Source organism: Caretta caretta, chromosome 2, assembly GCF_965140235.1.
Source record: "Caretta caretta isolate rCarCar2 chromosome 2, rCarCar1.hap1, whole genome shotgun sequence".
NCBI lineage: Eukaryota > Metazoa > Chordata > Testudines > Cheloniidae > Caretta > Caretta caretta.
Genome location: NC_134207.1, coordinates 116,928,886 through 117,000,974, shown reverse-complemented (window position 1 = coordinate 117,000,974; position 72,089 = coordinate 116,928,886). Strand labels below are relative to the sequence as shown.

General features: G+C 41.3%; 1 protein-coding gene across 2 annotated transcripts; it reads right to left on the bottom strand.

Annotated features, from left to right (window-relative positions):
• Positions 1 to 28,685: 28,685 nt before the first annotated feature.
• Positions 28,686 to 61,922, bottom strand: BLOC1S5 (biogenesis of lysosomal organelles complex 1 subunit 5). Of its 2 annotated transcripts, XM_048839809.2 has the most exons (5): positions 61,214 to 61,922; positions 59,229 to 59,311; positions 48,565 to 48,694; positions 46,364 to 46,422; positions 28,686 to 30,099 (listed from the first exon to the last, which is right to left on the bottom strand). In XM_048839809.2, exons 1-5 carry the CDS (start codon positions 61,314 to 61,316, stop codon positions 29,920 to 29,922), a joined length of 555 nt encoding a protein of 184 aa, XP_048695766.1. In that variant the 5' UTR covers positions 61,317 to 61,922; the 3' UTR covers positions 28,686 to 29,919. The 2 variants fall into 2 exon arrangements, with proteins under 2 accessions (XP_048695766.1, XP_048695767.1); XM_048839810.2 differs by lacking the exons at positions 59,229 to 59,311; positions 61,214 to 61,922 and adding an exon at positions 49,879 to 51,498.
• Positions 61,923 to 72,089: the final 10,167 nt, after the last annotated feature.

Genomic DNA, 72,089 nt, shown 5'->3' with positions numbered 1-72,089 from the left:
GCATTGAAGGACTAACCTAATGCCTGTTGAAGTCAATGAGATGACTTCTATTGACTTTAATGGGAGTTTCATCAGGCCCATAGAGGAACCAGTGAGCCTCCCTGCTTGGGGGTAGACAGAGTCACAGTAGGGGGGCTCGAGCTAGTGTGCTAAAAATAGCAGCATGGACACTGCTGCACTGTCAGAAGCTCAGACCCACCCAACCCTTTGGGTCCGAGCTTGGGTGGCCAGTCCAAGCCTTCATTGGTGCAGCAATGTCCACACTGCTATTTTTAGTGCACTAGCTCAAGCCCCTCTAGAGTGAGTCTGTCTGCCTGGGCTGGGAGGCTTGCTCCCAGCTGCAGTATAGACATACCCTTAGGGCAAACTGTACTGGGATTACTGTGCCTAATGTAGACAAAGCATAAGCTGTTCCCTTACTGTGATTGTCTGATCTACAGTCCTCTCCCTCTGCCAGGAAATGGAATGCTGATCAGACAGAAGAAACTAACCCTAACTCAGTCATTCATTCAGATCAGCAGTGTGAAAAGCACTGAGGTCCTTCACAGCTCAATGGTTTACAGTGCCATCTGTCAGAAGCCAGTCTCCTGCATTCCTCACAGAGAGGTTTCAAGCCAGAGCATGGTACACAACAAGCCCTTATTGCTCTGATGGATGGCCACTTCTGAGCCATAGACAGAGGAAGCACATCCCTATTCTTCCTGCTGGGTGAACTGTGGATCACTAAATTCTCCTGTGCTTCCACCAAGAGATAACAGGGGTGAATAGAAACACTTGAAAATGGTTTGACTCCTTCTCAGACAAACCTGATGGGTTATTATGGGAAACATCCTCCATCTCTCGAAATTTCACCTGGGGAATCCCATATAGTTCAATCATGTCCTTTAGAAAGATAGAGAGAAAGAAAAGGAAGAGCCAACTCAAGAGAGACAACCTTTAAAAACAAGTTACTTGTAACTGGAGTTCTTAAAGATGACTCTGCATATTCAGTTATGGGTTATGCACTGCCAGATGGTGTCTAATGGTAGAACATTCTTCAAATAGTGACCATTAGGGCAAGTGCACCCCCTCCTATCCTTCCCCTCAAATGTCCTTGAACAGTCTGAGAGGGAGGTTATATAAGGGGGTCATGTGTTCTCTACCACAAGTTCCTACCTCCACTAACCCGGAGAACCAAGGTAGGACTCGGAGAAAGCGGGTAAGGTGAGTGGGAAGAGTCATCCTGAACTCCACTTACAAGTAATCTTTATTTCTTCTTTGAGTGGCTCTGCATGTTCCCACTTATCTGTAGTTTAGCAAACAGTGCTGAAAACTCAGGAGGAGGCAATGGAGCCCCCATCAAATAATGATTGAGGCACCGTTCTACCACCTTTGGCATCCACTTTTGAAGAAAAATCCGAAACATAATGTTTAGTATGGTAAAGGTGTGGACTGACTTCCAAGTAGCAGTCTTACAGATTTCCCCACTAGGAACATATTTAAGGCAAGCAAGAGATGCTGCCACTGCTCTAGTAGAATACTTTACAAGAGCAAGCACATGAACTGCATCTCTCTTAGAACATTCAGTGAAATATTGTTTTGTTGGATCATATTAAAGAAGTTCTGTATTAAAATCACAAATGAGTTCGATTCCCCATAGTTTAAATTCCAGGGCATTACTAATGAAGAGGTCTCTTGGTTTTTGGTACTGTTTCTCTCCCTCTCTGTGTGAAACTTGCAAGCTGCTAATTGTGTTAGTACATTCTAAGACAGAGTCTGTTCTCAAAGCAATTCTTTGTAACAACTACTCACACAGAGAGAGACTCAAAGCAATACTCTGTAACAACAGAAACAGCACCCAGAGACTCCCCGCCCTTTTGTGGTATTCATCTCACTTTGTTAACAATTGTGATTAAAATAGAGATAGAGGATGTATGTGGATGGATGCTTGGTGTGGATAATAACTGAATGATCAGGGAGGTGCCAGCCTAAGAATCCAGTGTCCATTGGCTGAAGAAGGTGTCAAGTGGAAACAACCAGAGGACCCCCAGAGGGCAGACTGGAATCCACCCAACAGCCTCAAGGATGGGAGAACCAAAGAACAAGATAACATCTGGCAGCACGGAGCCATCAGGAATGTGCCATCTGCTGATTGATTCAGCAACAGCATGATGAAGCAATTCCCACAGACTGGTATAGGAAGAAATTCCTATAAACATGGACTCTAGAAAGTGAGAACTTTGGGGTCTGATTCTGCAAACCAACTTCCAGGAGCATCAGATGTGCATCTGAGAAGGCCCTGCTCCCTCCTCATGTCCAGGCCACCTGGCCAGTGGCTTGGCATGAGCAACTCTAAGGCTGGTAACTATGATAACAACCTTGCAGAATGTGTGTGTGTGTGTGTGTGTGTGTGTGTGTGTGTGTGTGTGAATAAATATGAAATTGAATGGAATGTTATAGCTATAACTACCTGCTTACTATGATTCTTTCTGTATTCACAATAAATGCGGCATTTTGCCTTTTCCCGTTTAATAAGATCCTACTGGTTTTTATTTTATTGGTATAACAGTTTAATGCATCTGGAAATAGTGTGAATACATCCAGTATTACCCATGTGATTCTTAGCATAAGAGACAAATAACCTAGATGACTTTCTAAAACTCTTAGTTCCATTTAAATAATGTGCCAGAACCCATTTAGTAGCTAAAGTATGAAATATTGATTCCCCTTTATTAGGGAGCAGCTTGGTAGGGGAGGGCTTGGGAACAGTAAATTAAGTTTGATTGTTGTGAAATTCTGATACTATTTTTGGTAGAAACCTGAGATCAGGTCTAAGAACCACCTTGTCTTTATGAAAAATAGTAAATGGCAGATCCATCTCAACACAGCCTGTAACTTGTTCACCCTTCTGGCTGATGTAGCAATAATAAATACCATCTTAATAGATAAATAAAATAAGGAACACTCCACCAAGGGTTCAAAGGGTGGTTTCATAAAGATGGAGAAAACTAAACTGAGATCTCATGGACGACAAGATCCATCAATGAGGGATACAGATTGGACAACCCCTTCATAAACCTTTTAATTGAATCATGCACTTTTCAACAGTGATCTACCATCAATCAAGACATGGTAAATGGAAACAGTCTCCAAATAAACTCTTAAACATTCAGACTTTTAAAACATTAAATACTCTAAATACAGAGGGAATAAAAGCAGAGATTGGAGAATCAGATCTTCCCTGCATCCAAGACACAAATCTAGCTCGTTTCATATAATAATGCTTTCTTGTGGGCAGCCTCCTTGAATTAAACATCATGGACTGACAAGGAACAGGATTGATCAATATCAGCCAAAGTCTGATAGGATAGCTGGGGGGCCGGGCTATGAAGAAACTGAGGATCCAGATGAAGGATCCTGCCCTGTTGCTGTGACAACAAGTCTGGAGACACAGAGAGATGCTTGTAAATTCTACCAGACAGCTGAAGCAGTTCCATGTACCACTGCTGTCTTCCATAGTTCCTGTTCCATTGGGGAAAGGGCCTTCAGTATGCTTTCCCAAACTTTCTCTTCAGAAAGTGGTCAGGAGAGTATGTGAGGAGGAGGCAAGGATGATGGTTTAATAGACCTTATTGCAATTCTAAAAAATTATTCTACATATCTTTGAAATGCCCATCACTGTAATATAGAGGCACTTTTACCAACTCTTATTTTTGTATAAGAGAAAACTCCACAGTTGGACCAAAGGTGTCCTGCCTCACCAGTTCCTTTATAGCCTCTTATTACAGGGTCAGGCTCCAAATATCAAACAGATGAGCATTGTTAGTGCTTAGATGTTAGAAATACCTCTTAGAAATACCTGGGGTGAGATTCTGTGCTGTGCCTCTTTGGTCTATTTACCAAAATATAGGGGCTTCAGCAGGGGTGAGAATTTCACCCACAGTTTCAGAACTTGTTGATTCACAGTGTCAGGAATGGCTGCATTAATAATAAAAAGATTTTGTCCATTTGATGATTGCCTTGTGATCTACTGGAAGTGCTCTAGAATGTGGCTTTTTTTGTTTTGTTTTAAATCTCTTTCCCTGGGGCTTCACTGGCCATTATTATTTATTTATAGAGCACCCAAGCACATGCTAGGCACCTTAAATAGAGATGGAAAAGAAGCGGTCTCTTCCTGTAAGAGCTGATAATCTAAATTGTAGATGTGATGGGACAAGTGGGAGTAACAAGACAATACGATAGAATGGGCTGAGGAAGGACAAATGCGAAAGATCATGTGGGTTACCCAGTACAGAAGTGCAGATGTCTTAGTGGGTCAAGAGTTAAGATATTGGTGAGTCACAAGAAGTCATCTCTGTCTTGCCACTGTACACTGTGATGTGCACCAGAATACAACAGCTATTTCATCTCCTGTACAACCCTGGTACAATGGTTCTGAGCACCTTTCAACCCACCTTTCCAATTTCTTTTTATTTGTTTCTTTCCTAAAAACAGGAAAACCATCAGATTTTAATACTGCATTAACATATAACTCTAAAAGTTCCTGATGTCTTAAAATCAAATGTTCAAAAAGCAACTTTTAATTCTGTTCTTTTACGCATACAAACACGAGAACCCTGGAGCAGAAGGCCAGGGAATAATGCAATGCTTGACAAGGGAGGATAACTAAAGAGGGAGAGAGTTACGTAATCTTTGAAGATGGTGGCGAGAAGCTTAAACTGGATGTTATAGTGGAAGGGGAATCAGCAGAGGGATTCAAACAGGAGAATGACATGATCAAAAGGATGGGCAAAGAACTTGACTTTAAGGCTGCTTTCAGGGAGTAGCGTGTGCACGCACATTTGAGAAAACAGCAAGGAGAATGCTGTATTAGTCAAGGGGGTATGTATAATGAGGGGCTGATTAAGAGATTTGGGTGTGGTGATGGAAAGGAAATGATGGCTCTTGGAGATGCTGAGGGCCAAAGGAGAGGAAGCAGTAAAAAAATAATCCTCACACTGAGCAACAGGGAGGATGGTAGTGCTGTCAACAATGATAAAGAGAGGAAGTGGAGAAGGTTTTGAGAAAGCAGATGAGGTACATTTTAAGCTAAATCTCCCCTCTCAAAGCAAGCTTTCAATAGGTCATCAGCAATAGGCTTATTTTATGATAATTTGTTTCCACTCCTATGCTCCTGATATTTGGTGTATTTTGAATATTTTGGGGCAAAGTATCTTTTAAAGCAGTGTGAAAAAGAAGGGACAGCAGGCAGCTTTGCCACATGTTGTTAAATTAAAATTATTGGATATTTTCATTAACCGTCAAATTTTGGGAGTGTCACGTGAACTCTATCCTGTTTTTAAATTAGGTTCTAAATCCTATTTAATATGAAGCCTGCTTGCTGCATGAAGCCACACAAATTATAACAGAACAGCTATAATTGCCTAGGACTCTGAGATTCTACCATATTTGTAAAATATGGATTTCTTCATTAGCTGGCAGTAGGATTTGCTTTCAGAAAAAGTGTGTCAATGTCGTCATTTTAGAACACTGGCTATAATACCATAGTTGAGAAGAGCATTTGCCTTGATTTTCTTTTATTTAAAGTGCACAAGAAAGCCAAGAACTTTGAACACAACTAACTGTTGATTTAAATGGGTGCTCGACTTTGCAGAGTGAGACCCTTAGAGAAGCCGTTCCAAAATGGCAAATTCAAGGTATTACAACAGGATTTCTCTATTTTCATAATGCAGAATCCTGTAGATGCCATATGACTGCCACACTTTTAAAACAAAACCATTCCATATATTTATATTTTTTAAATTAACCTTAACCAATACAAAGATGCATTTTTATTCCGAGTTTCTGGGAACAATATACCACAAGACCAAACCATCTTTTTAAAAAAAAAAAAAAAAAAGTAAGAGCCACTTGACCTAAATTTGATTTATTCAGTGAAAATAATCTACTGTATTCGCCTATTAAATCCTGACTTGAATGAACCTGTGAACACGGCACCTTGTGTTTGCAGACTGTTTACTGAGCTCGCACTAAGTCAGGTAAAATTTTTAGCATGAGCTTCGCTCTTTGCTGTATCCTGTGGTTTATCTGTGGCAAGCAAAGAGCAACCCTGTGCTTCCAGAACTTCAGAGCCTTTCAGTGCACTGGTGAGAAGTTATTCCCCAAGTCCTTTCTGCCAATTGTTCTTGGCAAATGGACCGAGGAAGACTATTGTTGTTGCTGGCTGTTATCTCTGCCTCCGACTCTACTTGGCAGAAGTGAAAATCCATCTCACTAGTGTGGAAACAAGCTGTTTGACTCTGGATGAGTCAACTCATTAATAAACAAAGTCTCAAAGGAAATGGGAACCCGTCTTAACAAAATACATGTATAAAAAGTTTATTGGATGCTGTTATGTTTGTCCTCCCCAGCATGACACTGTTTTATCTCATTCCACAGCCTTCCTATCAAAGAAGTGGGGAAGTTAATAGTTTATCAAATTTTAATCAGCTTAAATATTTATGGTATTACTTACATAGCATGGAAAGTATTTTTTGTGTTGTTGCTGGTGGTTTATTTTTAATTAATTGACATATTTTACCATGTTTTTGTACCTGCCTTTGTTGTATAGAAGGTCTCCTTGTTAACTGAAAGACCTACTGTATCGGATTGCTTACCCTATCACTATCAAAGAGTCCAACTCAGCTGCTGTGCTGAAAGCTCAGGAGTAAAATGTCAATTTTTTGTGACATTTTCCTCTGTCCTGAAGTGGAAGTATATATTCAGATCCTGGATTTGGAAACTCAGTACTGGTTATAAAAGGATTTCTTGGCTTTATCCACCAAAGTAGGAGCCTGATCCAAAGCCCACCTCCACCGTCAAAGCCAGTAGAAAGATTCCATTTGGATCAGGACTTAGGCTCAGAAGTACAACTATATTACCAACAATTGTAACAAAGTCTAGCAGTGCACTCCACAGGTTGTCTGACTCTCCCAAAGCTGATGCTGGCTAGCTTTCTCACAGCAGCTTTGATGAGAAGACTCACAATTTCCTTGTTTGTGACCAAGTGCTCAAGGCATTATCACACTACAGCTTCCTTCATAAAGAGGAACCACAACGGTGAATACCTTCACAAAACTGACAGGGCAGTGTCAACTGTTACCTTAAAATAAAAGCAATACTTATTTTGCATGTTAGACAAAGAGAAAAGTCAAACCAGACAAACAGTAAGCAAACACCATTCTGCAAAATGGAGCTAGCTAGGCACAAAGCTAACTTGCAAGGAACACCCTACATAAAGGTACACCCTACTTTGGTACAGCAAGCTGCCACAAGCTTGTCCTTCAGTGTTCCAACAAGGTGTCTGTCTCAAGACCCTGGAGGTCTGTCTGATAGCATGGGTATTTTTGCTATATAGGAAAAACAGGTTCCTTTGTTTATCTCAAAAGGAACCCTCTTTCTCTCCACAGCCACCATGTACAAGTAGTACACCCTTTACACCATCTTCCAAAAGCATTATGGTATCTGCTTCACCTCAGCTTCCAAACAGGTATGACCAATAAGCAATATTATGATGGACTACCCTCCTTCCTATCTTACATTCACAATCATTAGTATTGATGAGCCTTCAATAACATTTGAGATAAGCCAAATTATGTTCAATACACATCTTCTCTCATGCAGTATTTTGTGCAGTCCCATCATGTAGCACATAGCTGGGAAAATGGCAAGCATGAATTAAAGGAGAGGGTGGGAGACTGTCCTTAAAAAATGGATTGACATGCTTTTCATAAAACTTATGAAACATACCACTGGAGCTATACAATTTATCAGACATAGAAAACAAACCTATTACATAAACTGTATGATGAGAAATATTAAGAATGTTAATTATAATTCACAAGTTATCACAAATATGCATGGAGCAGATTGTGTATGATTGTACATTGTGAAATGAATTCGATACAAAAAAATCCATCTACATGGAAAGAAAATTATTACTGCAAAGCAAAGTACTCTAAAGTTCAGAAATGCCAGCATTAAGGTAGCACAGACCATTTTAATTTGGTCTCCATATGCAAAAGCATTAAGATCAGGTCTTTAATTATATAATCATATTCTATTTCCTACAGGACCCCTAGGAAGGAAGATCAGTCTCCTGCAGAGAATTTCACCCTAGAAAGGACTTTTAATAAATATTTTGTGGTAACATGATCAACAAGTCAATTATGTGTTATATAAAAAAGTATTCCTTTCATCAGTTTTAAATGGGTTGTCTTCATTTTACCGGGTGCCCCCTTATTCGCGAATCACAAAAAAAGAAAACTAGAAACACAATTTACCTTCTCTACACCATTTACTGTTTTTCATTATCATCACATCCCCTCTTATCTGCTCTCTAAACTAAATTGTCGTAATCTTTTAAAATTTCTCCTCATATGCATGTCTTTCCATGGCTCCATGAATTTCCACTCCCCATCTTTTCTATTTCTGCTTCTTTTTTTTCGAGCTTGGATAACTAAAGCTGCACAGCATATTCAAGGAAAGAAAGGCACACCATCTATTTATAAAATGACATTTTATTTTTAGTATTCTCCAACCCTTTCTTAATACAACCTAACTTTGTGTGAGTTTGCTTTTGGGCCAACACTGCACATTCAGTTATTTTCATTGAGCTATCCACAGTGACAACAGCCTTTTTTTTTTTTTTTTGGTTGTTCCTATGTGGCTACAGTTAATTTAGAATCCAGTTTGTATGATCTAGACTGTTCTCAGTGGTAGCTGATGACAGAACAAGGAGTAATGGTCTCAAGTTGCAGTGGGGGAGGTTTAGGTTGGATATTAGGAAAAACTTTTTCACTAGGAGGGTGGTGAAACACTGGAATGCGTTACCTAGGGAAGTGGTGGAATCTCCTTCCTTAGATATTTTTAAGGTCAGGCTTGACAAAGCCGTGGCTGGGGTGATTTAGTTGGGGATTGATCCTGCTTTGAGCAGGGGGTTGGACTAGATGACCTCCTGAGGTCCCTTCCAACCCTGATATTCTATGATTCTATGATAATAGTTTAAGGTGGAAAGAACAACTTAATTACAATCTCAGCTCCATTATGTTGTCCAATTGCCTAGTCTTTGTTAGGACCTTCTTAATTTCCTCGTAATCCTCTGAATAATTTTTTGTCAGCTTGAGATTTTACCTCCTGTTTGCACCTTCTGCCACATCATTAGTAAATATATTAAACAGTGCCCCTCTTCTTACAAATCTTGGGGGAACTCTATTTAACCTTACTTAAATTCTATGAAAACTAACTCCACATCCACCTTTTCCATTTACATTTACAATCAAAGTAAAAAAGAAAACAATCTAATTTAAAAAAAAAATACCTCAATTGTGCAACCTCCGATTTGGACTTGTTAAATCAGAACACAGTTAGAGATGAGGTGGGTAGATGAGGAATGTTAGAGCTTAGAGGCCACCATTGTTCTCTATGAAGTATAGCAGGGAGTAAAAATGAAAGAAGGGAAAGGCAAGGAGTAAATGTGTTCCTAAATTTTACAGGTAGTCACATGGATAGCACCCTACCAAATTCATGGTCCAGTTTTGTAAATTTCACGGTCATATTTTAAAACTCTTGAATTTAATTATTTCAGATATTTAAATCTTAAATGTCATGGTGTTATAACAAAGCATGAATACGTATTTAAAAACAGCAAAATATAAACATGTAAAACCTTTAAGTCAAGTATTTCTCAAACTGGGGGTCCTGTCCCAAAATGGGGTTGCTAAGCTTTGTAGTGGAGTTGCGCTACTGCCTCCCTTACTTCTGCGCTGCCTTCAAAGCTAGGTGGCCAGACAGCAGCACCTGCGGGCCAGGCGCCCAGCTCTGAAGGCAGCGCTGCCACCAGCAGTAGTACAGAAGCAAGGGTGGCAATACTATACTATGCCACCCTTACTTGTGCACTGCTGTTGGCAGCGGCACTGCATTCAGAGCTCGGTACCTGGCCAGCAGCTTCTGCTCTCTGGCCACCTAGCTTTGAAGGCAGTGCAGAAGTGGGAGTGACAATACTGTGACCCCTCTACAATAGGCTTTTGGGTCGGGACTCCCAGTTTGAGAAATGTCGTGTACTTTTACCTGAAGGTAAAAATATACGAAAGACCAAAGACCAGATTTCATGGTCTGTGACACGTTTTTAACAGCCGTGAATTTGGTAGGGCCCTACATATAGCACACATGGAAGACCACAGTTTTGATGTCCACTTCCTTGATCTTACCACTGTCACACAGCAATATAAAACAGGAGACTAACTATTGCTGGGAATGTAACTGTTCTAGGAGGATGGCTCTTTCTGTAAGGGCAAAGGCAGCTGCTATACCCATTGTCAACAGCATATGAAATGCTAAAGATAAATCATAAAAAGAAAAAAAATAATTAAGTGTGTGTGTGTGGGGGGGGTGGGATGTGGGAAGAGCTGGGAATTGGTCCTGCTTCGAGCAGGGGGTTGGACTAGATGACCTTCTGGGGTCCCTTCCAACCCTTATATTCTATGATTCTATGAGCTAGCCATCTATCCAGCCATATATAATTAAACTAAATAACAAAAATAGGGTGGTTGTTGACAATTTTTGTGCTCAGAGATTACTGTTTTAAGTCTGTGGTAACGTGTAGGATGTGTAAATAGTGAAGCTAGGCAATCAGACAGGACACATTCTGCTAAGTGAGCAGTCTGCTCTAGTGCTCAGCCACCAGTTGAGACATAAAATCTCTTTGTTGCTTGGGCTGTTATTTATTTAAACTCTCATCTTTACAATGTATATCATCATCACCACCATCCTGGCTAATCCCACCCTTGCAGATTGAGCACCACCCAGCTGAATCTCTAGCTAGGTCCTTAAAGTGGTCTGGCGGAATACTCAGTTTATGTCCATCACTGGCAATCTTTTCAAGTTACAGAAGTTTTGATGACCACATGATCACCAGCCATATAGCACCATTCTTTAGTAAACACACTTTGGAATTTGTTGGTCTTCCATCTGCCGTAACTAAACCCGTGCTGATGGAGGTGACTGCTAGGTTCAGCTTCAAACATCCTTATTTCTGATCTTGACCCTCCACTTAATAAGGAACAGCTGATGAAGACAACGAGACTCAGACATCAACCTGTTGCTCTTTAGCTTCCTCAGTGTGCACGTTTCACTGCCAAGTAATAGAGCTGGTGTAACTCTGGTAGCAAGCTTGATGTCATGATGTCCTCACAGAGGCTGCTGAAGGGCCCCAAACATGGCAGTAGCAGTTGCTATATAACTGTCCATAACTTTCAAGCTTCCTCCAGAACTGTCTGACACTTTTCAAGTATTTGACTGTCACCAGCTGCTCCATGGCTTGTCCAGACAGGTTACAGCTGAGCTAGTTGTAATCTGGAGCTGAAGGCTACATGATGGTAATGACCAGGGTCTTAGGTTTATTAAATTAATAACCAGAACAATGTGTGCTATTTCTTGCCTGACCAGATCGGCCATCAGCTGCAGTGATTTGCCCTCCAGGATGAGTACCTTCAGATTGTGAGGTTGTTAATGCTGAAGCCAACCACCTGCAACAATCTGATTTATTGTCCTTGTAGCTGAAATGGCCAAGAGCTTCTCTGTTGCTAAAATAAATAATGACTAATTAAACCTTGCAAAGGGGACGTTCCAGTATCCTGCATGTTGGTGGCAAATGTAAAATGTTTGTAACAATTAATAGCTAATACTAAATAAATTAATGTAATTGTAAATGTCATGTCTACTCTGTATTCTTTGTACAGCACAGCACCCTTTCTTGCAGGCAATATGTAAGACTACAAAGGAGACTGCCCTAGAGGAAGTAAGAGAGGATACAAAATTTAGACAATCCTAGGTGTGAGATAAGAATGGGCTGTTTGCATGAACACTTCAGCTTCTTAGTGGAGGAGATGCCATTTCTGAAAGTACTCTTTTTCTTTCATATTTTCAGAGGATACTTTAAGTTTTGGAGCATCATGACCAGCCATGCAGTGCAAGAAGCCATGATAACTCTAATTAGGTTACCTTAATGGCCTGGATAAAACAGACTATAATCCCTGCTGTTCTACTGAAAATGTTGGCCTTTATCAGGAATGAAAGTAGATATATAGGGCTTCAGAACTAAATATCCTACGTAATGACATACTCAACTAAGGTGTAGGTTCAACATGCTCATCTGATATTTAGATTACCGTCACCATAAAGGTCCAGTGTTTTCTAATCAAAAGGCTTAATAAAGCTGCAGTAGATATGGATATCCTGGAATGGATGGAGAATCTGAACTATTGGAACAATTGCTATGTTTTGTGTCATTTTAAATTTTCAACTCTATGTAATCCTATGCACTGTCAGAGATTTAGGATCTGATTTTCAGTTAGGGAAGTAGGCTCGCCAATCCCTGATCTGCACGCATGCACACACACGGTATTCCAAGTGCAGTTGATAGGCACATGCAAACACACACATTTGAAACTTTGGTCCCTGAAATGAAGTTCTGCTCTGTAAAGTGACTAAATATGGCACCTCATAACTACACAGATACCATCCCTGTGTGTATTTGATTACTTTAATAGTTTTTACTACTTTTTACTCCTTTAAGATTATAACAGGGGTGGGCAAACTTTTTGGGCCGAGGGCCACATTGGGGTGCAAAACCATATGGAGGGCCAGGTAGGGAAGGCTGTGTCCCCAAACAGCCTGGCCTCCACCCCCACCCACTTCCTGCCCTGACTGCCCCCCCTCAGAACCTCTGACCCATCCAACCCCCCCTCCCCCGCTCCTTGTCCCCTGACTGCCCCCTCCCAGCACCCCCTCACCCCTAACTCCCCCCCCCCAGGACCCCACCCCCATCCAACCCCCCCTGCTCTCTGTCCCGACTGCCCCAACCTGTATCCACACCCCCGCCCCCTGACAGGCTCCCTGGGACTCCCATGCCCTTTCTAACCCCCCCTGCTCCCCAGAACCTCCGCCCCATCCAACTGCTCCCTGCTCCCCATCTCCTGAGTGCCCACATGGACCCCCTACCCAACCCTGCTGCCCCCTTACCATGCAGCTCAGAGCAGCAGGAGCTTGCAGCCCCGCTGCCCTGACAGAGCCAGCTGCGCTTCCCGTGCGGCAGCATAACTATGGGGTTGGGGGCTAGCCTCCCCGGCTAGGAGCTCAAGGGTCAGGCAGGACCGTCCCACGGGCTGTAGTTTGCCCACCTCTGGATTATATAGTCAACATAGATGAAAAGAAGTCAATGAGACAATACAGGTGCTCAGTATCTTTGAAAACCAGGCCATAAACTTCCACTGTAGAGTCAAATCTTGTTGTTCATCACAACTAAGACCCTCTGAAAACAATGATCTTTTACTGAACGCTATTAGGTTGCACAAATGTAACTATGGACAGTATTTGGCATGTAGCATCTTTATCAAAAGTGATGGTACACAAGCCAGAAGGAATGCAAGAATATCTTAACTTTTAGATTCCAGATTGAGTTTGCAGGGCTGGCAGCTGGGGGAAAAATTTTTTACACTAGTAAACAGAACATATTTAACTCAGAAATAATTGATAGAGGACAATGGAAACCTACAATACTATTTTTGCAGGATCACTTTTCAGAACAGAACCAAACTTTAAACTTTTAGACTACTGCTATGTTCTTTGATATTTGCTTCAAACATGGGTATGTTTATTTATGAACTGTAAAATATGTCAAGGGCACTTGTCCTCATTACGGACGGAGTGTGTGGCAACTGTGAAGTCCTGAAACAAGCCAGTTCTGAGTTATGTGATGAAACACTTACAGTTTAGTGTAGCAAATAAAAATGTATTTTTGCACCATTCCATAACTCAGAAATGACAGATTTTTTTTAATTTTAAAAAATAAATCCATTTTTAAATCTCTAAATGATTTTGGGTGTGAAAGTTAGAAATACCAATCCTACATAATGATAAAACTACAAGTCAATCAAAATACATTTTTGACTTCCAAAGTGCCCAATGTTTATAGAATACTGTTTCATCTTTATCCTTTAAGAGGTTTTCTTTCAGCCCTGTTGATTTTATAGACGTGGGTGAAATCCTGGCTCCACTGACGTCAATGGGAATTTTGCCATTGATTTCAATGGGACCAGAATTTCACCCTTGGGGTTTATCATGGCACAAATGGAATGGACTGAGGTTATATGTAGATACAACTCCAGAGTTAGGTTCCTGCTGGCCAAGTGATGCCTTGTAAATGATCAATCTAATTCTTCAAAATGATTCCCAATAAAGAAGTAGATTGTACAGTCCTTACTCTCTTTCGTACATATTTACACTAGGAGTCTCAATGAAGGTAACAGGATCACTCAGGTAAGTGATTACCAACATGACTAACAATTGCAAAGCCTAGCTCTAAGAATGGCTATGATACGTAAGTCTATTAATTAAATCAGTGCAGTCTCTTTTCTGCATGGGTTTTTAAAGTATTATCTATATCTTGTTCTTCAAGTTTTAACCAGAGGCAAGGATGAGTGCTGGTCTCATTAAGGGGTACTGGGAAGCTGGGATATGTTTTTGATATACAGTGATTTGCTGTTGGCCTTATAAGACTGGAGGTTTTAAGATTTGCTTTTCAATTGAGGTAAACTTAGTATTTCTACAGGTGGACTGACTGCCCTGGAAACTGAAATAATCAATTCACAGAACAGATGTAGTATAAAGCATCAGTAGTGAAAGCTTCCCCGTGCTGCCTCACCAGTGTGCCTTAACCCTGACCTGAAGAAATTATCTCTAGGAAAAAAAGATGGTATTTACAATCTTTCTGCCCACTAAATCCCAGGCCTTTCTACCAAGATTGCTAGCATGCAGTGATATATTTTGTGATGTAGTCACCGTGTTCACAAAGCTTTAAGTCAAGATCACTAAAATCAAGTCACAAAAGCCACTAAACAACATTTGTCCACAGCTGATCCAGACAAAATGCAAACCTCCAATTTATAGGTAGTTCAACTATAGAGCTTTATGTCATGCTAGGTTAAGGGGGGGAAGGAGGTTAATTGCTAGAAAACTGAGTAGCTCAGTCCAAGTCAGACTTTCTTCTTTTGCACATTTTTATTTCCTATGTTCCTATTTAATACATCACATCTGATTGAAAGTCATAGTACCATGTCAAACTATTCAAATGAGAAGTATCAGAAGGGTAGCTGTGTTAGTCTGGATCTGTAAAGGCGGCAAAGAGTCCTGTGGCACCTTACAGACTAAGACGTATTGGAGCATAAGCTTTCGTGGTGAATACCCACTTTGTCAGATGCTGACGTGCACAGGCAGAAATTGTGGAAAAACAACATCGCTTGCCTCATAACTTAAGTCGTGCAGAACACAATGCCATCCACAGCCTCAGAAACAACCCTGACATTATAATCAAAGAGGCTAACAAAGGAGGTGCTGTTGTCATCATGAACAGGTCTGACTACCAAAAGGAGGCTGCCAGACAACTCTCCAATACCAAAATTCTACAGGCCACTTTCCTCAGATCCTACTGAGGAATACACTAAGAAACTGCACCATCTACTCAGGACACTCCCTACACTAACACAGGAACAAATGCACAAATGTTACAGCCCCAACAAGGGCTATTCTATCTACTACCCAAAAGCCACAAACCCGGAAATCCTGGACGCCCCATCGTCTTGGGCATTGGCACTCTCACTGAAGAACTGTCCGGATATATGGACTCTCTACTCAGACCCTATGCCACCAGCACTCCCAGCTATCTCTGTGACACCACTGATTTCCTGAGAAAACTACAATGCATTGGTGATCTTCCAGAAACCATCATCCTAGCCACCATGGATGTAGAGGCTCTCCACACAAACATCCCACACACAGATGGAATACAAGCTGTCAGGAACAGTATCCCTGATGATGCCACAGCACAACTGGTTGCTGAGCTCTGTGACTTTATCCTCAAGCACAATTACTTCAAATTTGGTGACAATATATACCTCCAGATTAGTGGCACCGCTGTGGGAACCTGCATGGCCCCACAATATGTCAACATTTTTATGGCTGACCTGGAACAACGCTTCCTCAGCAATCGTCCACTCATGCCCCTTCTCTACCTACACTGCACTGACGACATCATCATCTGGACCCATGGGAAGGAAACCCTGGAAGAATTCCACCATAATTTCAACAGCTTCCACCCCACCATCAACCTCAGCCTGGACCAATCTACACAGGCGGTCCACTTCCTAGACACCATGGTGCAAATAAGTGACGGTCCTGTTAACACCACCCTATACCGAAAACCCACCGACCGCTATGCCTACCTTCATGCCTCCAGCTTCCATCCCAGACACACCACACGATCCATTGTCTACAGCCAAGAGCTGAGGCACAACCGCATTTGCTCCAACCCCTCAGACAGACCAACACCTACAAGATCTTCACCAAGCATTCTCAAAACTACGATACTCACATGAGGAAATAAGGAAACAGATCAACAGAGCCAGACGTGTACCCAGAAACTCTTGCTGTGAGACAAGCCCAAGAAAGAAACCAACAGAACTCCACTGGCCATCAGCTAAAACCTAAAACCATCAGTCCTCAGCTAAAACCTCTCCAATGCATCATCAGTGATCTACAACCCATCCTGGACAATGATCACTCACTTTCACAGGCCTTGGGAGACAGGCCAGTCCTCGCCCACAGACAACCCGCCAACCTGAAGCATATTTTCACCAACAATGACAAACCGCACCATAGTAACTCAGGAACCAATCGATGCAACAAACCTCAATGCCAACTCTGCCCACGTATGTACACAAGCGACACCAGCACAGGACCTAATCAGATCAGCCACACCATCACCAGTTCATTCACCTGCATGTCCACCAATGTAATATACGCCATCATGTGCCAGCAAAGCCCCTCTGCTATGTGCATCGGCCAAACTGGACAGTCCCTATGTAAAAGGATAAATGGACACAAATCAGATATTAGGAATGGCAATATACAAAAACGTGTAGGAGAACACTTCAATCTCCCTGGACACACAATAGCAGATTTAAAGGTAGCCATCCTGCAGCAAAAAAACTTCAGGACCAGACTTCAAAGAGAAACTGCTGAGCTTCAGTTCATTTGCAAATTTGACACCATCAGCTCAGGATTAAACAAAGACTGTGAATGGCTAGCCAACCACAAAAGCAGTTTCTCCTCTCTTGGTGTTCACACCTCAACTGCAGGAAGAGGGCCTCATCCTCCCTGATTGAGCTAACCTCGTTATCCCTAGCCTGCTTCTTGCTTGCATATTTATACCTGCCTCTGGAAATTTCCACTACATACCTCTGACAAAGTGGGTATTCACCCACGAAAGCTTATGCTCCAATACGTCTGTTAGTCTATAAGGTGCCACAGGACTCTTTGCTGCTTTTACAAATGAGAAGTAGTTAACGAACAAGTAAAGATGGTGATTATAATCACAAGTGAATCTGTGGAAATGATATCTGACTCTTTCTCAATATATTCTATTACTCTTTCCTTGTGCTTACCAAAAAGTGCCACAAGTTCACCAAGGCAGTGCATGGTGCTATCCCTGACAGCAGGTTGGAATGAGACCAAGCTATTGATGGGAAAAGCAGTATTCCCTCAAAAGGAAAACAAAAAAAAGGTACTGAACATGCTCTCTCACTTCTGATCTTTCTTTTATTCAATTATTTTTCCCCTAGGAGTGCAGTTCACAACCTATTTTACTGATTTAAGTGTGCAGAGGTAAAACGGCCAGGAGACTGACTGTTCCTATTACAGCTTTCTAACCATGAAACAAGTCAGGTTTAAAATACTTTGCTGTCAGGTTTCTGTTTCTTATGATTGCTGCTGAAAGCCCATTGAGAAAGAAACCATGCCTGTCACCATACAAAAGAGGATATAAAAGCAGTTCATTGTTCCTGCTCCGAAGAAAAACAATTTGTCACAGCCAGACCCCCCTCTCAGCAGTGCCAAGTGCACAGTAATTTATTACCTCTGGATGTTGGATTCCAAGTGGAGGAAACTGAAATGTCATACCTTCATTCATAACACCGTCTCATGGAACTATTTTTTCCGGATTCCTGGGAAGTTGAAATATTTCAGAAGAATATCAGGAACTGTTTTTTTAGCGTGTTTGGTGAGTAGATAATTGCCTTCCAACTCTACCCTTTCAGGAAATTATGTGAGAGTGTTGCATTGTTCCTAGATGGGGGCAGCAGTGTTTTTTAGCAAGAAGCATACATATATATTTTTAAAAGAAACAAAAAAAAAAACCACAACAAAAACATGCAGTCTAGTCACTGCATTGAATCCAGACTTTCTGAATTTGGTCTAGATAAGAGGTTGGCCCCAGACAACTTGTCCACGTTTCACATAACTGAAAGCATTCTTGGGAAGGTATGTAAGCACCATTATGTTTTCAGGAAAAAAGAAACCTACAACAAAACCCTTTATGATGTGGCAGTAAACCCCTCATTATGTTAAGTGATATCAAACATGACCAGAAAAGGCCCCTAGGGAAGTTAAACTTATTTATTTGATCACAGTGGGCAAACTAGCCTGGGAACTTAAGGGCACAGGGAGGGGGCGTGTAAGAAATCAGTCTGTTAAGAATAATTTATTATATTAAACGTATTTGGAAACAGTTTTCTGTTAAGATTTCTCCTTAAGGCAACCATTTCAAAGGGAGTCCAGGATGATAATGACCTAAAGTAGCAACCATTCAACAGCCGTTGGATGGCCTCTATGAAGAAAGTTAGGTGGTCTCAGTATGATTCCCAGGGGACAGGCATCTACAGTGCAAAATTCGCCATTATAACGGGCGCTACCTGGAGCCCATGTTGGCAGCCTTAGGTAATCTATGCAAGGACTGAGGGGTAGTTTGATGAAGCTTGCACTACCTCGCCTGTGACTTTCCTATGAATAAAGATGCCACAGTGACAGCTCTGGCACCTTTCTCAAGCACCTATATTTGCTAAAAAAAAAAAAAAAAAAAAAATTAAGAAAAACTTCATATTTTCTGAGCCTTCTCTTGGTGGTGGCTGCCTTACTGTGCTATGGGGCCCAATGTAAAAGACTGCATCATCAATTTCCTCTTTACTTTAATATCCAGTAAAACACAACTTTATTGTATAAATATGTACCTATTCCATTCACTTTAAATGGTTGTTCCATAGGAAACTACATCTGTAGCAAAAGATTTTATAGTAAAACCTCCTGAGTGGTTCTTGATCACAGAAAGCAATTGCATTGTTTGTTGTATTATTATTTTGCAGTTTATTCCCTAGATCATCTTTTTTGACTCTTCTGGATGTTTTGGAAATCCAATGGGAAACTGGTTCTTAACATTCCAGACGCTAGTTATTAGCTGTTAAGAAATCAAACTGCTGCCAAAAGTATGTATTACTGTAATATTTTTTCACAAGTTTTTATAAAAAGCTAGAGCTTTTTGCAATGCTCTTTTCAATCAATACATTGGAGGAATGTGCAATATTTCTGTTCCTATTTATATAATTCAATGTAGAAGCTTTTCTAGAGGACACAGTAAACGTTGGAACAGGTTTTTGAACCATATGGAAAGGGGATTTTTAGGATATAGAATCAATTTACTGAAAGCCATCATCATCTGAAAAGGACAAACCTAATCCACGCAAAGGTCTTCCTATGACCTTGAGTAATCCAGAACTAATTTTTCAAAACCATCTGGAACAAACACTGTGGTGATGGGCACTTTAGGAATGTGTATAACCACCACCAATGTCTTACCGCCTATCTATCCTTGCTCAATGAACTGTCTAGGCCGTAGAGTACTCTAGCACTACAAAGCAAAGTTGAAAAATTTCTTCATAATCTAATTTAGAGAAACAACAAAAAATGCTCTTCTGGTCCCACAACGAATGTTTCAGCTCACGGAAGAATGAAAATGATTGTTACTTACCTGTAACTGGAGTTCTTTTAAGATGGCTCTGCATATTTACACTTATGGGTACTGCGCCGCCTTGTGACACCTTATGGTAAACTCTTCTAGCAGTGTCAGCTAGAGTGCTTCCACCCAACCTCCCCCAGCATCACAATGCACTGAGACTATAAAGGGGGCAGAATGTCCTCACCACCTAAATTCCTTGCACTCTGAAGCCAGAGACACAGAACAACAAAGATGCTGACAGAGAGGGGAAGACAACTGGGAAGTGTAAATATACAGAGCTGTCTAGAAGAACTCTGGTTACAAGTAAATAACCTTGAATTATTCTTTCAGTGGCTCTACATCTTCCCACTTATGAGACCGATTGATCTGCAGTGCTGAAGCTAACGTGGAGGTGGGAACAGAGTCACAGTTGAATAGAGACTGAAACACCACTCTGCTAAATCCGGCATTTGCCCTAGAAGCAAAGTTCAGAGCACAGTACTTAGAGAAGGTATGCACCAAAGTCCAGGTTGCAGCTTTGTGAACTTCAGCAACTGGCATCTGCCTAAGACAGGCAAAGGAAGTTGCCACAGCTCTAGTGGAATAGAGTCAAATTACAACAGGTACAGGGACTTTTGCCAGCATGTAGCATTCAACAATACATTGTTTAATCCACTGGGAAATAGTCTGGGATGAAACCATATCCCAAGAACCACACTGAGTACAAGACACAAACAACTTAGATTATTTATGAAAACTTAGTCCTGTCAGGGTAATAGCCCTTCTAACACCCAAAAAGTGTGTAGAACGGATTCCCCCTTATTAGAGTGCGACTTACAGATGGTGGGGGGGGAACGACCAATTAATCGTCTGATTTCCACACCAATAAGATACTACCTTAAGTAAAAATCTGGGATCATGCCTGAGAACTACCTTGTCCTTATGAAATGAAGTGAAAGGTGGGTCAGCCATAAGGGCATTCAATTCACTCACTCTCTTGGACAATGTGATGGCAATAATGAAAGTCGTCTTGCTAGATAAATGGTAGAGAGAACAGTCAGTCAAGGGCCACAAAGGGTAATTTTACCAGTGTGGCCAACATCAAGCTGAGGTCTCAAGAAGAGACAGGATCTCTAGCTGAGGGATACACATTTGATAACACTTTCAATCTTTTAACTGAACAAACAGCAATCTTCCATCAACTAGAACGTGATATGCGAAGATGGCTGTCAAATTAACTTTTAACGAGTTAGATAACCCCTAATTCTCTAAGTACATTACACATTCCGGAACACAAGGAATAGAAGCAGATACAGGAGAATCAGATTGTCCTTTCATTTTAATCTGAAATCTGGACCACTTCAGATGGTAACAGTTTCTACTAGATTGTTTCCAAGAGTTAATTAGAATCCTGCACAGACTCAGAACATGACTGCTCAAGAGCACATACAGTCAGAGTCCTATCACCCACACCATCAGGTGAAGAGTTTGAGAGATCCTGCCCTCCTGTTGGGATAGGGGGTCTGGGGACAGAGGAAGACAAAGACTTTACCAGACAGTTGAAGGAGATCAATGCTGACGTGGCCAAACTGGGGCAATGAGTATCATCCTGACCCTGTCCCGATGAGTCTAATGGAAAGTAGGGGAAGTGTACATCAAGCCCTGTCATAAATATAAAGGGAAGGGTAAACACCTTTAAAATCCCTCCTGGCCAGAGGAAAACCCTTTCACCTGTAAAGGGTTAAGAAGCTAGGATAACCTCACTGGCACATGACCAAAATGACCAATGAGGAGACAAGATACTATCAAAGCTGGAATGGGGGGGAAAACAAAGGCTCTCTCTGTCTGTGTGTTGTTTTTGCCAGGAACAAAAAAGGAATGGAGCCTTAGAACTTAGTAAGTAATCTAGCTAGATATGCGTTAGATTCTGTTTTGTTTAAATGGCTGATAAAATAAGCTGTGCTGAATGGAATGTATATTCCTGTTTTTGTGTCTTTTTGTAACGTAAGGTTTTGCCTAGAGGGATTCTTTATGTTTTGAATCTGATTACCCTGTAAGGTATTTACAATCCTGATTTTACAGAGGTGATTCTGTTACTTTTTTCTTCAATTACAATTCTTCTTTTAAGAACCTGATTGCTTTTTCAGTGTTCTTAAGATCCAAGGTTTGTGTTCACCTGTGCAAATTGGTGAGGATTTTTATCAAGCTTTCCCCAGGAAAGGGGGTGTAGGGTTTGGGGAGGATTTTTGGGGGAAAGACATTTCCCAGCAGGCTCTTTCCCTGTTATATATTTGTTAGGCGCTTGGTGGTGGCAGCAATAAAGTCCAAGGGCAAAAGGTAAAATAGTTTGTACCTTGGGGAAGTTTTAACCTAAGCTGGTAAAAATAAGCTTAGGGGGTTTTCATGCAGGTCCCCACATCTGTACCCTAGAGTTCAGAGTGGGGAAGGAACTTGACATGGTGGCAGAGCGGTGGGATTAACTTGAAATCATTTTGAGATCAATTTGAGATTTTTTGAACAAGAAGCACAGATTTTAAAAAGCCCTTTCCCCAGTGCAAAAGGAAGGCATCTGACAGGGAGTGACTGTCCCTGCTCACTCTGGAACAGAAGAGGAGACACTTTGTTGTCACTCATTGCAAATACGTCCACCTCTAGTTGACCCAGCCAGAGAATATAGTCTGAACGAACTGATCCTTTAGGGACCATTGGTGCATCTGAGAGCTGTCTCTGCTGAGACGGGCCGCATCTACATTGTTTTCCCCTCCCAGATACAGAGCCACAGGACAGATGTTATGACAAATACACCAATCCCATAGACTTATCTCCTCACATAGGAGAACAGAGTAATAATTGTCATCTTTCTTAGCAACAGATTGACAAGAAACAGACATGGCTCACATGGATTTAGCTGGCTGTAGCAAACTATCTAAAATGGGTTGGGATACTCTATTCCTCCAAATCTCCCCAAGGATATCAAATACCAGGTGAGAAATCTCTTCCACAGATACTGCAGGAAGATTTAAAGTGGACACTTGGTCCATCAACTCATGGAACTGTGTAGCATCCTCAGGAGGAGACTGAAACCACCACCACCATATGACCATCCAGTGATAAATCTGGTTCATAGTCAGTTTCCACATGTTCCTCAGACATTTCAGGCATCACAGTCAGTAACAACAGTGGATTCAGAGGAGTCAGATCTGAATACCTCTGGATTGCCAGATCCTTAACAGATGAAATGTTCTCTCTCCATCCACTGGGAGAGTAATTAAAAAATTCCTGACATGGCCTCCAATAAGGCTATGGACCCCAGGATTGCTAGTCTCCCCAGCAACTAGAGTTTGGCAACATGCAGGAGGCAGACCATAGGATGTTACAAAGTGAGCCACAGCTCTCTGTGTGCTTTCTGTGTCTTCCTCCTAGCAAGGATCCAGGTCTGGATCAAAGATAGAGTATAATGGTGATAGCAGTGGAACCAAGGGAAGAATGGGGATCTGGTGCTTTGTGGAGACCCCGTATAGGGGTTCTAGGAAGAGGAAGCAAAGAGTGTTACAGGAAAAGACCCACAGTATTTTCTGGCCTCTACTTCTTTAACAGGGGACAAGGAAGATGACCAGGGGAAAATGTCTCCTTTTAGAAACCCCGTTTCCCCACTTAGAAGCAATGAAGCAAGTGGAGCCAGAAGGTGAACCTGAGCTGCTACGGTGACAGAGCTCTCCAGAACCAAGGATGTAGCTAGAACTGATCTGGGAACAATGGATCCAAAGAAGTGACATGAGATCCAGCGTTTAACAGAAACCCATTTCCTTTACTACCAAAGATGGATCTCCATTTCAGAGCTGTAGCAGTCTTGTCAGAACCGAACAGATCTGATAGTACTGATGCACATGAACCAGCACTGCTAACAGCAGCCATTTTGTCTCTATGCCGTGACAGACAGAACCAAAGGCACTGATGGCCCAGATTCTGATACATCAATCAAACCCATCTTCCTGGATTCGGAAGTGGAAGTCAGAACTGGCCCTAGTCCTGCAGCTGCAGGGGTTTCATCAGGGTCAGATAACTGGGAGGAACAAGGTACGGCACTGGTGAGGGTGGCCGAACTCTGTCGACCACTCTTCTGGGACTAGGACAATTGTATCTGACCACCACATTACCTTGGCTTGGACATGCGTAGCCTTGGGGGTTTGACTGAGGAGCCATAGGAACTGAATTAGACCACAACAGAGTTGCAGCTTCTTGGAATCTTAGAGCCAGTTGGTGCTAGTAGCCATAGGGGCAGAGCCTGGTCTCTTAGACCAATGATCTGAAGCCTGATTGGGTCCAGAGGGTTCAGCCTCAAGGCCTTCCTTTGGAAGGAAGAGCTGCAAGTGAGTCTCCCCAGGAGACTTTTTCTCCCAGGCACATGTGGTCACTGAATGCTGGGAGGAAGAGCACTTCTGGAGAAACAAAGGAAGCTGGGATTTAAGTAGCTCCATAACCCAGAACCAGGAAAAAACGTATATACTAACTACTGAACGAGCGTAACACTATTTCTAAGCAGAAAGAAACTATGGCTTCAAAGAAACTGGAGTGATTCACATGCATCCAGGCATGCAGTTGGAAGGAACTGGGTTGGGGAGGGCGCTCTGCCACCTTTATAGCATTGCTCTCAGTGCATTGTAATGGTGAGGGGAGAGGCAGAGGAGCACATGAGTGTTCTACCTGACACTGCTAGAGAGAGGTTTTACCACAAGGCAGTGCAGTACCCATAAGTAGGAATACGTAGATTTGCTCAAACAATAATAATTTATTCTTTAGATGACAGAATGGGAGCTCATATGTCACAACAGACTGGAAAATGGTTTCTAGTCCATACCTTTCACAAAGTATTAGCTCTGTTTGGAAGGTGGGAGTTAGATGCATCTCTTAAAATGCCAGAGGGTAATCTGGTTCTTTCCCACTCTATTTATTTAAATATGTCATTTTAAAAAGATTGATACTCTGTGGGCTCAGGTTGTGAATTCCAGTAGACTACTAAATGCAAGTTTGCAGGTATTCAAAGCATTAATATTATCCACCCACTTTCACTGTTTGCTCCATTAGGTCATACTGGTGGTGCAAGTCTCTCTTATTTGCAGTTCCTCTCCACTGGACACACATTCACACAGTTATTTGTGAGATGGAATGGTTGAGTTGCCAAAACATCCAGTTTGAAATGCGTAGATTCCCAGGACCACAAGTCTGAATCTGACTAGAATTGACTACCCTTTCTCCTGCTCAGATAGCCATACTGGACCTTCCCCTTCTACAGAAAAATTGACAAAATTACCAGGATCTTTCCTAAGGCTCACCTCACTGAATTTTGTAAGAAGCAATCCCTCCCAGGGCCGGGTTTTGGAGGTCCATGGCATTGGGTAATGTCCCAAACCCATAGACTTCCACGCCATACTTAATCATCAGAGCTGGCTCTAGCTCCCTCAGACCTCACACAGCCTCTCTCATGTGGAACAAGGAAGCAGGACAGGACTGTAGAGAGACTGCTGAAAATAAAGGACAGCCCAGATGAATGGGAGCAAAAAATCTAAGCAGTTGCTACTGTACCTGGAAGTGCCTTAATATAGGAAGGACTAATAGCACCAAACACAATATTTTATGCTTTTTCTTCTTTAAATAAATGATACTTTCCTTTTAAAAAGGCATTTATTTAAAATGCTACTATGGTTGAAGTAATTTTTTTTCCAGTGACTATTACAATTTTCTATAGCACATATATGGCAACGGGAGTGATGGGTTTCAAAAAGAACACAAATACCAAGCTTTTTCTCTACCACTCAACTCTAACGTTGAAATGCTTTTAAAAGGTCACTTTTATGTTTTGATTAAATATTGTGGAGCATTGTATAGCAATCTGGTTTGTGCTAGTTCCCGTACGTGCTATCGCTATGGTATAATTAAAAGGGTCAGAGGCGTCCTCTGACCAGAGCCCACTACTTTAATTCAAGCCATTTCAGACAACTTGATCCACTGTTTATACAGTGGTGGCAGCAAAACACGCACCTATGAGGCAGTTAGTGATGCCAGCCTCCACTTCGCAAACACATTTAGGCTAACTTTTATTTAAACAAAATCTACAATGGCAACAACTCTTCTTAGAATTTATCAGATGTATCATCATTGTAGCAAGAAGCACCTGTAGCACTACTGGTCCTCAGAAAAGAAGGCAAAATACTGCAGGTAAGAAGTATAGCTTTTTGGCTAGAATAGCTGTAGTTTGGTCCAACACACGTCTCACTACTTACTGGTACAAAAGCTACCACATAGTTATTTTGGGATCCAATTATATATCATCCTCTAGCTTATCCATGTGAGTGTACTAGTATGATTAAGGAACATTTGCCTCTCTGTTTGAAAGCAGTCATACTCACATTGCCATCTACCGCCGAGTACCTGCAAATTTCAGAGTCCAGGGTGTGTAGAGAGCTACAACACCCTTTTCAACTGGAGAATTAACTCCTCTGAATGAAATTAATCACGGGTGATAACGTTTTCACTTATTTTCTCCATTTTAATGTAAGTTATTTGAGAGAGACAAAATTTGGTCAAGGAAATTTCTTTTTAAAATATATTTCATAAATAAAAGTCAGTGAAAATGTGATATTCCAACCACAAGTCATTGGATGTGGAATTTCTCTTAAGAGGTATCATCTAGGGTTGGTATAGGAGGGAGCAGAATCTATGTGAGTCTCACTTCCTCTTCCCCCTACTAAAAATAAAAGGTCTGCTTAAGCATCAAAGAGATTAGAGGCCCAGAACAGCTGAACAGAGGATTTTTAATTTTTTTTTTTAAACAAGGCGTTGATCAATATTACAAAAATAAAAAGTATCATGACTATTCTACTATTGGTTTAAGTAATACTTTTAAGCAGGATATTAACACTGCAGAAGCAGTTTTTTCACCATCCTTCAAGTATTGCTTTCTTGCTGTGTAGGTGTCAAAACAGAAAGCTCATCTTAAAATTTAAGGACAATTCCAGTGAGTATAGGATATTCTACCCACTACTTCTAGTTACATAGAAGAATAAATCAATATAGTTTAGACTCAGACTACTAAATATAAAAAAGTGTTAACAATCAAGCAGAAAGCTACCACCTTAGTCTGATACAAAGCAGGATTGCAAACATCAGCTTCATCATTCAAATGTAGCAAAAGTCAAAGGCCTGATCCAACTCCCAGTAGAGTCCAGTGGAATTTTTTTTAAAACCAACTTTAATGGGAGTTGTATCGGTACTCAAAGTGATTTTGGAAAGTTTAATTGTTAAGAATTTAAACATTTTAAGCCAGGCTAAACATTTAATTTCTTTTATGTAGTTTACTACCCAACTTTGAAACTCCCTTCATATGCATTTTTTCTTCAAATGAGTGAAACAGATACTTCAAATTCTATACTATCATTTTCCAATAGAGCCCCTGCTGAGAAATATCATTAGCCTCGTGATAAACCACAGCCTCATTCACTAAACAAATACTGAAAGAGTGACAGGTAAATAAAATCATACATACATACATGATGCATTTATTTAGCCATCTAAGCTATAACTAAGCACTACAGTTTTCCTTTAAGTTTTAGAACAAAGTATTTTTTCATCCACCTTGCTAAACCACTGTAAAGTCAAGTTGTATGTACTGTTAATTTATTTCAAGAGCTACAGCACAATATATAGTTTAAAAAAATAAGACTATTGAATAACTTAATAGTGAAATATTTTTCTTGTAGTCTCCCAGTGAAGTGGGCCAACAAACAGATTGATGTTTGTCATATGTTAAAGATCAACTATAAGCACTTTTCTTCAAAATATTTCCTAAATGCATAAATTCACAAAATGAATATTGAGGGGGAATTTTCAAAACACAAAGTACCACTGGCTTTTGAAAATAGTTAACCTTAGGTATTATCATTCATTTAATCTATTTTAGGCTTTCTTGGCCAATGAAGTGCAGTCCCCTAGGCTTAAAATTCTTACTCTCGTGCAGATGTTCAGCATACACCAGTCTTGCAACATCTACATCATTTTTATCAGCCCTCAAGTGGGACATATCAGAGACACAATAGGTTTATTTTTGTTCAAAACAGAGTGGATATGATATTACGTATTATTTTATAGGAATAAGATACAAATCAAACTCACTCAGTACCAAATGAGACTTAAAGTACATTTGTCAAAAAGTTATTTTGGTTTTGAGGACATTCATTATTAAAACATTTTGTGGAAGACAGAGTGTTTTCAGTTTAATCCTTACAATGAACAAATGCTATTGAGACTCTGGACCCTAAAGACAGGCAACAGTATCTTCTATTTTTCTGATGAAGCACGTAAATCGGGCTCTTAGTTACAGCATCCATTCATGAATGGGTACTTAAGCTTAGAGATATTCCAGAAATCACCTTCCATTCAATAGAGGTTTTCGTTAGTAGGTTCTCCTCACTTTTTATACGTGGAATACTTTGGAGCCATCTATGTTTTTTCCAACAACAGAATTAACAACATTCCACCATGCTTCAGTGTCAGCAAGTGCTCTTTTCAGTCCAGGTACCTGATGATGATTGATGAAGCTGTCAGGCCTACAGTAGCGGATAGAGCAGTTTGGCAGGAATTCAGTGTTATTGAAAGAAATCTCAAATACTTATTCCATCTCCTTTGCTAACTTTAATCACATTATCAACATGCTGCCAAGAATGGAGCCTTGACACCAAGCCATAAATTTCCACAGGCAACCATTGTCTGCATAGTGCAATTCCAACACAGATAATGAGCAAGTTCTGTTTATTTTTACCTGTTTTTATTTTATATTACATAGTACTTAAAATAATATTTGAAAGCTCTTCCTGTCCCTCAGATTAGCTTGCATCAAGTTTCATTCTGTTATTGCATTTAAGTTCACTTGGTTTATAAAAGGATAATTAAGCTAAGTTATTCAGTTATATTGCTATTACATGAAGATTTTAAATCAAAAGAAATGATCATGGTGATGACAGGAGCTTGCAAATACTCCTGTTAATCAGAACACAAACTAATACTGCAGATGCTTCACTTTTAATGCCACTTACCTGCTTGCCATTCTGACAAAAACAAAGATCTTTCCTCAACTGTATTAAGTTTATCACAACAGATTTAGGTAATAAGTCCCAATAAGGTGGGCATTGCTCATCCTACTGAGTGCACCAATGGCAGGACAAATACTTAACGTAAATACTGTACCTGATAAAATGCTAATGGAAGGATGGATATACTTTTAAAAGTTACTTTTAGGTGGTTTGGGCAGGGGTGGGGTGGAAGAGATTCTTAGGAGTATACAGCTACAAGAAAGCCATGAGCCAGTTACACAGAGAGAAAAAACATTGTTTCCTGTGCCCTCACAGCCACTCTTGTGGTGCCTATTTTAGAGGGCAATTAATATCTCAACTCGACTTCATAACAATGCAGCTGTAACTGTATCTGAGTAACACATTCTAGCCTTTCAGAATCCACTGTTTTGCAAGACATGCTGGTTTTCTCAAAATAACCGTTAATGAGTGTGTGTACATCCTGATTTCAGCCAAGCATGGCTTGCATTTATAATACCTGCTCTCTGTGGCAGGGCTGTGGCCTTATACAGAGATAATAAAAACTAAATTAAGCTTTCTTCCCCGCAGACGAGGCTGTCTTCACAAGCCAAGAAATTCTAGTTTGCAACTCCCTAAATTGATGTAGCCATGGTATAAAGGCAGAACTCCATTTCTAGACCTGCTGCCTGTCCTACAAACTAAGATAGTAATAACACCAATCACCTTGAACAAAACAAGCTTGTAGAGGCACTTGAAGTTGGAGGTATGCAAAACTCTTCTTCCTAAATCAAACTTTTGTTATAGTTACAACAGGATGTGGGTTTTTTTTCCCCCCCTATTTTGATTAGGCTTTCTGAAAGAACCTCAGTGTTGTTCTGATAAGTCTGAAGCAAAAGAGTACTGGCACAAAAAACCCCAACAACAATGAAAAAGGTCTTAAAAAGAAGAATATTTAGCCAGGTCCTTCTCCATCTCAGCATATTGTTCTTTAAGGCGCTCCATAGCTTTTCTGTGCTCTTCATCCACTTCTGCTCGTTTGTTGTGTTGGTCTTTCATGAACACTTCCCAATGGGCTAGACGCTGCTTTTCACCAGCCATTAGCATGTCAGTCTGAAGCTGAGAGGAGAAAGGGAAGTTATAGAAACTGTTTCTAGATGAAGACAGTGGGTTAATGCAGATTTGATGACCTTACAAAAGCAAAACATATTAAAGAGATCAGCTTTCATTCCAGCATCAGAAAGTAAAAGTTATATTCATCTAGTCACACTGCACAAATCAAAAGAAAAGTTGTAACCATGCAGCCTCATCACATAATTAATGGCAACTTGCCTCTATTCTAGACTAGCCACAAAAAAAATAAATAAATAAAAAAAATAATCAAACTCTAAAGATAACACTTCCATTCGGCTACAATCCACGTAATTTCTGTTATCTGATACTGGAAGTACTATTCCTAACACTACTCCTGATCTTAGTATGGCCTATCCCACTTGCCCACATTTTGTTTTAAAAAAGCACTTTTGATCACAGGAATATGCTATTTATTGTTTGTAGTCTCCATCTTGGTTATGTACACTACAGATACCTAGAGTGGAAATGGACACAGTGTTACCTTGTTCATTTTGAAAGAAACTGGCTAGACCCTCAGACAGGGAAATTCATCATTTAAGCAAGAATTTCTGGCTATTTCAGGATGGCTTAGAGATTAGAAGGGGAATTGTTTAAATAAACTCTAGCTCATTTTTTAAAAAATATCTTAGCCCAGTTCTTTCTGACCAGCCAGGGAGCTATGCCTGGCACAGCAAAGACAAACAGGTGATTCTATGGTTTAACAATGCTTTCAAAATACATCTAGTCTGTGTTACAAAAGGCTGATATTGGAAAATATTGTGCCCACTATATTTCACATCTGTGAGAGAGAAATAAAGTACAATTTTAGGGAGTCAAATGTGTTCATTTAGTGTGTGTATTTGCACTGAAGATTCCTGACTTCCTGCACGGGAGCCTAAAGAGAGGTGATTCTTCAAACATCACAAGGACAAGTGCAAAATGGTTGCCTCTTGTAATGGCTGAAATCCCATCACAACTATAAATATAGAGAGCCTCAAAATTTAGTGAAACGGACAAAGATGGGTAACAAATAGTGTGTACTACTGTACATGTAGTATATTTCAGTCCACCTTTCATTGTGTTAGTTCTATTTTTCTGTTGGTTATACCTTACACATCAACCTCAGTATAAAAATTAGTGTTTTGTTAATTGAAACAAGAACATGTTTAAATATCTCAATGGATATTTTTAAACTCGTAACAAAACAAATTTCCAAAACACTATAATGGTAAGGTTCAATATTACCACCAGAAACAAGTCTTGATGAAGAAGCCTCTAAGGCCAAAGGAAAAAAGACAGACCATCTTTGTAGTTATTTTCATATTTTGACTTTTGGGAATTGGTAGATTGTGTTTCTCATTCAGCAAAGAAGTTTTCACTGTGCCTAATGGTTTTTATACATATTTATCATTGGTAATTTTTCCTCAAGCTTCCACATTACTCATTGTTTCTGGTAAATAGGATTCTGTTCACCCCCTTGTCTTGAAAGAAAGACAGTTCTAAAGAAAGGTGAACAGACATTAAAAGACGAGCTTTTACCCAACATTTGTAAGTAATAGTCTGACCTTCTAGTGTTTTATTCCAAGAACAGAGAAATCGCAATAACTCTGTACAGCTGTTTTTACATCGGTTCTGTTGATCTTTCATGGGTGACGGTACATCAGCGTTTTCTATCCATTTTCTATATAGAGTAGTTCAGCAAAGGAGTAGTACAATTGTGCAAACTCATATATTCATCCAATATTTTAGCAAATTAAGATGGATTTACACTACATGATGTCTAGCTTGTTTTTATTCCTCCACATTATGTATTTAGCTTTTTCATGCAAAAATAAATCATGGTGTCAACATGCTAATTTTACCACATAGCACTCAAAGTGCCGTTGCACTATCACTCATTGAAAAGTTCTGCATATCTTCTTTACAAAACAGAGCAGCTGTTAAAAAAATACGTAACTATAGTCCCATCAGAGAGCTGGTATTTCTATACCTTTTCAATTTTTGAAGTGTTAATGAATTGTTTATGCAGTTTATTAATAATGTATCTGAATGATTATAGAGTGCCTACCTGTAAGTAACCACAGTTCAGATTGGACTGGACTGCACCCCTGACAACATGGTTTGCAGGAAAACAGCAAGTATTACCATGTTCTGGAGTACCATTTCCACTCACGTATAAAGTAATTGAGATGATAAAACCACTGGACACTTGGGGAGCCTTAGATGTCTATTATATCTAAGGCTCCCCAAATGATTTAGGATACTAAAGATCACTGGTCAAAAGATTGCTTCCTTCTCCACCCTTTTTCCTTCTTCTCCAAAACAGTCTTTCTAGTTTGTCTTGGCCCAAAAGAAAGACATTGACAAAGTGATATTAACAGCCAGGCTCTTTGGGTTCCTCAAAAATATGATCAAATAGGATTAAACAATTTAATGCTGAAAAACAACTACTATAATTTTTACCCTTTAAATAAATACAGGCAGTGTACTAATGAAAAAGTAAACGTATCTTAACAGAATTGTCCTAAGTTTCATAAAGTAATGATTTTATGCACAAAATAAAAATGAGTCTGAAGGGTTGTAAACTGAACTGCAATATAAATGGAGACTTGAAAATATGAATATGAAGATATGAATAGTATACATTTTTAAAATCAGAAAGCAAAAGATGACATTAAAACTAGCCTATGCCAGAGCAAACAAGCAGGAATGATCGGATGACAGACACTACACAGTAGTGTGTTCATTCTCTCCACCCATATAGTGATGTGGAAATTTCAACCCAAAAAAAGACTCAGTGGTTTGGGATACTGAGCCTTTCACTTCTAGAACACAGGTTCAAAGACTAACTCAGTAAAACCCCTAAATCACTGCTATTTGATGGCTGTTGAGTGACCTGTATAAAATGAGTTTATGGCCTAACTCAGTAAAACCCCTAAATCACTGCTATTTGATGGCTGTTGAGTGACCTGTATAAAATGAGTTTATGGTCTCAAGAGGACAGGTACCCATATCACAAAGAACACTGCCTTGGCATACCTTTGGCAGTCTCAGCAGGTAAAAATGGAAGGCCTGGACACGAAGAGTGAACTATCCTCTTTACGCTCTATTTGAAGGCCCAGGCACACAAGGTGGGGATGTATGCAGAAGCTTGCATTGCTACCTCCTGTGAATGGAGGATTTGGGTCTCCAGGGCTGTCAGTCCTGTACATTTGACACATGCTACAATTTAAAAAAAGTATATAGCCCATATTCTCTCTTACTGTCTCAGGGAGTTCCCTCCCCCGCAAATGTCTGCATTACCAAGACTCCCTCAGCCTTAATTCTAACATTTTATTCACTAAAAGAAAAGGAGGACTTGTGGCACCTTAGAGACTAACAAATTTATTTGAGCATAAGCTTTCGTGAGCTACAGCTCACTTCATCGGATGCATTCAGTGGAAGAATCCAATGAAGTGAGCTGTAGCTCACGAAAGCTTATGTTCAAATAAATGTGTTAGTCTCTAAGGTGCCACAAGTCCTCCTTTTCTTTTTGCAAATACAGACTAATATGGCTGCTACTCTGAAACCTGTCATTTTATTCACTGACACCCAAAATATCCCCATCAATGCACTTACAAAATGATATTCTAATTTACCCAACTGCTAGCTCTGTCATTAATACTCTCACTTCTGGCCAGGAAATTCAACATTAATCTCAACATAAGAACACAACAGGACTATGTACATTACTAAGCCTTTACAGGAAGCTTCTTGTCTATGCAACAGGTCTTTAAGAATGACAGCATGAGCAATAAGCAGAAGGTTCTCTAGTACTTGACTTAATTTTGTTTGGTAAATTGATATTCACCTACGGTGAAAAATCCAAAGAACTGTACAACCTTAAGGTATACTATAAGTCACGTACAGAAACTTGAAACTACTCTGATCATATATCAACTAAAGCAAAAAAATATGATCATACAACAAGATGGCTTTTATCTCGCATATCGCACAGAGATGCTGGGAGTTTATTCTCCCCTTAATGGTTTTATGGAAATTTTCCAGTCTTGGTAACTAACAAACACAATTTAGTCACTGCACAGATAACAAACACTAGGAGGCTCCCTCAGTAAAATTCAGAAACACAATGATACATTCTATACTAACAACCTAGAGGGATTAGACACGAGCTCCCTTTAGTACTGTACTACATGCAAAAAATATTAACTTGCAGATAAGGGTTATATTATTCCCTATATCATCTTTAACAAAATACTTAAGTACATTACCATTAAAAACACCTAATCCCCAAAGGAGGGAAACAGCAAGTAAAGTAGTTTATTAAAATGTGAAAATCCACTTCACACTTTCCAACAACATCCTTAAGTGACCAGAGAGATTTAAAAGCTTTTCAACACAGACATTATCAATCATACACTATACTAGAGATATACACATGAATTTTCTTCAAAAATGCACTGCCCCACACCCAAACCACCTCCAATTATCTGATCTACAAGGCATACTTGACAGGTTTCAGAGTAGCAGCCGCATTAGTCTGTATCCGTAAAAAGAAAATGAGGACTTGTGGCACCTTAGAGACTAACAAATTTATTTGCATCCAATGAAGTGAGCTGTAGCTCATGAAAGCTTATGCTCAAATAAATTTGTTAGTCTCTAAGGTGCCACAAGTACTCCTTTTCGTCTTAAGATATACTTGAGTGGCTCTTAGAATAAATAGGTGAATTTTCACAAGTCACTGTTATTAGGTGATATCATGAATTCTAGGTACAACAAAACATTATACAATTCATCATTACCATATTTTAAGATTTAAGCCAAGTTATATTTTTGTGGCCATCAAAAATTTTTATTTTTGTGTTAACAGCCCAGCACAAGTCAGTTTTGTGCCTGGCCTGGCAAATTTTCTTGACAATTTTGCAAGATTGTGGAAAAGTACGAAGTTATTTTCATCTTAAAGGAATGTTATTTCCAACTGAGACATTCTCTTCCTTGGGAACCTTCCATACTCCACACCTTCACTTTATATTTCTCACACCTCAAAGTCAAACCACTTGCAAGCCTAGGGCATAACCTTAATCATATGTATTAATTTATAAGCTAGACAAAGTACTAGCCTCTTAGTGCTGGCAATTAAGACTCCCTGTTGTGAAGCACTAGTTGATTTTCACATCATGCTGAGTAAAAGTGACACAGCACAAAGATTTTACAGTGCATATCATTAAAAAGTGACTGATCACTCAAGATATGCAATAATCTCGCGGACAAATACAGCCTCTCCTATTGCTAATGTAAGCTAAAAATTAAAAAAAAAAAAAAAAGTTAGAGTGTTTGTATACTAGAGTTTATTGACACAGGTATGACATCAGGCAGCCAAACTTTATGTCCAGAGGTTTAAATCACCTCAGGTTTCAGAGTAACAGCCATGTTAGTCTGTATTCGCAAAAAGAAAAAGAGTACTTGTGGCACCTTAGAGACTAACCAATTTATTTGAGCAGTTGTATGCATCCGATGAAGTGATCTGTAGCTCACAAAAGCTTATGCTCAAATAAATTTGTTAGTCTCTAAGGTGCCACAAGTACTCTTTTTCTTTTTGTAAATCACCTCAGTTTGTTTATATGAACACTTACTCGAGTTCTCTTATGAGTTAAAACAAGAACTGTGATGAACAAAAATGTTAGAAGTTTTAATGTTTCATTCTGCAATTGTTATAGATTCTCAGAAATACCAGGAAGTCTGGCATTCAGGAAACGTTTACTAGCTCACTGTGCAACCTGAATACATCACCACTTCCCTGTTCTTCAGTCATGTCAGCTGGAAAACTAGTTAAGAAAAGATCTCACTGTAGAAAGGATAAAGACAGCTCAAATGAACTATCCTTTGTCAAAACAATGAGGAGTCCTTGTGGCACCTTAGAGGTTAACCAATTTATTTGGGCATATGCTTTCGTGGGTTAGAACTCACTTCATCAGATGCATGGAGTGGAAAAATATAGGAGCAGGTATAACTACATGAAAAGATGTGAGTTGCCTTACCAAGTGTGAGGTCAGCCTAATGAGACAAATCAATTAACAGCAGGATACCAAGGGAGGAAAAATAACTTTTGAAGTGGTAATGAGAGTGGCCCATTTCAGACAGTTGACAAGAAGGTGTGAGTAACAGTAGGGGGAAATTAGGTTTATGTTCTGTAATGACTCCCAGTCTTTATTCAGGCCTAATCTGATGGTGTCCAGTTTGCAAATTAATTCCAGTTCTGCAGGTTCACGTTGGAGTCTGTTTTTAAAGTTTTTTTGTTGAAGAATTGCCACTTTTAGGTCTGTTATTGAGTGACCAGGGAGATTGAAGTGTTTTCCTACTGGTTTTTGAATGTTATGATTCCTGATGTCAGATTTGTGTCCATTTATTCTTTTGCGTAGAGACTGTCTGGTTTGGCCAATGCACATGGGAGAGGGGCATTGCTAGCACATGATGGCATTGGTACATGTGCAGGCGAACAAGCCCCTGATGGTGTGGCTAATGAGATTAGGTCCTATGATGGTGTCCCTTGAATAGATGGTGTCCCTTGTCAATGAATATTGTTACTTGTACGTAGATCCATGTGTTGAAGAAATACCCCACCGTTTGTGACCAGAAATAAATGGCCAACAAAGGAAAACTAGCCTAGTTTGTTTAAAATAAAGAAAACTACAATTAAAACAAGAATATACTACAGAGGATACAAGATGGTTACTTACCAGCATGACTGTAGTTCCTACCTGCACAGTTCCATGGTGTAGGAATATGTACACCCAAACATGCAATTTGGAGTTGGGTATCCATGTGTTTATGTCTTTATGCTTCCCCATTTGAGAATATACCAGCATAGCACCAAATGCCACTCAGTTTCTTCCATTCACTAAAGAATCTATTGTAAAACTCTGAAATAGTGGGGAAGGAGGATGGGAATTGTGGACCCAGGCAGTCAATTTTCTTAAAGAAGCAGTTAGTATGGTAAGTATCTATTTTTTCCTTCTTTGAAAATGAGTGCAACTAGGTGAGTGACTAGCAGCTTCCTAGACCACAATGGGGGGGGGGGGGAAGAGGAGGGGGGATCCGAGGACTGCTTCAAAGAGATTATAGGTCTAACTCTCCCAAGTTGAGTCTACAAATCTAAATGCTAACTCCAGTGAGTAATGCTGTAAAATATGGATAGAATTCCAGGTAGCAGCTTTGCATGTACCCTATATGTTGGAGACGCTGAGACATGCAGTACAGACCACCTTAGACATGGAGGAATATATCCTCAGACCATTTGGCATTAGCATCCCTGCTTACTCAAGTGTGGATACAGAGTCTGATCCAATTTGACAGTCTTGGAGTGGAAGTTCACTGGCCCCTGGCGTAGTCTCCATGTGCTATACAGACTCTGGGTGACTTACTCAGATAAGAATTCAGAGTCTTCTTGACATTTAGACAACGCAACCTAGCCTTCCCACATGTAGCTGAGAAACAGGTGAAAGCAGAGGTTCACCACAAGCATGTTAACAGACTGATTTAAGTGGAAATCAAGAGTCACTTAAAGGGAACTTTAGGTGAGAGAGAACATGGTATGTGGTAGGTCAACCATTAGCGTCTGCATCTCATAAGCTCTTTGGACCAATGTGATTATCATTAAGAACAGTCTTTAGTAAGATATGGTACAGAGAGCAATCAAGCCACATGTCAAGGGGTGGGTTCTATTAGTTTGGCAAGCACATTTAAGTCCCAAGATAGCATTAGCTCCCAGACGGAAGACAACACATGAAGCAGGCATTTTAGGAATCCTGGCACTGTAACACATGAGAAAATACATTAATTCCTGAATTGAAGGATAAAAGGCTGAGATTGCAGCCAAGAAAACTCTTTACAGAGCTGAGGGAGAGAAATGATTGTCTGAGATGAAGGCAGTATGGAATAAAGAACACGAAAGACTGGTGAGGACCAGAATCTTTATCTTGCCCAGATGCAGAAATACTTCATAGAGTAGAAATATCTTGTGGAAGATTTCTTGATGTCCAGCAGCTGACCAATACATCCAAACTACACCAAAGATTATCCAAATTACTAATTAACAAAAGCTCTCTCGCTCTCTTATAGTTGGTGCTGGATTCCACTTCCCTGCCAGTACCTACAGGAGGCAGAACAAAATTGAGGGAGTCTTTGGAAAGCAGGGGCTAGTCCCTCATCAACTGTCCAATCAGTTTTGATTCTAACCCCTACATCTACAGACAGGCTACACTGAGGATCTGTGGAACTAGCCCTGAAACAGAATACAAGATGCTCACTCAGTTAAGGACACATTTATGTGCTGAGTACTCCTGCTAATCAGCCTGTACTGTTAACATGGTGGTATAAACTGGATTTTATGGAAGGAAAGCTCATGTGCATCACAGTTCCAATGCTAATGTTGACTGAAAAGTCTCTGCATTTTTTCATTTTTTTTTTTTTTAAAAGGAGTAACATTAGCCTAGCAGTCTAGTGGCCAGGCATTTCGGGTCAGCAGAAGCTAGAACCGCTGTAAAGATAGCAATCTTAGATTCTTCATGTGCTGGAGTGCTTCACAGCACTCTTTCAACTAATCTGGTTTATATCTATGGAAATCTACTCTTTGAAGTTTGTGGATGCCATAGGGCGGTGGTGCTCAAACTTTTCCAGTTGCACTCCTCCTACCCCCCTACAAGTAACAGAATCTGTCTGCGCCCCCCTCCATTACTGCACAGCCAAGACTTCCTCAGCAGTGGAGCTTGGGCTGAGGGTGGAGCTGGGGGTAGAACGGGGGATGGGGGAGGAGCTGGGTTTAGAGGTAGAGCTAGGCTGGGGGCAGAGAGAGAACGAGGGCAGAGCTGGACCGGAGTCGGAGCGTTGCGCTCCCTCCCCAGCCCCTTGGGGGCTGGCCCAGGCTTGGAGGCAGAGCAGGACTGGGGTCTGAAGAGGGTTGAGGGAGGAGCAAGGCTGGGGGTGGAGCCGGTCTGGAAGTGTAGCGCTCCCTCCCTGACCCAATGGGGGCTGGCCTGGGCACCACGATGCGCTCCCCAAATGTTCCTCTGTGCCCCCCGGGAGGGCGCACCCCACAGTTTTGGGACCTCTGGCTTAGGACAACGGGGGTACTGGAGTGGGAGCCTTACAATGTTAATTTGTAATTTCAGCAATGCCAGCAAGAAATATCCTGAATACTTTATTTCCAGAATTTTCAAATTTTATTTTTTGACTCCCCTACAAAGCCAAAGTTAAATTTAGAACAGATTATAAATCTATCTAATGAGCCACAGAAGCAAAAAAAATATTTAACCCAAGCGTTTGATATTTTTCTGTCGATATTTAAATTCAAGTGACAACCAAACCAAAAGATCTTTATGGAATTCTGCACATGTGTAAATACAGACTGCCCAAATGAGAACCAATGTTTTCCAAAGCTTATTCTTCCTGTATTAAGGGATAATAAATATTTGAAGACTGGGAGATCTGGATGGAAATTCAGCTACCTCTGGACACAGCATAATAAAACAGAGCAGGCTTAACATGTAAATACTACAACCTTTGTGGGAAGCTGTGCTTCCACTGCCTATATATTCTGAAAGGGAAATAAATTAAAAATGAAAGTCTACTAGTGTTCTAAAATGTTAATATGAACATATACTATAAAAATACTGGCTTTATATAGGTAAAGTACCTGAAGATCTTAATATACAGCAGACTGATTTACTAAGCAGTAAAGTTATTAGATTTAGTAGTTAATCACTATGGGTACTGGAGGGGAGGGGAAATAAATGAGAAAGCAAAACACATCATATTCTGTTGACACTTATGTACATATTAGTTTTTCATTATTTCCCCAACTGAGGTGTGTAATGTAACTGTGTCATGTAGTTTCTGCAATATCTATATTCACCAGGTCAAGGAATTATGTGTAGCATGGGAGGTTTGCATTTTGGAAGTCACCCCCTTCTATAATAATGCAGGGAACTTCCACAGATAATTAGAATACTAGATATTAGATAATTAGTGGCATATTCCTAAGCATATAAAAACTTAAGATATTGTTAACTTGAAGTTTCTTTACAATATCGGTACTCCAGCTGTGAAGCATCTATTATAAATAACAAAACCAAAACTAAAAATGCATCAAGCACTTTGAATAAATTCATATTCACGTACTAGGAGCTAGAAGGATTAGACTTTCTGTAATCTTCAAAAAAATGTCAGCACATCTAGAAAACTCCTTCTGACTTCCTAAATTCAAAGCCTTTACTACTGCAAAGTTATAAATGATGCATACATTTTAAAGTGCAGTTATAGTAATAAAAGTGACTATGAAAACAGCACCTTTTCTCCTCAGATTTGTTCCTTATAACTATTTACTTTTCTATAAGCTTTTACTACTTTTTATTTCTGTTAGCATTGCGGAACCAATGCAGCTATTGGAACGCGAGCGTGATTATATTCTTGCCCAGACACAACCAGCAGAATAAACCCACCCCCCACCCCCCCAGGAGAGTGGGGGTATTTTTAGAGAAAAGTTTTAAAACTTTAATTGCAGATTCTGGATTGCAGATAATGATGAATAAACCAGAAATAAACAACTTGATTTTCAAATCTCACCATAAGTTTATAGGGCTTCCAGTCAGAAAAGACATTTTAACTTGTAAACTGACAACGTTTGACATGGGATAAGAGACACAAAGAATAAACTCACTGTAATGTGTTTTTACAGAGTAGCTTTTCAAAGTATAATCTAATTTTAACTCTTCACTTCTGTATTGTCATTTGTGCAATCCTAATTCAACAACATGAGACTGCCTATACAGAAAGTCTTTCACTGTATAGAAAAAATTTTGAAAGTTCTATAATTTAAATCCTTAGTTCCCAAAATGCAAGTTAAAATAGAGCACTTGCCAATTTTTAATGCACATTCTAGTTTTCCAAAAAAGCAAATAAGTCAGACCTAAGTAAATATAAGACGGCACTACCTACTAATCGCAATCCAACGATCAAAGAATCCACACACAAGAAGCCCCATGATTTTCTTTACAGATATTATTTGGCCACAGTATAACACATCATCATATATGTAATAAGTTGCATCCTGACCTAAATTGTTGTGTGTTGACATCTTAGACACAAGGATACAATACTACATGACATGCCAATGCCTCCTGTGGCAAATTGCTGGTACGATTATGATGGGTCCCGTGCTTCCTCTTATTGGAGGGGGAGGGGGGGTTCAGGGCACAGTTTCCTGCCCCTGAACTAGGGTATCTACTGTCCCACTAGTAACCCAGAGAAGGGTAGTGGAGAGGGAGGGACCCGGGCCTGCCCTCTACTTCAGGTCCCAGCCCAGGGGCCCTAGGGATAGTGGTAAACCACTTGAACTAGTGCTTCCTTCCTTTGGGCTACTTCCCTCTCCTGCTCTTCAGCTTGTGGGGCTTCCTGCCCTCTCTCTCTGCACAAGTCGGGTGTCTCTTTACCTAGGGTCTTGGTCTTCTAGCCAGCCACGGCACTTCTCCAAACTCTCCTCTACTTCAACTCCTTCAAACTGCTCTCTGAAGCAGGGGGGTTTTATCCGGTGACTAGCTTCAGGTGCTCTAATTGGCTTCAGGTGCTTTTAATTAATCTATAAAAACCTTTCTTCCCTATACAGGGAATAAGACTTCTCCTCAACCTGGGACTTACATATCTCTCCTATATCACTCTCCTGCTGCCTTCTGGCCATGCTGTATCACACTCCCTATCTGTGGAAGAACTGAAGTGCAAGTTCACATATACACATAAACTACACCTGATCAAAACAGAAGTCTTACATAATTCATAGTATTGTACAATTCTACCAGGATATGTAGCCAGGAATCATTAGGCAAAGTCATATTTTAACTCCTTGGTTAGCTATAAGTAAGAATCTGTGTCTTAAGTATTAGACAAGCCAAAAATTTCCTGCTGTTCAAACACGTCCACAGCATTTCATGGCAATGTGGTACTCGGCAAAAATATAAAAAAATTGAAAAAAGCCGTTTAAAAAGAAAACTTTAAAAGACACTTTTATTTACATTCTGTGACATCACACTGCAGAAAAATTAATGGCACTCATGGGAAGAATAAAATATAGATGTATTTAGTTTACACACAGATTGAAGAAGAAAGAATTTTCAAGTCCAATTTTTTTAAAATAAAATCATCCTCAACTGTCTTTTAAATGTCCCAAAACAGTTGGATTAGCACCATTTGCAGTTTCTAAGAGACAGTGGCAGGAAAGAGACGACATTTAAAAATAGAAAGCCATGTTATTACCTTTGTTAAATTCTGAAGCTGAAGTGAATTAAGCCACACCAATGCAATTATATTGGCACATGAAAAAGATATTCCATAAGCAAAGCTACATTAAGAGCGTGGGAAAGTTGCACTGTTAGAAACTCAGAAGTCCAGATAGATCAGAGCTAAGGTTATATATGCAACTCCACTATGCCTCCTTGTACATACATGATATTACAGGGTTTTAAGATGACCGGGTACCACAGTGACAGGTATGGCATAATAATCCAATAAAAAATTTTTAAAAATAATAATAAAGAGGAATATATAAATCATATTCTAAAAGTTTGCAATGAATGAGATAAGGGAGATTGTGTCTACATCTCTTTTCCATATAAAATAAATACTTTAAAAACATTAAGTTTGTAAAGCCAAGCACTCAGAAGACAAGAAATTCTAGAATTAAGATTGCCTGTTCCTGATGCAGGATTGCATAGTCAATGAGGCTGTTTGCAGGACCCTTGCCTGATTCTTAGTTTTATTTTATTAAAATAACTTGAAAAACCTTAGAATTTCTGTTGTGTGCAATCATAATAGCCCTCACATATTCATCATCAGGGTTCAAAGGACTTCAAGACAAACACCACAGACCTCTATCCACTTAAACTAAAGGAGTAACTTCTTTGACAGCAGTAATAGGTTGTTATCTTCAATGTGGACCACCCATTAGAGAAGAAAGAGATACTTTAATAGATTTTAAGGCCAGAAGGGACCATCATCTAGTCTGACCTCTTGCATAATACAGGCCATAAAATTTCACCCAGGTTGAACATGTTTTACTATGCTGTGCAAATGGCAATTTCTCCTGGCTGTTAATTAATTTGGCAGAATCTGGACTGATTTTCACAGGGACAGCAAAAGGCACCTTACTATCCCCCTATGAAATTTCAGGTTTTTGCTCTACATTGCAAAAAACACTTAATTATTAAAAATTCTGAATCCTTCCAGCACTATCAAATGTTGCTTAGTGGACAAACAGGGCTCTGCCATTTCTGTCTATCTTGACTCGCTCTTTGCATGTCCTCTGTCATTCAGGCCCATAAGTTTCCCTATAAGTGGTGTTTGGAGGCATGCCTTTGGTCAACCCCTTCTGCATACTCTTCCAGCTGTCCAATAGCACACATGACATGGTAAAAACAAGGAGGAGTCCTTGTGGCACCTTAGAGACTAACATTTATTTAGGCATAAGCTTTTGTGGGCTAGAATCCACTTCATCGGATGCATGGAGTGAAAATACAGGAACAAGTATAAATACATGAAAGGATGGGGGGTTGCTTTACCAAGTGTGAGGTCAATCTAACAAGATAAATCAATTAATAGCAAGATACCAAGGGAGGAAAAATAACTTCTGAAGTGGTAAGAGAGTGGCCCATGCTGTTACTCACACCTTCTTGTCAACTGTCTGTAATGGGCCACTCTCTTACACTTCAAAAGTTATTTTTGAAGATTTGAAGATTCAGTTTGTTCTTTAAGTTGTAGATTTTTGATGACCAAATCTTGTTTAAACTGTTGAACACAGCTTCCACCATGCCAATTTGTGATGTTATTTCCTTGTGGGCATTGTCACTGACTTGCATTTTACTATCAAGGTATGCAAATTGACTTACTTCTTGTATTCCTTTGCCTCCTAAATCAAATACTTGAGTTGGATGTTGCTGGGTTTCTCAGATTTACTTTTCATAAGGAAGTATTAAACCTGTTTTTTTTGCGATGCTGGACAATCTTCCAGTCTTTACTTGCATATTGACTGAACTGTCATTGACAGCTAGGTCAGTAGCAAAATTGAGATCCTCTAGCGTACTATTGAGACATGTGATACCTGTTCTGAATGCGTTATGTTTTCTCATAATGAAGTCAATGGCTATGCCAAACAAAACAAAACCCAAAAACCTCTACCACATGAAAAACTCAAAACCAGAAACAAACCAAAAACCCCACACTTTGGCAAAGATACCCATTATCCCCTAACCTCGCTCTTCGAAACAGTTGAGCTATTTCTGAATCTTTTTAATAGTTTCAACAAACTTAGGCAGAGACCAAACATGGAAAATTTCACCCCAATGTTTAAAATTAAAAGCAATTGAAAATGGGGATTTATACTTGGAAATGTTAGGTAACTTTATCTACAGACACTGCTTCACCTCATACAGAAAATTGTTTTAGAAAGAAAAAAGAACATATGCAATACACAGGCATGTTCTCAAAACTTTTTAATGGATATTTTTATGGTTTCCTACCTATCCTCAAAGATAGAAAGAAAAAAAAAATATTCCACAACCTGGAACTATATGACTAGACCACCCAGTGGTGGATGAGGATGAGAGCCCATAGAGTGCTACCTCATTCAATGGACACCTTTGGAGACGCACAAAAAATCGCTCTACACCTAAATTAACCAGATGTGTGCACAGTACAAGCACTCCTTCATTTAGAAGTTTCATAATAGTAGCTAAGTGGAATTGTACAAGTGGAGAGAGTGTTTTCAAACTCTAATAGCACAAACACAAGATCAGTTTTCACTGGAACACTCAAAGTGCACTTCCCTCCTCAATGAGAAGTATTTCCCCAACTACTTTCAAGTTGCTAACACCAGCCATTTTGACATTAGCGTGATAGAAAAAAGCCAAAACAGTTTGTTTGTTTGTTTTTAAAAACAAGCAAACTAACTAACAAAAAAACATGCAATAAGGGAAAGCATTTTGTCTCATTCTCCTCTCTCTCTTTCTCTAAAGTGGCTGAATCATTTCATTCAAATCAAATGAAATAAATAAAAATCACCCTCCCTGATAGTGACCAGACTTGGGAAGTTTCAACCCAGGAAGTTAAAGTTTTACCACACCTGAAAAGAAACATGCACACAACCTTAACTGTAGCTGTGATTAGTGCTCCACCTATAAACTTGATACTCGAGTGGGAAGATATAGTAATATGAACATTCTGAAACAGAGCAAGCCACCTTTTTCAATTTCACTTCAGAAAGAATAGCAGAACTACAAGAGGCAGTAGGTTCATCCAGTTTCCTATCTACATTTCAGTGTTAGGTACAATGAATCTAAATGTTGACAGGGCCCATGACATGATACTATTCACACAGTGCCAGTACTCTACTGCAGTAGATTAGCCATCTCTGCTGATCATGAAAAGCATGACATATTGCAAGGAAAAATCTGAACACCTGCCGATACACATAACTGCACGTCTTAGTTCATGTGACTAGGTCAGAATGGCAGCTCTGGCATTTTCTGCATCTCCACATAATTATGAAGTACCATTTTGAAATACAGTCATGAAAGGTGAAATGGGAAAATGCAGAAGTACCATAGGAAACTAATTTGTTGTACAATTTTCCAAATTTGAGGTTTAGAGTAGACGTAATTCAAACAAGCAACGTGCGGCCCATTGAGGGATTCCAATGATTCACATATTCCTATAATATGGCCTTTCATTAAATAACCAGTGCACAAGCATGAAATGCTTCCTTTTCAACAAGCAATAACATACTCAGTGTTTTCAGCTAACCAGGAAAGCTTTACATTTCCATTCTGGTAGATTCGTGAGTGTTTTTTGTTCCACAGAAAATAACGTTTTTTGGTTTTTTTAAAATTTCTCCCATATGTGACAAATACCACACTCCGAGCAAAGAGGGGGAAAATATTGAAAAGGAAATTTTTAAGACATTTCCATACATTTGGAGAGTGAGGGAGGAGCTGGTGACTCTATTAGTCTTTTGCTCCTATAACACAGACTGCTGGCTGCTTTACTCAGCTCCTTCTTACATCTGCAGAAGTCATTCCAAAGGAAGTTGCATTTTTAGCAAATGACAGTTAAAATGTATTCCTAAATCATGTTTTACTGAAGAATTTTTAGGTAGCAAGCAGATTTGCTGTGGATGAGTTTGAGAGTCTTATATTTAGGTTACATTATAAATCCACCCATCTGTCTTTACCTTTCTTTCTTCCTGCTCCCTTTGCTGGAGTCTGAAGATCCTCTGGTTGGCTGCTTGCACTGAAACAAACAAATTGCAGTCTATTAATCAGCTACCCTAGCTCAAAGAGAAGCCTGACAGAGAGGCTTAAAATCCATGAGGCTACTGGGAGACTATCACTGTACACAGAAAGACTGTGGGTTTTGCCCACTGGGATCACTTACCTTTACATTGAAAAGTTTTGCCAGTATTTGTAGGAAGCACTCTACAATGCTAACTATGTGGACATAGAGCACTAAGTTGCACCCTTGTGCTTTCCAGAAACCAAACAGGAAAGGCAGCCAAGTCCTCCTGTACCCATACTCCATAATATTGCTGACAAGTTACTGTGCACTACTCAGCACCGCAGAAAAGATCTAAAAGTCTTGTAAAGCAATAACTAGAACTTGATGGGGTGAACAATAAGTTTTGGCTGTTTCTTTGTTACTTATTTTTTTCCAAATATAATTGATGTAGTAAAAGACTATACAAGGAGAACATTTTTAAATTGGAGCTTGTCTCCTCTACATTGTGATTCTAGCTCTATGAAAATGTGTTAGCAACAGTGGTAACTGTATTTTTAGCCAGTTTCAGACTTGTTTAACATCATATTCTATACACGCTGTGCACAATGGAACAGACTCATTTTTTCCCTCAACGGGTGTCTTGCATTCAAGAACACAAAACTCAGTTTCCTGTAATATTTATATCAGTCACTCATTTATTCTTATAATCATTAAAGCAACAGTACTGCCATATAGCGGAATAGATTGTACAGCTAAACACTCAAAAGTCAGGTAATTGCCATTTCAAGGTTGCTATGCCCCCTAGCGTGTATATATTTGGATACAGGCTTTACTTACATGACTGCATTCTTTGAGCAGGAGTATGCAAAGTCTAAATATTTTTCTACAATCTTTACTACACATGTGTAGTATCTCCTTCTGTGTACTACTCAATGCATGCCAGAGACCGTGCTTATACATATTACAAGTTGATTATAACAAAGTGAAATATTATTGACATACATAAATTACTTAATTTTACAGCTAGATTGAATTTTGTAGTTAGTTAATTACCTAATCCCAATTTGTGTCTAAGAAAGGCTGTGCTGCTGGCTAAGATGAAAGTATAAAATACAATGGCACTGACAAAGCTAGAAAAATACAGACCTTAGAAGAGAGCATATTTCATAAAGTGTACACCATAAAAGATATAATTGGATGGTTATAACAATCAAACTAGCACTGTATCCACATACAGGAATGATCTTCTGTCATAAATAGATGAAGAGAGAGAGAGAGAGAGAGAGAGAGCGCGAGCGCGCATGCACATCTGTATGCAACTTAAACAAGTTGCAAACAAAGTGCATTTTTGCTCCATTTTGGCCCTATCCAATTCCTGTTAATGTTACTTTAAAGCCCTTCCATTGACTTCAGTGGGAGTTCTCAGACCTTAAAAATGCAGCCAAACTTACTGTACAAATGGGAGACACTGTAGCTTTGGTAGATAGAATACTGGAGGACTGTCCTGGGTTCAACTCCAGCCTCTAACATTAGCCTGTGGGGTTACCATGGGAAAGTCACTTCACCTCTCTGAACCTCTATTTCTCAATCTTTAAAATGGAGATAATGATCTCCTTTGTAAAAGCACACCTTGAGATCTATGGATGAAAAGTGCTCTAAGTTTCTTTTTTGTTTGTTTGTTTTTTTAAATAACCATACATACACAGTGCTGTTTTACAAAGGAGATCATTTTTTTGTGGCTCATTTTTTCAATCTTTAAAATTGAGATAATGAAGTGACTTCCTATGATCATCCCACAGGATGTCAGAGCCTGGAATTGAACTCACAGCACTGAAGTTCCAGTCCAGTGTTCTAGCTACCAGGCAACACTGCCTTCCATTTACATAGTAAGTTGGGCTGCACCTTTAGGATCTGAAAACTCCCACTTAAGTCAATAGAAAGGCTATAAAGTAACATTAACAGGAATTTGATAAGGTCAAAGTAGAGCAGAAATACACATTCTGTCAGCCTTTTTTAAAGTTGCACAGAGCTGAGAATTAAACATTTGGATGTATAAGACTTATTAGACGATAGCAGTTTTAGCAAGGAGTCCAAATTATTTGAAATTATTCCTTTAAAAATACTGCATCACAAAAACAACAATAGCTTCTTGCTTACATCTCTTCAACGCTTCATTCAGATCGTCATGCATCACCTGCTCACATTTAGGGAGAGTTTGGTCATTTGTCTCATTGATCATGGTGTTTAGGTTTTCAAGAACTCTCACTTCTCGGAGGCCACGTTTTTCCTGTTAGTAAAGTGAAAAAAGAAAGTTCTTCATGTGTTACATATGTTTTCATTAGTGGATACTGTACTTGTATCTATCTGTAATTATTTAGCTCTAATGGGACTTTTTAAGGTTTGTAACAACATATCACACTGTTCTTAAATAGCTATAATATGTCTCAAACATTTTATCTACTGGGAGTAAACAACAGCTGGAGACCACACTAGCTTTAACATGATACATACAAAACAAACAGGAATCAAATGGATAATTAAGGGGCAATCATGGGTTAATATGAAAATCCATATTGCAGGTATAATGTGTTTCCCAGGTTAATAAACTATTAAGTTGAGCACAGCTCATCCCAGTGAATGGAAGAGATCACTGCCGCTTAAAACATCTCATCTGCTTATTTACCACTGTTATATTACAGATGAAACAAGCTTTATTAACAAACATGAAAGTCCCCTTCTTTCTTGTGCAATGTAGCAACACTGCTGTTCTCTGTGAAAAACGTTGAAGTTATTTATAACATAACATATGATGGCCTGAGAAAACAGAGTAATTTAGATATCTGAGATTTATAATAAGGGTTGGGAATGACAAGTTAAGGGCACGAGAACTGAAATCATCATACTCTTATGGATTTGATTAATAAAAGATTACAGACTAATTAAATGATAATAGTTCTACCTTTTGATAGCTTTCACTTTTAGTTTAGCAATATGATAATACTTGCAGCATACATAAACTGACAAAGATACAGGGCCAAAATCAAGGCAAATAAGATTTTTACACGGAAGTATAGCGATGAAATCAAAACTAAAGGACAATGTAATGCTAATAACTAAACAGGTAGCATCCCTTCTGAACTCACTGCTGATCAGCAAACCCAGTGCTAGTGGCATTTTACTAGGGGAGCTGCCTAGGCTCTACTGCTTAGGCTTTTTAAAATAAAGCTTCCAGAAACAAAGCATCCTATCACCTTGTGTTTCCAATGGCATTTTGCTCATTTTAATTACGCTCGATCTGCAACACAGGACTATCCCAAGAAATCAAAAATACATAAAGTTATCCTGGATTTTGTTCTGGGTTGGTCTTTACATTTTGGCAGGTAGAGCTGCAAGTAACCATTCCTGTATTGTAATTTGCCAATCACCAGCCTATACAATAACATATAATACAGTAACTAATAATACTCTTACATAATACTTCATAACTGTGGTCAAGCATCATTACTCCCATTTTAAAGATGGGGAAGCAGAAATGCAGACAAGTTACATGACTTGCTTTAAGAGTCACAAATAGAAACCAGCAAAGAGTCCTGTGGCACCTTATAGACTAACGTATTGGACGCATAAGCTTTTGTATTGGAGCATAAGCTTTCGTGGGTGAATACCCACTTTGTCAGGTGCATGTAGTGGAAATTTCCAGAGGCAGGTATAAATATGCAAGCAAGAAGCAGGCTAGGGATAACAAGGTTAGCTCAATCAGGGAGGATGAGGCCCTCTTCCTGCAGTTGAGGTGTGAACACCAAGAGAGGAGAAACTGCTTTTGTGGTTGGCTAGCCATTCACAGTCTTTGTTTAATCCTGAGCTGATGGTGTCAAATTTGCAAATGAACTGAAGCTCAGCAGTTTCTCTTTGAAGTCTGGTCCTGAAGGTTTTTTGCTGCAGGATGGCTACCTTTAAATCTGCTATTGTGCGTCCAGGGAGATTGAAGTGTTCTCCTACACGTTTTTGTATATTGCCATTCCTAATATCTGATTTGTGTCCATTTATCCTTTTACATAGGGACTGTCCAGTTTGGCCGATGCACATAGCAGAGGGGCATTGCTGGCACATGATGGCGTATATTACATTGGTGGACATGCAGGTGAATGAACCGGTGATGGTGTGGCTGATCTGATTAGGTCCTGTGCTGGTGTCGCTTGTGTACATACGTGGGCAGAGTTGGCATTGAGGTTTGTTGCATCGATTGGTTCCTGAGTTACTATGGTGCGGTTTGTCGTTGTTGGTGAAAATATGCTTCAGGTTGGCGGGTTGTCTGTGGGCAAGGACTGGCCTGCCTCCCAAGGCCTGTGAAAGTGAGTGATCATTGTCCAGGATGGGTTGTAGATCACTGATGATGCGTTGGAGAGGTTTTAGCTGAGGACTGTATGTGATGGCCAGTGGAGTTCTGTTGCTTTCTTTCTTGGGCTTGTCTCACAGCAGGAGGTTTCTAGGTACACGTCTGGCTCTGTTGATCTGTTTCCTTATTTCCTCACATGGGTATCAGTTTTGAGAATGCTTGGTGAAGACCTTGTAGGTGTTGGTCTGTCTGAGGGATTGGAGCAAATGCGGGTGTACCTCAGCGCTTGGCTGTAGACAATGGATCATGTGGTGTGTCTGGGATGGAAGCTGGAGGCATGAAGGTAGGCATAGCGGTCGGTGGGTTTTCAGTATAGGATGGTGTTAACGTGACCATCACTTATTTGCACTGTGGTGTCTAGGAAGTGGACCTCCCATGTAGACTGATCCAGGCTGAGGTTGATGGTGGGGTGGAAGCTGTTGAAATCTTGGTGGAATTCTTCCAGGGTTTCCTTCCCATAGGTCCAGATGATGATGTAGATGTCATCAGTGCAGCGTAGGTAGAGAAGGGGCGTGAGTAGACGATTGCTGTTCCAGGTCAGCCATAAAATGTTGGCATATTGTGGGGCCATGCAGGTGCCCATAACAGTGCCACTGGTCTGGAATTGTCACCAAATTTGAAGTAATTGTGCTTGAGGATAAAGTCACAGAGCTCAGCAACCAGTTGTGCTGTGGCATCATCAGGGATACTGTTCCTGACAGCTTGTATTCCATCTGTGTGTAGAACAGAATAGAAACCAGATTTCCTAATCCTTAGTCCAATATTCAATAGATTACAATCCCTCCAAATATGAAGCTCTTATCAGTGAGGGATGTTAGTGTTCTCACCAAAGGTCACTATTTAATGTATAGTGGTTTATCACTTAAAGAAAACACCCCTCACACCTGAAGCACTAGACCACTCCACAAAACTAGAGATAAGAGTCAGCTTTTGAGGAGAAACTCTAAACTAAGGCCATGTTTACACTAGTGAATTTACAGCGGCACAGCTGTAGCAATGCAGCTGCGCAGTTGTAAACTCACTCACGTAGCCGCTCTATTCTGATGAGAGAGAGCGCTCTCCCGTTGACATACTTAAACTACCTCAACGAGCAGCAGTAGCTGTGTCAGCGGAAAAGCATCTCCTACTGATACAACACGGTCCACACCGGTGCTTATGCTGGCAAAACTTAAGTCACGCAGGGGTGTGGATTTTTTACACCTGAGCGACATAACTTATACCAACAAAAGAGCTAGTGTAGACATAGCCTACGTCCAAGCCTTTCTGCTTTAAGTAAAAGTGAAAATGTAAACTATCCTTTGCTTTGATAAAAGAAAGGGTGGTTCTTACTAGAAGGATAAGAGTGATGGAAAAATCAGCCTTCCAGCAAGAATTTAAGGATACTTGAAATTAGCATAATTAAACCTTAGATGTAATCTGACAGCTATGTTAATTTACTCTGCTTCTGACCAAACCCTAAGGCTGGAAAGTCCACCCTATCCTTGTAATCCCTAACTTAAATTGAAGTGATAAATCCTCTGACGAGCTACACAGGACATTTATGTATTAGATACAACAGTTATTAGTTAACTTTGGTGAAAAGCAATTTTAAAATGTGTGTATGGAGCAAAGTTGGCTTCTCCTGGCAGGAAAAATGGATATAAATTTCTAGATTTATCTGGTCAAACTAGCATGGAGACAAATTAAATCCACTTAAAATGTAACTAAAAAATGGCACCTTGTTTTTCCCATCAGATCTGCATCCTGCGTGTTTAGATTTATAGCTACTTTTTCTATTAGAATTTAAGAGTATAAAAGTTAAAGGGCATACCACCTCTGTGATGCTGGCAGACCAGGTGCCAGCTCATGCCAAGGTCCCTCAGCTTCACTGAACATTGACAAAGGCGTAGCTGGAAACCAATCTGCCTCGCATTTGTTTTAGTATTCTAAAATAGATATTAGAGTTATAAGAACATGTTTAGACTTTATGAAATGCTTGTAGGAAGCTGCATATATTAATCTTACTTATAATATCTGTATCCTATGTTATAAGGTAATATTTCCATGTTTGCTTTGTAACTATAAAAGTTTGCAAAAACTGTAAAACCACAGTCAGGGGAGAAGCATTACCAAGTGTGAAATACTTGTTTATCACAAGAGGTATCATCTCCTCCCCAACAAAAGAAGGCCAATAGACATCAGAAAAGGTATTGTGGAACATCAGTGGACAAAAAAAAGACTGATTTGCCGCCCCCCATGCCCCAGGAAGTCGAGATGTGCATAAACCCTAGTCACATCAGTTTGAGGTCTATGGGAAGGAGATAATTTTTCATCCCTGTACTGCTAAGAATTTGGAGAGGGTAATATTTTTAAATATAAGAAAGAGATCCCCAAGCTGCTTGGCTTGGCTTAGCCCTAAATGACATACAGAGCTTGCATATTATAGCAGCTACTGTTGCCCTTTAGAACCTAAGACTGTATCTCATTTGTGTGTATGTTTACCTGCTTCGACTGTTTAAATAATACTCCTGCAGGAATTCTGCACCACTGCACAATTTTGCAGAAAATGTTGTGCGCACAGAATTTCCTTTCCCCCACGGAAATGGGCTGCGGTGCTGCTGGCCACCACTAACAGCGGCTGGACCTGGCAGAGCCCAGCTCAAACATAGAAGACACTGCCAGGGGAGAGAGCTAGAGGGTTCCTGGCAGCTGCAGTTCCGTACACCCTGAGGGAAGGAGATGGTGGTGCGCAGGAAACTCCACACAAGCCTGGGACCAAGTTTCAGGCTGTTTCTGCATCTGGATCCCTGGGCTCTGCGGGGGGGGGGTTGGGGGGGAGTGATGCAGGTATCTGGGCAAGGGGAAGCCCTGCAGCTGGGCTCTAGGTGTGTGCGCGCAGGTATCTGGGTTGGGGGGGGCCCCCAAGGCTGGGCTCTGGGGAGAAGGGGGTGTGGGTGTCTGGTCCCCTGACTGGGCTCGGAGGGGCGGGGGGTAGAGAAACAGGAACTGAGTTGTCACAGGGGTTTGTTTTAATTCTCCACTCCTGGTAGAATTTGTGTGTGTCTCTGTATTATTACAAACATACTTGCTGACAGATATTCTGAAATAAATTACCAAAATAATTGAAACTGGCATTATTACGTAGTGTTATTTTGACCAATAAAATTTGCAGAATTTTAAAATACTGTGCACAGAATTTTTAATTTTTTTGGCACAGAGTTACCCCAGGAATAAAATAACTTGTATTTCTTTTTCAATACATCTTTAATTAATATTATAGGGTTGACTACAAAATTTGTCTTTGATTTGAGATCTGAAGTTCAGTTGATGTGGGGCAAGTGACTGGTCCTTTGGGACTGGAAGTAACCTTAATATTGTTGGGATCTTTGACCATCTATCACAAAGGTGGGCTTGCGTGGATGGCAAGATAGACTGGACTGCCAAAGGGGACTGTCTGTGACTCCATGTTAAGGCTGTTATAGTGCATGAGTTCACACTTGTTAGAGAACTTGTCACACTTCTCCACAATGGTTGGAGAAATCTAATAGAACATACACAACAAGTTTGGGGTTTGTGCCCTAATCCTTGACAGTCTCCCCTGAGGGTGGCACTTACGCTTGTGAGCTACTCTAGACAGCTTGACAACCTCATTATTATATTAAACAATGTTTGTAAAAAGAAAAATTGAGCAAAATTATTAAAGAAAGTCTGCATATTATATCAGCCTAATCAGATGTTGATCTTAAGCTTTCAATGCCACACTCTTTTCCCTCAAAATGTAAATGTATGTGAAAACAATTCTTAGAATTAATCTTTTAGAAATACAGAATACTATTTACTTTTCTTAAATTTTGCTGCCATCTTGTGGCAATTATTTTTCACTCATTCAAAATTGAGCTTGTCTAAAATTTTCTCTTTCACCAATATATCAACCTTGTTTTTAGTCATCTGGATACAATTCATCATTCTTTAACTGTTCTCTTACCTTTTGTAAAATATAAAAGATCAACAACTGAATATTCTGCAAGAAGTTAATCATATTGTGGACATCCATAAAGCAAATAAATAAATATACATACAATACATTGAGTCTGGATTTGTTTTTAAATATAACAATCCATAGAAAGTAAATTTCCATCATAGAACACCTACAACTAAACTACTTCAACAAATTTTCTTTTCTTAAATGCAGATAAATTTGATGGCCAGTCAAATTATGACTAAAAGCCGTGGTTAGAATGTCATAATTCAGGCAGGCTCTGTTCCAGTTTCCACACACAATACATCTGTAAAGCATGTCAGGAATCCTTCATGATGAAAGATTCATAAATATATTCATGCACTGAACCTGCAAACTGCTCCATACAGAGAGACCCCTGCACGCATGGAGAGCTCCATTGATGCCAACAGGGCTCCACACAGGCACATGGCTCCAACAGATGCAGAGGTCCTCCCACAAAGATCCATTTGCAAAATAAGTCTTAGTATAACCAAGATAATGTCACCCACCAATGAAACTAGTAGCTGTTTAAAAACAACCATCAGCACCTATACAACAGAATATGATTGGAAGTAAAGAATACTGTACTCTTTGAAAACTGCAGGGTAAGTTTAGTATGTGTACAGAAGCAGTTAACCAGGTTGGACTTCCGCCAGGATACTTGGGCTAACACCTTCATCAATATTGAAAGATCCTGTAGCACTTATATCCACAAATGCTCATGTTATTTTTAAGGCTCAACACCTCATTTCTCATAATGATCCCTATAAAATTATGCTATGAATTAAGGTTGTTGTATACTGCATCTTATCTAGCAATACATTCACTGATGTCTCTCCCATTGAACTAATGACCCAGTCAGACCCTGCTTAGCTTTAGATCCAGTAAGACAACAGCATGACGGGTTATGCATAGGTTAACTATAGCACACTCCAGTGCAAAGATATTTTTAAATAGTCATTACACCAAATGAATAACTAGGTGGATGTAATCAGCACATAAGCAGATACACACTGTCAAATATTAAGGGAAGGGTAAACACCTTTAAAATCCCTCCTGGCCAGAGGAAAAATCCTTTCACCTGTAAAGGGTTAAGAAGCTAGGATAACCTCGCTGGCACCTGACCAAAATGACCAATGAGGAGACAAGATACTTTCAAAAGCTGGGAGGAGGGAGAAAAACAGAGGGTCTGTATCTGTCTGTGTGATGCTTTTGCCGGGGACAGAACAGGAATGGAGTCTTAGAACTTAGTAAGTAATCTAGCGAGATATGCGTTAGATTACGATTTCTTTAAATGGCTGAGAAATTAAGTTGTGCTGAATAGAATGAATATTCCTGTCTGCGTGTCTTTTTGTAACTTAAGGTTTTGCCTAGAGAGATTCTCTATGTTTTGAATCTAATTACCCTGTAAGGTATTTACCATCCTGATTTTACAGAGGTGATTCTTTTTACTGTTTCTTCTATTAAAATGTTTCTTTTCAAGAACTGAATGCTTTTTTCATTGTTCTAAGATCCAAGGGTTTGGGTCTGTGGTCACCTATGCAAATTGGTGAGAATTTTTACCAAACCTTCCCCAGGAAGTGGGGTGCAAGGGTTGGGAGGATTTTGGGGGGGGGGGGGAGATGTTTCCAAACAACGTTTTCCCAATAAATCCAGATAAACATTTGGTAGTGGCAGTGGAAGTCCAAGGGCAAAGGGTAAAATAGTTTGTACCTTGGGGAAGTTTTAACCTAAGCTGGTAAAAGTAAGCTTAGGAGGTTTTCATGCAGGTCCCCACATCTTTACCCTAGAGTTCAGAGTGGGGAAGGAACCTTGACACACACATTAAGAGAACAGCCCTTTATCTGCCAAATAATATTTGATTGCTTTAAGTTTGAGAGTTGTGAGCACAAACTATCAAGGAAAACTCACTGATTCACTCACCAACTCTCTCAAAACTTTTTTTTGGGGGGGGAATGACGGAAGAGAAAGAAGAACTAATCACATTTTTTAAACAGCTACACTACACTCCCAGTTACCTGAATTCCCTTTATCCGAAAAGCCTAGTTATCCGAATCCACGTGTCCTCCATGTATCACTATCAATCAAAAGCAATACATTCTTAAGGACAGATATACATATCCTTCTGTTTAAAGAAAACATGATGTGTAATTCATGCTACACCAGTATAACAATGTATCCACTCACAAAGTGGTTCCATGACAAAAAATTGTGTGCAGTTCAAAGCACAGCCCCTGTAACCAGCTGTATCCACAGCTGCATCTTCAGTCAGTGTTCCTCTTCCATCACAGAGCCTTGCAGCCTGGGTCATGGCCCTTCCGAGTAAAAAGTGCAGTGGGGATGTCACTGATGTTGCAGTCATCAGAGGGTAAAGCAAAGCCCAAGTGATTTTTCAGGCTGCCGCTCCCAGCAGTTTACTGCCTCCCAGCCTACAGCTAGAACCCAGCTCAAAATACACTGGACCCTCACTAGAACGCGGGATTTGGGATCTATGTGCAGTACTACTTTAACGCAGGGACCGCATTAAAATGAATTCCAATTAAAGTAATTAAATTTGGGATCCATGGCCACGACCACGTTATATGCGAATTCGTGCTATATAGATGCGCGTTCTAGTGAGGGTCCAGTGTAGTACTTCTATTTATCTGAATACCCAGTTATCCAAAAGTTTCAGATGTCTCCCAGGACATTCAGATTAGCAAATATATACAGTACTATCATGTTTCACACTTTCTGGATCTTAAAAAAAGTTCTTCATTTACAGCATTCAGAGTCAGTATGGATCCACTGCTCTCCTGAAATCTCAGATATTTGCTGCAATACAGAGCCTTTCCATCTACAGCCAACCAGGAGACTGCAACCATTCCTCTGATGATTCATCCACATCAGTGACTTTGTAACATTAAACTAGATTACTGCTCTTTACTCCAGCCAAAGCTTTTGAGAAACCTTTGTAATAACAGTGAAAGTGTGTGTTTGTAAACAAGCAGTTATTATATTTTGTTCATTTTAAATTGATTGCTTGTATTGATATAAGTGACCAAGATGCATTGGTGATAAGTGCCAGTGTACATTTCCAAATAAATAAAATATTTGTACTTCACCTATAATACCCTCTAATACACTTTTACATTTGCAGGTGTCTGGAAAATTAAATGATTTTGTTCTTTATATAGCAACAAATACAGTAGATGGAACAAGAGACTTGGTTAGCACCAATGTGGCCGGTGCTGAGGAATTGGCCGGCGTCAAAAAGGACGCCAGTGCCGGCAGTTTTGGCAGTGCCACAGCTCCTGAAGTCGGCCAGAGCTGAGAAACAGGGCTGAAACTGTAGGTCTGCCCAGTAATGGTCTTTGGACAATTTCTTCGTATCACTACCGGTGGTACTTGGACGGGTCTTGGAGCTATGTCTCCTGTCCTCCTGATGCTGAGGCTACTGACCTTGCAGGGAATTATGTTCTGACGGGCTGTGCCTCAAAGTTTGAGGAGGGAGTCCGTTTCTTTTAGTCCTAGTGAGAAAGAAAGGACTTTCTGTTCAAGGGATGCAAGGAATGAGGATTGGCAGATAACCTGGCAGAGCATGAGGGCCTCACAGGAGGAGAGTCCAGGCTCAGGACCGATGCAGGTCATAATGATTTCCTCATGAGGAGAAATTTTAACCCAATGTCCCGGTCTTTTCTGGCTCTGGCGGTCAGGCTGTGGCAGTGGGAACACTTTTGTGGGACGTGTCCTTCTCCCAGACAGTGAATACACTCCGAGTAGCCATCCATTACCAGCAAGGTGGCCCACAAGGTATGCACCTCTTAAACCCAGGGGATCTGAGCATAAGGGTGAGGGGAAAATAGCTTCTCGGTCTAGAAGGACACGAAGCAGGGGAAAGAAAAAACTAAGCTATGAAATAATTGTAAAGGTAAAGTTAAAAAACAAACAAAACAAACATATAAAAACATTTTCTTTTTAAGAGAGAAGAAAGGAAAACGAGAAGAAAATACTACCTATGCTACAACTAACAGCTAAGGCACTATTTACTGAGGGAACAGGAAAATTGGGCTCAGCTGTGGATTCTACCCCAGGCCAAAGGCGGTAGAGAAGCAACTGGGGGCAGCTGGACCACACAGCTCTCTATGTACGTCCTGCTCACAGTGCGAAAGCAGGAAGATGTGCATGTGCAGTTCGACAGGCACTGCTGATGAAGATCGCTGATCCCAGGTGCAAGGGGTGCTGCCGTACCTAAAAGTGATGCACCCATAGGGACATCACTCGAAGTAGTAGTATACATCTATTCTGGGCAGGAAATGCATGTTAAACAAGATTCTCTAAGAAGGCGCTAAAACGGTTTCAAATCTCAGTGTGTATAAAAATAAAACAGACCACAAGTAATATAAAAGCATGTTAAATGAAGTTTCATTATTATACTAGATCTTCTCTTTTAAAACAAATACTTACTTCAAATTCCTTAATAAAATAACGTATTTCTCCTTGAATAACTGGCCTGTGATCCAGCAGTCGGGAATGAATTTCTCCAATGTCTAGAAGAGTAATGAAATCCAAAGTTTTAATTTTCTAAAGACACAATCCATCCTAGGAAAAAACAACACAATGAAGCATAGAGTATTTCAAAAGGAGGAAAAGTAAAAAGACCCCATTATCCAAAGGACAAGCAAGATAATACAAGATTTCAACTAATGCTACCATAGTATCAGATGGCCTTCCTGGCTAATTCAGCAAACCCACCATCTTAAAACAAATGCCACAAAAAAAGAATATTCTGCCATCCCAGAGCTTCCTTGGCTCCTATGAGGGTGCATGCAGGGGTTCCATTCCCCCACCTATCACTCACTATTGGAGGCCTCATCCTCAAAGGACAGCTGCAGCATTTGCCTTTGCTGCTCCTTATAAGGGACAAGAAGCAGAGCAGAGTGAAACTAACTTGATTCTTGTCAGTTTCCACTGGGCCACAATTTGGGAAAGCTGTAAACATCAGTGAAAGCACCTCCCCAGCTCTAGAAGACAGTACTAGATCAGTTTAGAACTAGTCTGGAAAGTTTTCTTCACAACTATAATACCTAAAAATATATATATATTTTTAAATGTAAGCTTACATTCAGCAGTTGATGGAACTCACCTACAAAAACTTCCTACCTGCCACAGATAAGTAGATTATTTCAAGTTTGAGAAAATGGAAAAGATGGACAAAGTTTGCAACAAATAGAGTGTATAGTAAAATGCTGAATAGTATCACTGGACAACTCATGTAAGTTCAGATATTTTTAAATAGAAATTGAAGCAGAACAAAAATCAGAATAGTGGACAGCATGGTAGAGGAAGACAAAATAAGTGGCTTCCAAGGAGAAATTTAAACAAGAGGAGCAAGGATCCCTAAGTCAAACATTTTGAAGATATGGGTGCTTAAAGTTAGGGGTCTAAATAAGTGGCTCAATTTTCCAATTTGTAGAGCTCCCAAGATTCCCATTGACTTACTCAAAGCAAATGTGAGTGTCCAGCTTCTCTGAAGATCAGGACAACTATTAAGGGCTTTAAAGTTAGACTCCTAAATCTGAAAACGTTGGCTTTACTACACAGAAACAGGATGTCATTTCAGGTGGTGAAAGCAATACAAGGAAAGGCATGAAGGTGAGAGCAGACACAGATCAGACCATCCATCACAGCGGTTTTGCTACTATGCAAGAAGCAGGTCTATGAATTGGTAGCATTTGAGCTGCAGAAGATACAAAGGAAATGAAAAGCACTGCCAGCCAGTGATTAACAATGCTATCCTTGCTAGGACAACCTCAGAAATGGAGAGTGACACCAGGAGGAAGAGGTAGAAAACAAAGGTTATAAAAAAATAAAATAAAAACTGTCGTCCCAGATTACACTGCTGTCAGAGGCAGGCTACAGGACTAGATGGCCACCAATCAAGTATGAGGTAATCCAGAGGAAGGTACAAGACACGCTGTACTGAGAAGTCAGGCAATGACTTGTCCATAAGGGAAGCTCTGCCTAACACCAGGCGATTAGCACTGGCTTTCTGGCTTGACACTTGAGTATATACAGCGCTGTTAAATTCGTGCCCCTCGCCCCTCCTGTACTGCTCTTTAGCCGCACACCTCCAACCCTCCCCTCGATCTTGCTGAGCGCTCAGCCTCTCGCCACCTCGTGCCGCGAGCTCCAGCGGCGAACTGGGCGACAGGGGAGGGAGCGACTCTCCCGCCGCCAGCGTCCGAGGCGCTACTCGGGGGGTGGCCGGGGGCACTCGGGCACCGCCCCTCGCGCTCACCCAGCGGCCGTTGCGCGGCGCTCAGCGGGCCCGGGCGGGGCAGAAAGCAGGGGCTGAGCGCGGCGGCTCCGCCCTGGGCCGGGCCGGGGGCGGGGCTCGGACCGTTGGAGCGGCAGGTCTCAGTGCGGGCGGGGCCGGGCCCCCTCCTTACCCTTGATAATGGGGTGGGCCGGCGCCCTGCCCGAGTCCCGTTTCCGGCCGGCGGGGAGCGGGGATCCCGCAGCTTTCCCCGGGGCGCCGGGGCCGCTGCTCATGTTGCCGCACTTCCAGCTCCGGCCGCACCCGGGCGGCGGCCACCGAGCTACCACATGCGCGCGCCGCGGACAGAGGGCTCAGCGGGAGCGCGGCGCTCGCGCTGAGGCGTCCCGGCGGTTTTACGTAGCTCTCTGCAGCCCCCTCTGGTTCTTAGCTTCCGCCTCCTTCCCAACGCCTCGGTATAACGTCACTGGGCTGCGCCGACCTTTGGCCTCAGAACTTAAACCCGGGCCACCGCTCTCGGGCTTGAAGTTCGTTAGGGCGCGAGTGACTCGCGCTGCGACCGTGGCGACCCTGTTCGATGCGGCGGAGCCGTGGAGAGTACACGCCCCCACGACTGTGACGGTGGCAGCGCCCCAGTGGCTAAGCTGGGCACGATTGCGTAGGCCGCGGCCTCGCTGCATCCCACCGCGGCGGCCCTTGGTTCTGCGCTGCGGCTTCTGGCCCCAGCACCTGGTCCTCCCCGTGCCACAGCAGCGGCCCGCCGCCGGGCCAAGCCCGTCCCGCGCTGGCCGGGAGGTGACGCCTCTCCCAAGGCCCTGTAGCCCGGCCGCCGGCAGGAACCCGGCCTGCTGACAACAGCTGCTCTTCCTGGCGAGGCTTTCCCACCCCAGACTAGTTCACTCCCTGCAGGCGGCGGGGATCGTCCCTCACCCGCTCCGTGGAGCGGACACAGACCAATCGAGGGCAAGGGGGTTTTTCTGTACAACAGCTGGGTGCAGCTTGAAATTTAAACAGGGCCATCGAAAACTGTACCAAAATGAGGAAATTCAGCGTATAGTTCCCCCACCAACGTTAACTCTGCCTTCTTGCGCCTATGCATTACAAATGGACCTTTATCAGGCACTGCCAGAGTTTTGGTTTTTTTTAAAGTACATATAGGGTTTTTTCTATTGTGCTGTTTACTAAATAGCCTCTGTTGCAGTAGTCTGGAGTCTTGTAAGGAAATACATATGATTTTACATTAAGGTAAGAGTAGTTTTTTTAAAGGAAAAAATGGGACAGTTTTCATCAGATATGAAATGGGATAGAAGGCTGCTCATCACATTTTTGATAGGGTGATTCAGGGAAACAAGTGTAAAGCTTCCGAGCCTCGCACTTTGATACATCTTTCTGAAGGTCAGGAAACTAAAATAATTAATACTGTGTAACATGCTGACTGGGTTTGTGCTATAGTGCCATGGATGTGCCACTCACAAACAGCCCTCAACTGGGTGAATTTTCTCTTATTTAGGAAGGAGTGCTGGTTCAGGAAATATGTCTGCTTTTCCTGCCTCCGTAAGAGGAAGTGTAGATAAATCAGCTGATAGGTTCTTTATGTATTGTCTTTCAACAATAAACGTAAGAATACCTACCTCTTATAAAGCACTTGTCATCAGTAGGTCTCAAAGAGCTTTACAATGGAGGTCAGTATCATTATCCCTATTTTACACAGAGGGAAACTGAGGTACAGAGAGGCAAAGTGAATCACCCAGCAGGCCAATGGCAAAGCCAGGAATAGAATCTAGGTCTCCTGCGTTGTATGGTCCATGGTCTGTACATTCGGCGAGCAGCTCTCAATGGTGCGATGGTAATTAGTGTCACCATGTAGGATTTAGCAGAGCAATGGAGAGTAAACACCCCCACTTTTGTGACTCTATGACACTGAGCTCCCCTATCCTTTTACTCCTCTCTTTTCTTTAATGAATTTGTTTGCTTCCATTTTTCTGCTGATTGTCCCTTTCTTTGTTCGCTTACTAGAAAGACAGCCTAGAAGGTTGAATACCAGCTATTTTCAAAATCCATACTTCGATATTTTTTCAAACAAATTTTCTGTTCATTCACCATGCAGACAAAAAGTGAATGAAAATGGATATAAGATATATGGTTACTTGTCTATATGAGGTTCACAGGGTTTTTACGTACATCCCTTTATAATAAGTCCTAATTTCCCCTTTTTACAATACCATATCATTGCCTGAGTTGCTAAAGGAATGAAGAACACCCTCTTAGGTGAGCTACGAGTTTCTTGGGAGAGCTACAGTCTGCATATCACCCCCTTTTCGCTCTGTGATCCTCACAGACAACAATGGTCAAAATGCACAGAAAATAGCCAATAATCCCAACTCTACCATACGATAACACCTTATGCAGAAAGAATAACAGTCAATTGTAAACTAAGTAAATTTGATGAGGAGTACTGAACAGGGAATTTCACAGTGTGAGAGAATTAAGTATGGAATCTCAAAATGTCGTGTTAACATTATCTCTTTTTTGACTATAATCAGTGCTTTCATACAATGTGAAGTATTTTTCCAGAAACACTCATAGTGACAAACAAGTAGATGCATGGTCTAGCAAAACAGAAAGCATATCTCAGGGGTGGGCAAACTTTTTGGCTTGTGGGCCACTTCTGGGTATGGAAACTGATGGTGGGCCATGAAGGCTAACGAAATTGGGGGATGGGGTGTGGGAGAGGGTGAGGGCTCCGGCTGGAAGTGCAGGCTCTGGGGTGGGGCCAGGGATGAGGAGTTCAGGGTGCAGGAGGGGGCTCCAGGCTAAGGCAGAGGGTTGGGGTGTGGGAGGGGTATGGGCTCTGGGCTGAGGGTGTGAGTTCCAGGGTAGGGCCAGAAATGAGGGGTTCAAGGTGTGGGAGGGGGCTCTGGGCAGGGGAAGGGGGTTGGGGCATGGGAGGAGGATGGGGTGCAGGCTCCGGGCAGTGCTTACCTCAAGCAGCTCCTGGAAGCAGCGGCATATCCCCTTTCCGGCTCTAACATGGAGGCGTGGCCAGGCAGCTCTGCGTGCTGCCCTGACTGCAGGTGCTGCTCCTGCAGCTCCCATTGGCCGTGGTTCCCAGCCAATGGGAGCTGAAGAGCCAGCGCTTGTGGCGGGGGCAGCACTCGGAGCCCCCTGGCTGCCCCTACGCATAGGAGCAGAGGGGGGACATGCCGCTGCTTCTGGGAGCCGTGCAGAGCGGGGCAAGCCCCCAACCCTACTGCCTGGCAGGAGCTCAAGGGCCAGATTAAAAGGTCTGAGGGGCTGGATGTGGCCTGCGGGCTGTATTTTGCCCACCCCTGGCATATCCGGTAGCTATATATATAAAAATGTGGGTGACATTTAATAAACAACAAAAGGAAAAGGTCTCCAACTGTGGTAGTTTAAAGCAATTTGAGACTATCAGTGTGATACTATTTTCAATAAACTTTTTCACGTTTAATTCTACTTGTATCTTGTTAACTTTTTCAGAGACTGTCTTTTTTGCATGTGTGTACAGTGGCTAGTAGAATGGGCCGAAATCCCTGCTTTTACATACTACTGCAGTACAAATAAATAATAATACATTTTTGTTATTTGCACCAGATAAAACACCATACAGTATGCCAAATTAATAACTAAATACAGTATTCTATAGAGCTAGCCCATAACACTACCAGAGCAGCACCAGTAGCAGCACTAATTGTGCTAGGAACACCAGAGACCTGTCAAAGTAGCTGAAGCAGCTACTGTTACAATAGCAGAGGGATGAAGCGTAATGGTTTTGTGTTCCCTCATTAGAAAATTAATTTGTGGCTTCACAAATAACACCCTCTCTGCCTGGCAAAAAGGTAATAAATATAATAGTATTATTTTAGGCCCATTTTTACCTCTTCCATTACAATCCCTTTAAACTATTTTTAACAGTGAAGAAAGATGAAATAAGAGTTCAAATTTTCAAAAACTACTCTGAGATATTACACACTGCAAGGTACATTAAAAGAAAGCAAGATTACTTCATGCACATTCCATTCACAGTGCATGTGTGCCCCATGACTCTAAGTTCAAGAGTCTTTTGGCCAGCTGTGTATGAGCACTGAGTGTCCTCATGCCCCACACCAAAAGCATAAAAAGGTAGAATGGGCCAACCGCCACTCAGTTTCCTCTCCACTGTAGAATCTTGGTTGGTGGTGTAAGACTGAGATAAAGAGGATAGAGGGCAAGTTGTGGAATGTGCATATGCACAACATCTCAAAGAACTCAGGTTACTACTGTACAAGTAACTTCCCTTTCTCCCTCAAGTGACTGTCCATGCACATTCCATTTATGGTGATTCCCAGCCAGTGGACCAATGTAATCAAGATGGGAGCTTGGAGTCTTAAGAAATTATAGATTGTAACCACCTTTCCAAACACACCATCTGATTTCCAGGTTCCACTGATACTGTAATGCTTCATAAATGTGTGAATAGATCCCCAAGTAGCTGCTTTACATATGTCTGCAACAGACACATTTCTCAACAATGTTGACAAGGCTTCCTAAGCTCTGACGGAGTGAACCCTGAGAGAAGCATGAAGGTCCATTTTAGCCACTTCATAACAGGTCCTCACACAGTCAGATATCCATCTGGACAGTCTCTGAGATGAGAGCGGTTCACTTTTTATCCTCTCTCCAATGGAGATGAAACATCTGGGTGAAGATCGTAAAGATTTTGTTATTTGCAAATAAAATGCCAAAGCACATCTGACATCTAATGTATGAAGCAAAGCCTTTGCTTTAGAAGTATGTGGGTTATGGAAAAATATAGGCAAGTGAAGCTGCTGATTCAGATGGAAGTCTGTGAGAACTTTCGGTAGGAATTTAGGATTTCCAAAGAAACACTGTGTCCAGAAAGGTGACTAAAAATGATGTTTTCATACACAAATGTAATAACGAACATGTTGCTATCCATCCAAAGGTTGGACCCAGTAGAGCAGAAAACACTAAATTGAGGTCCCATGGAGAGATCAGTTCTCTATCTGGGGTAACACTTCAATAAGACCCTTCAAATATCTTACTACAGTTGGATGAGAAAAAAATGTCCAACCTCTGGAGGATGGTGTGCAGAAATAGCAGTCAGATGAACCCGGACTGAGCTAAGCGACAGGTTTTAATGTTTCAAATCAAGTAGCTATTCCAAAATATCAAGCACAGAAGTTTCTTGTGGATTCAAAGACCTCTGGAGACACCAGGAAGAAAACCTTGTCCATTTCACCAGGCAAGTCCGTCTTGAGGAATCTTTCCTACTGGTTAATACAATATTTCACATAGGAGATGAGCAGGACTTCTCTATGTTTAACATCCATCCAGTTGCCAAGCCATGATATGAAAAAACTTCAGATCTGGATGAAAGACCTTTCTTTCTAACTGTGAAAGCAGTTCTGGAAGTTGGAAGCAAAGTCTTTGACTGGCACACTGAAAAGTTCAGAATATTGAGGAACCAGAACTGCCCTGGCCTCTTTGGAGCTATCAATATCAGTTATCTTGTGCAGCACTCTTGGAATCATTAAGACTGGTGGGCAAGCATAGATGAGGGCTCCCCGATCAAGAGATTAAAAAGGCATGCTAGCCTCTCAGATAGACAACCTGACACTTGTGAGTTGTGAATAGGCACAAGAGGATGGCCCCAATCTGAAAACAAATCCTGAAGGGTCCAATCTTTGATCTCCAACTCATGATTCAAGAACAGCCTTCTCAGTTTGTCTAGTAGGCTTTTCTGCAGGTCAAGTAAGGGAGATCTGATGCCTGATGCACCAATTCCATAACGTGACTGTTCCTTGCCATAATGGGGAAGATCTCACCTCCCCCCTTTGTTGACATAAATCAGGGTGGTGTGATGTCCATCGTTATTTGGAAAGATAGCTCTGGATGTGATGGAGAAAGGACTTGCAAGCTCTGAGCACTGCCCTGATGTCTAGCAGAGCAATGTGCATCTGTACTTCCCATGTGGACCAAAAATCCTGAGCCTGTAGACCATCCATGTGAGCTCTCTGCCCCAAGAATTAGGCATCCATCCTTGAAGGCTGAGATAGGCAAACCAGCCCCTGGGATCCAGATAGGGAATTATGGGTGCTAGCAGGGCCATCCTGAACTTCAACCTGTGCATGATGGTGTTGAGCCTTCTTAAGTCCAAGATGGGCTCCCATCCTCCTTTCTTTTTGGGATCAGGAAGTATTTGTTGTAAAATTCTTTTCCTTGGTACTGAGGGGGAACCCTTTTTGGGGCTCTGTCATAAATATAAAGGGAAGGGTAAACCCCTTTGAAATCCCTCCTGGCCAGGGGAAAGCTCCTCTCACCTGTAAAGGGTTAAGAAGCTAAAGGTAACCTCACTGGCACCTGACCAAAATGACCAATGAGGAGACAAGATACTTTCAAAAGCTGGGAGGAGGGAGAGAAACAAAGGGTCTGTGTGTCTGTCTATATGCTGGGGTTTCTGCAGGGATAGACCAGGAATGGAGTCTTAGAACTTTTAGGAAGTAATCTAGCTAGGTATGTGTTAGATTATGATTTCTTTAAATGACTGAGAAAAGAACTGTGCTGAATAGAATAACTATTTCTGTCTGTGTATCTTTTTTGTAACTTAAGGTTTTGCCTAGAGGGGTTCTCTATGTTTTTGAATCTAATTACCCTGTAAGATATCTACCATCCTGATTTTACAGGGGGGATTTCTTTATTTCTATTTACTTCTATTTTTATTAAAAGTCTTCTTGTAAGAAACTGAATGCTTTTTCATTGTTCTCAGATCCAAGGGTTTGGGTCTGTGGTCACCTATGCAAATTGGTGGGGCTTTTTATCCAACATTTCCCAGGAAAGGGGGGGTGCAAGTGTTGGGAGGATTGTTCATTGTTCTTAAGATCCAAGGGTCTGGGTCTGTAGTCACGTAGGCAAATTGGTGAGGCTTTTTACCAAACCTTGTCCAGGAAGTGGGGTGCAAGGTTTTGGGAAGTATTTTGGGGGGAAAGACGCGTCCAAACAGCTCTTCCCCAGTAACCAGTATTAGTTTGGTGGTGGTAGCGGCCAATCCAAGGACAACGGGTGGAATATTTTGTACCTTGGGGAAGTTTTGACCTAAGCTGGTAAAGATAAGCTTAGGAGGTTTTTCATGCAGGTCCCCACATCTGTACCCTAGAGTTCAGAGTGGGGGAGGAACCTTGACATGGTGGCATAGTGGTGGGATTAACCTGAAATCATTTTGAGATCCAGTTGAGATTTTTTGAACTAGAAATACAGATTTTAAAAAGGAAATTTTTTTTTCCTTTGGAAAGGAAGTCCAGAAAGCAGCTGAAACTGAAAGCAGCTTGTTTTTTCTCTGCTTTGTGGCCAAGCAGAGACAAAAGGGGATTATCTTTGTGAATTGCAGGTTTTCTTTGCCTGGAGGCTGGGTACTTAACTCCTGCAGGGAAATTCACAGTCTTCCAACCCAGAGGTTTTTTTTCTTTTCTTCCTAAAAGTAAATAGGGGGTGTGTGTTCTACCCATTTGCTTTTTCTTTGGGCTGGGTAAGCAGGTTTCCAAGTAGTTGGAGGTTTTTTGCTTTAATTTGGGCCCAGAGCAGAGACAAGGGAATTGTCTTTTTCTGTAGGCTGACAATCACTATCAGAGAATAGGTATTCTATTCCAGCACAGCAAAATTTTACAGCCAAGTTTTGTTTGTTTATTTCTAAACCTCGGGTGTAAAGTTAGTTAAAAACAGAGAGGTTAGAATGACAAAATCCGCAGCTCGACTACAGCTGGAATTAGCCAAATTTCAGGCTGAGGAAAAACAAAGGGAACATGAAAGACAGATAGAACTCATGTGGCTGGAGAAGGAGGTACAGGAGGCTGCCCACAAGAGGGAAATGGAGGCAAGGAAGCATGTGGAGGAGGAGAAGGAAAAAGAGAGGAAGCATGTGGAGGAGGTGGAGAGGATAAAGGCCCAGCAGAATATACCAACAAACCCTAGCAATCCTTCTCCAGGTACCACTTCCCATCCCAGAAAGTTCCCCACCTACAAGGCAGGTGATGATACTGAGGCCTTCTTAGAAAACTTCGAAAGGGCCTGCCTTGGGTACAACATCTCTACTGACCAACACATGGTAGAGCTGAGGCCGCAGCTCAGTAGACCCTTAGCTGAGGTGGCAGCTGAAATGCCTAAAGAACACATGAACAAGTATGAACTGTTTAAATCCAAGGCGAGAGTCAGAATGGGGATAACACCCGAGCAGTCTCGTTGGAGGTTCAGAGCCCTAAGGTGGAAACCAGACGTGTCATTTACCCGACATGCCTACCACATTGTGAAACATTGGGATGCCTGGATATCAGGAGCAAGTGTTGAATCTCCAGTAAATTTGCCCTTCCTAATGCAAATGGAACAATTCTTAGAGGGTGTTCCTGAGGAAATAGAAAGATACATCCTAGATGGGAAACCCAAAACTGTAATCGAGGCAGGAGAGATTGGAGCCAGATGGGTGGAGGTGGCAGAGAAGAAGAAAACTGGTCGCAGTTGGAGCGGAGACCAGAAGGGACAACCTCAGACCCCACCCTATTACCGGGGGCCGCCCAAAGCCCCACCTACCTCCAAAAGAACCCTCCAGACCCCTTATCGTCCCACCACCCCGTTCTCCAGCAACCCTCCTTGCCCCAGTGACCCGTCAGCTGGATGATGTTTTAAATGTAACGAGCTGGGGCATGTAAAGGCCAACTGCCCCAAGAACCCCAACAGATTACAGTTCATTGCACCGGAATCACACCAGAGGTCCACAGGCCCAGATACCTCCCAGATACCCTTGGAGCGGAGGGAAACTGTGAGTGTGGGCGGGAAGAAGGTCACCGCGTGGAGGGACACCGGAGCACAAGTGTCAGCAATCCATGCTTCCTTAGTGGACCCCAATTTAATCAACCCAGAGATCCAAGTGACGATTCAACCCTTCAAGTCCAACTCTTTCAATTTGCCTACAGCCAAGTTGCCTGTCCAGTACAAGGGCTGGTCAGGAATGTGGACTTTTGCAGTCTATGATGATTATCCCATCCCCATGCTGTTGGGGGAAGACTTGGCCAATCATGTGAAGCAGGCCAAGAGGGTGGGAACGGTCACCCGCAGCCAGGCTAAACAAGCCGTGAGGCCTAGCTCTGTTCCGGAAACTTCTATCAGGACCCGGTCAGAGGTGATGGACCCGGACCCCAGGCCAATGTCTGCAACAGCAGTAGTGGATCCAGTCCCAGAGACCCAGACGGAACCAGTCCCAGAACCGGAACCAGCCGAACAACCAACACCAGACCCAGTGTCAGCACTGAATCCAGTACTTGCAACCTCAACACCAGAGGGCCCCACCGACCCTGAACTGGCAGCAGCCGATAACCCGACACAAGAGGCTCAGCCGGAGCCTGAATCCCAACATAGTGCACCAGCGGAGAGCGGTTCACAGTCAACAGAAACAGCTCCATCCCCTATATCGCTTCCAGAGGGACCAAGCCTAGGTCCACAATCCAATGAGGGACTGATGTCTCCAGCATCAAGGGAACAGTTCCAGACCGAACAGGAAGCAGATGAAAGCCTCCAGAGGGCTTGGACGGCGGCACGGAGCAACCCACCGCCTCTCAGCTCTCCTAATCGATCCAGGTTTGTTGTAGAAAGAGGACTTTTATACAAGGAAACTCTTTCTGGTGGACACCAGGAAGACTGGCATCCTCAGAGACAGTTGGTAGTTCCAACTAAATACCGGGCCAAGCTCTTGAGCTTAGCCCACGATCACCCTAGTGACCATGCTGGGGTGAACAGGACCAAAGACCGTTTGGGGGGTCATTCCACTGGGAGGGAATGGGCAAGGATGTTTCTACCTATGTCCAGTCTTGTGAGGTGTGCCAAAGAGTGGGAAAACCCCAAGACCAGGTCAAAGCCCCTCTCCAGCCACTCCCCATCATTGAAGTTCCATTTCAGCGAGTAGCTGTGGATATTCTGGGTCCTTTTCCGAAAAAGACAGCCAGAGGAAAGCAGTACATACTGACTTTCATGGATTTTGCCACCCGATGGCTGGAAGCAGTAGCTCTAAGCAACACCAGGGCTAAAAGTGTGTGCCAGGTACTAGCAGACATTTTTGCCAGGGTAGGTTGGCCCTCCGACATCCTCACAGATGCAGGGACTAATTTCCTGGCAGGAACTATGAAAAACCTTTGGGAAGCTCATGGGGTAAATCACTTGGTTGCCACTCCTTACCACCATCAAACAAATGGCATGGTGGAGAAGTTTAATGGAACTTTGGGGGCCATGATACATAAATTCGTAAATGAGCACTCCAATGATTGGGACCTAGTGTTGCAGCAGTTGCTCTTTGCCTACAGAGCTGTACCACATCCCAGTTTAGGGTTTTCCCCATTTGAACTTGTATATGGCCGTGAGGTTAAGGGGCCATTGCAGTTGGTGAAGCAGCAATGGGAGGGATTTACACCTTCTCCAGGAACTAACATTCTGGACTTCGTAACCAACCTACAAAACACCCTCTGAACCTCTTTAGCCCTTGCTAGAGAAAACTTACAGGATGCTCAAAAGAGCAAAAAGCCTGGTATGATAAACATGTCAGAGAGCGTTCCTTCAAAGTAGGAGATCAGGTCATGGTCTTAAAGGCGCTCCAGGCCCATAAAATGGAAGCATCGTGGGAAGGGCCATTCACGGTCCAGGAGCGCCTGGGAGCTGTTAATTATCTCATAGCATTCCCCACCTCCAACCGAAAGCCTAAGGTGTACCATATTAATTCTCTAAAGCCCTTTTATTCCAGAGAATTAAAGGTTTGTCAGTTTACAGCCCACGGAGGAGACGACGCTGAGTGGCCCGAAGGTGTCTACTACGAAGGGAAATGTGGTGGTGGTGTGGAAGAGGTGAACCTCTCCATGACCCTTGGGCGTATGCAGCGACAGCAGATCCAGGAGCTGTGCACTAGCTACGCGCCAACGTTCTCAGCCACCCCAGGACTGACTGAACGGGCATACCACTCCATTGACACAGGTAATGCTCACCCAATTAGGGTC

Bases quoted from the DNA above. Each gene is read 5' to 3' on its own strand.
- BLOC1S5 (XM_048839809.2), bottom strand. From the start codon at position 61,316: ATGAGCAGCGGCCCCGGCGCCCCGGGGAAAGCTGCGGGATCCCCGCTC. The intron at 48,695-59,228 runs GTAAGTATTTGT...CTTTACTAACAG, and splicing joins ATTTTATTAAGGAATTTGAA to GAAAAACGTGGCCTCCGAGA. The intron at 46,423-48,564 runs GTAAGCAAGAAG...TGTTTGTTTCAG, and splicing joins GAATGAAGCGTTGAAGAGAT to TGCAAGCAGCCAACCAGAGG.